At 34.8% G+C, this 66,054-nt stretch overlaps 1 protein-coding gene across 1 annotated transcript; it reads left to right on the top strand.

The window, feature by feature from the left end:
• The first annotated feature begins 12,623 nt into the window (after positions 1–12,623).
• LOC121422359 (NADPH:adrenodoxin oxidoreductase, mitochondrial-like) lies at positions 12,624–60,630 on the top strand. Its single transcript, XM_041617349.1, has 11 exons — positions 12,624–12,712; positions 20,054–20,224; positions 21,195–21,290; positions 21,926–22,048; positions 23,118–23,231; positions 23,510–23,611; positions 25,440–25,632; positions 35,712–35,920; positions 43,482–43,653; positions 44,686–44,856; positions 57,950–60,630. Exons 2-11 carry the CDS (start codon positions 20,057–20,059, stop codon positions 58,105–58,107), a joined length of 1,506 nt encoding a protein of 501 aa, XP_041473283.1. The 5' UTR covers positions 12,624–12,712; positions 20,054–20,056; the 3' UTR covers positions 58,108–60,630.
• The last annotated feature ends 5,424 nt before the right edge of the window (positions 60,631–66,054 follow it).

The following is a 66,054-nucleotide window of genomic DNA, read 5'->3' as shown; positions in this document are numbered from 1 at the left end:
TCTCACACGCAAGCCTGATTTGCACCAGAAATTTTTTTGGGCCATGCTCAACTTTGTTGTGGGTGAGTTGAGGGCAATCATCTCACCCACAAGGCTTGGATGGAGCTATGTGACAGGGTTTTAAATGTTTAGATAGTGAGGAGGGGGGTTCACTTCTTGTGATTAAACATTCAATGTGGAGTAAGCTATTTGTACTCATGGACAGAACTGAATCTGTATTACTTGCATATGTTAGGTGGAGTGAAGGGGGGGGGGGGGGGGGTTGCCAGGGTATACTTTATCCTCCAATCTATGTTTCCCATGTTTCATGTTAAATGATAATGCAGTGTGTTTAAACAAGGTTGATATCCTTGCTGTTTTTTATATGTCATTGTGACTTACAGTTTTCATGAATATTTCTTTGGTCTATATATCTGGCCTTATTGACCTTGATGTGGTACTTGTGTCTATTTCTCTGCCTTACTTGACTACCCGTCCTTTTAACAAGACATTGTGGGTGCAATTTGAATTCAATTATATCAATTTTAAATCTAGCTTATGTATAGAAATAAAAAAGAGTGGAACTTTTAACCTTTATTATTATAAAGGATATAATAAAAAATGAACATGAAGCCTAAAATATTGTTTGGAGTTTTACATTTGTCAGTGATTAAATCCCTCCCTTTCCCTGGAAATGTTGAATGAAAATGAAGATTCTAACATTAAAGGACAAGTCCACCCCAACAAAAAGTTGATTTGAATATAAAGAGAAAAATCCAAAAAGCATAACACTGAAAATATCGGATGAAAAATAAGAAAGTTATGACATTTTAAAGTTTTGCTTAATTTCACAAAAGTTATATGCACATCCTGACTGGTATGCAAATGAAGAGACAATGACGTCATCCACTCACTAATGTATTTCTTTTGTATTTTATTATATGAAATATAATTTCCTCATTCTTACATTGCACAAAAATTAATTCCTCCCTGAACATGTGGAATCAGCATTGTTTAATACTATATGGTTCAGTCAAGTTGGTCCTTTTTATCAAATCTATAAAAAAGGAAATATTGTATAATTCAAACAGAATACAAAAGAAATAGTGAGTGATGGACATCATCGACTGACTCACCTAGTTGAACATATCACTGTTTTGTGAAAAATAAGCGAAACTTTAAAATGTCATAACTTTCTAATTTTACATCTGATTTTGATGATATTTTCAGCACTATGCTAGTTTGATTTTTCTCTATTTATTCAAGTCAGCATTTTCCTGGGATGGACTTGACCTTTAAATTATGAGTTAAGACTGTAGCATCTTACCTTACATTATATGGTTACTATTCATCTTTCAGTGATAATGAATATAGAGAAAATAAATATAGATATCTAAAAAAAAACACCATTATTGACCCAATATATAATATGTTGCAAATGTGACATGGGTCACATACTTCCCCGAAATCATTCTCAAGTTTTTGTTGAAAATTGCATCAAATTAAGAATGAAATTCAGCAAGCAAAATGATAATTATTTAAAGAATTATAAAACTGATAAAAAGTGACAAAGTTACTTAATTTTACAGTTTAGCAATACTTTTTTTAAAAACAGTTTAATGCATGCCCTCATGAATATGCAATAGCTGCCTAGTGTTGTGTCCACACTTTTTTTGTTATTTTATTAAATGAAATTATATTTCTTTTTTACGTTTTCATACATGACTTTGTAAAACACGTCTCCATTTTAACCAGAAAAAAAATCAACAATGATTGAGTTACTCATTTGATCCTTTATTTTCATTTTTTTTTACCCATTTTCGAAAAAGACACTGAATGGATAATTATTATTAATTTTTCGTCCAAAATTATGACAAAAGATGTATTCCACAGCTCAATAACAAATTTCCCGAAACTCAATCCCAAATATCCCGAAATTCAGGGGGTATATCTTTGAATCTTTATGTTTAACTTGAAACAAAATTGAGTAAATGTGATCTTCATTGTTCACGGACTTCCTAAAATGGTAACAAAATCACGTAAATGCGAGCGCGAGGCGCACGAGCAGAAATTGAGATACAAAATGGGGCAAAATTCTTTTTAAAAAATGAAAATGAATTGAAAATTGCTACATTCTAATGTTGCGTAATTAGCGGATTTCCCTGAATGTTTCTTTTCCCGAATCCTTCGGCAAAGGTCAATATTTTCGGGAACTTTCCAAATCCGAAAGACAGATGTAAGAGAATCTTGAGATGCTACGAATAAAAGGCCGAAATCGGCAGCTAACCGATTTCAGCCTCCACCAAAGAATAATTACAAAGTCAGCACTGCTGTGAGCGCACAGCAGAGCGACGGCGGCGTCAACATTACAAAGGATGAGAGTCAACATATACATATATCAGCAAATTATTACTTTTGTTATAGTTAGAAAATATAAAACTTAAAAAAGGCTAAACTTTATCATTTACATTTTAACAAAATGAAACTATATTTTTTTTAAAAAGGTTTTATATCTTTTTAATCATCAATTTTGATTTCGCTTTTCTATATTTGAAGTAGAAGAAAAAGTCATTGAAGAAAAAATTGATATAATTTTATAATTTGTAATCGATTAATGAAGGAAATGTCCGGAAAAAGACAAACCAACTGAAACGCATTTTCCCGTTTATTTTTGTTATCATAATTCTTAAATTTCATTCATCACCACCTTTACTTTTCCTATTACTATTTTTTAATTATTCTTATAATTTGATTTAATACATCATTACTTCAAATCTTCTTGTTTCTATGATTTTCGATAGGGATTTGGACATATTTTTTTTCAGTAAGCCTGTTATGACTATTAATATTATTGTTATCATTCCTTATATAATCAATATAATTATCAATATCATTATTATTGTTTTTTCTTATATTTTGGTTACAATGGAATATATCATTAGAATGCGATCCAATCAATGAATTTATAGAGATGCAATATCTTGTTGTATAATCATAGGTACTGATGAGACAGGACACGTTTTATATTTTAAGTGACGTCATGGGATCGATCACGTGTCTTTTCCTTACAGACTTGATAATGGCACCTCACGGAGATTCACTTTTTATATTTTAGTGGATTTTCTTTGGCAATATTACTGAAATTCTTTTTCAATTATTTAACTCAAACCAAAGTTTAAATTAAAAGCTTACCCATATTATTCTTTTTATCAATAATGTGATGTACAATATTCCTGTTTTTAAATTAATTTTATTATTATTATGAATTAGTGCTATTATTCATCTACAGAGAATCAAGTCCGTATTTTTTTGAATAACTTTGCTCTAACAAAACGCACTAAGCAAATTCGAGTGCAACTAAGAACTTTACACTTCTAATGTCCGAGAGTCTTTCTTATCAATCTCAGTTTATTATTATTATTAATTAGTATCATAATTATTTTATTATTATTATTATTTTTCATCTAATTATTATTATTATCATTATTATCATTATCATTTTTTTTTATTAAACCACTTTTTTATTATTATCTATCATTGCTCCCTCCCTCTGGAATAAACTCCCCACTCATATCCAAAATGCCCCCTCCGTGGAAATTTTAAAATCGTCACTTAAAACTCACTTTTTCTCATAACTTTTTTTTAAATAGATTGACTATATGTTATTATTATCTGTCAACCTGTGCGCTTTGAAACACCAATATAAAGCGCCCTACAAATGTTATTATTGTTATTATTGTTATCATCACTCACTTCTACAATCGTTACTATCATTATATTAAAAGTTATCATTGTTAATAAAGGAAATGTGTAGTTATGCCTATCTGAGGAGAATTGATCACAAGGTTCGTGGTTCAAATCCAGCCGTAGTACAAGTATCAGTTAACAACAAGACATTGATTCACATTTGCTACACTCGAAGGTGGAGGAGGGGAAGTTTTATAAATTTCTGAAGCAGGAAAAGAGAGACCAGCTAGACCAGCTAGATACTAAACACCAGTCTGCTTTTTCTTACTCCTCCAAACTTTCAATCCTTGTAATTGAATAATTTTTATGAAAATATTTTCTTTCTTTTATTACTAAGTATAAACCGAATAATATTTGACACCTACATTTCAAAACTTTTTACCCATTCTTTGATAACTTTAAATACATTTCTACTTTCTCATATGACGATGGTGAAAAACGTATACATTGTACGATTAACACACAACAATCTAAAACGTTCGAATTTACAATGACTCTTTAATAATAATAGACCAACAGACCAAGCCACCCTTCCTCGTGGGGGCGGCGACCTTTGACAATTTTTGACGGGGGCTGATTTTGGCAAGCTAATGACTTCGGCACTTTACTTTTCTAAGCAATGAAACAAAAGCGACCACAGTAAAAATAAACAAATTACCAAAATTTCTAACTGTACGAAGTACCTCATTTGGCAAGATCATCTTTGGAATCGATGACTGTTTTCTTCATCCGTGCACAAATCTGAATAACGAGTTTTCAGTTTTCAGTTTTCACCCACCCACCCAAATTGAATTGTAGCGTCAGAGCTGACGAAATGTTGTTTGTCCAGAGTCAAGAACGAAGCTTCTGTTTCGATTCACTGACCTTTGACAATTAAAGACTACATTGTCAAAAAGATTCAAGATTCTTTCATTGGTCAATGTACGCATACAAAGAAATTTGGTTTCCAATGGCTTTAACAATAAGCATGATAAGTACACACAAAGATGGAAAGTATATTAAAATGATTCACACGAACGATGAATATGATAATGATGAAAGGTATGTGTGCTGATATATCATCCCCTAATCCTAGATGCAGAATATGTTTTATAATTAAATTTCAAACAATGCAAAAGTAGAATTCAATTTTATACATAAAACTTGTACAAGACAATGGTGAAAGTAAGTCAGAGAGAGGAGAGGAAAACAGGGAAGGGAAGAAGATGAAAAGATCAAAGAGAGAAGAAATAGGGATAAGGAGAAAGAAGGAAGAAAAAGAAGAAAAAACACTGTGTTACATTTGAGGTGAATAGAGGAATATGACATCATCGTATGTGTGTGTATTTGAGTTTTGTCAGACATTATAAATCGGATATGATTATTTACGTCTGGGACCGACCTTTAACGTCACCATCCGAAAGACGTGACAAGGGCTCGAACCTCTGCATCAATCTGTAACTTCCCCACATAGCTTGGATTACAGGCGCACGCCACAACGCCCATCATCGTGTTACATTAGAGTTGTACATCATTCTGAATTAAAGGAATCCCGATAACGTGAGAGACGAGTGTGGGGTGGACACAGTCGTATTCCAGAACGATTAAACCTGTAACAATCATTGAGGGATAAGAACTATCTGATAACATGGTCCGGACCTTGGTAAGTATATAGGCGTTCTTTATAAAGGGCATTTGACAATACACAGCAGAAACTGTGGTGTTAACCGGTGTACATAGAGGACCACACCAGATATTTTACCCCGGTGTTAAATTGGTGGTTTTAGTTTTACACATATCGGTGTTATTACAACACCTTTGGCTGTTACATTTACACTCTTTGGTGTTATGTTCAATCTCTAGGGTGTAATTTTAACACCTCAGATGTGTGTGTGTACTTGAGATATGATTATTTACGTCTGAGACCGACCTTTAACGTCACCATCCGAAATACGTGACCAGGGCTCGAACCTCGAACCTCTGCATCAATTTGTAACTTTCCCACAGCTTCGATTACAGGCGCACGCCACAACGCCCAGGGTGTGGTCCTCTATATTAACACCAATTGGTGTCAGTTTTAACACCGCAGTTTTTACAGTGTATATACGTTCTAGAAAGCGTTAAGGAACGCTAGATGAGCTGAATGGTCTTAGCATTAAAACTAATCGCCAAGTCTTGAAAATCACAAACTTGTGTAGGCTTATAATTATGATTATTATTTTCTATGGTAGGGATATTTCATTTTGGGACACGCTAAGTGTATATTGTTCGTTACAAAGAACACCATTAAAGCGGAAAATACGGTATGCTGAGGACTTGGACACTAACTGATCCTGATGATGGTAATTTTCTTGTCAACTATTTAGTTATTTTTTTATAATACGTGTGGGTGAATGTGATACAAAATAGCGGGTAAACAAGTTAATCAATTTCCCTGTGTGATCGTAATGATACTCGAGTATTATTGACTCATTACCAAAGCCTCAGTAGGGCCATCAGCGATTTACAATTCATTTATTTTTTTCTTCAACGTGATTTTTATTTCGTTACACACTTATTCAAAATGAATTATTGTCTCAATAACTGCTGATACTTCTGATAACAATAAAATCATGAACCAAAATTTTGGAGGGTTTTCATCCTCATCAGTGGCTTTGATGAGACAAGTTATTTGCTCTCTGTATATTCCTGTAATTGTTGATAGTAATGATGATAAATTATGATTAAAATAAACCTAATGATACTGATGCAGTGATTGAGAGAGAGATTGACGAAATTATGGGTGACAGGCAGTACAGTATGCATTGATTCACTTTATTCTGAGCAAGATTTAGTGACCGAAATCGGTAGCTAGCCGAAATCAGCCCCCGCCAAAAGTGGTCAAAGGTCGCCACCCTAATACGGAAGGGTGGCTTAATTTAGGTCGATGGCCACATGGCGGCGTTGGGTAAAAGTATATTCTAAAGCAATATCTTTTAGTAGTTAATGTTTTGCGATTTACCATTTTTTCCTTTGGAAGAATTCTAAAAGTATTCACACGTAATTAAAAAAACATTTAAAATATTTATATTTTGTAATATAGATTAATGATCAATCTCCTTATCTGGAAAATATTGTCATGAAATTTATATTTATTATTTGGGTTCATTATAATCGATTACAAATGAGACGTTCGGAAGAGTTTAGCGTGAAAAAAAAACAAACGTTAGTAGGTCTCAATCCTGAATTCCTTGATTAGAAATGTATGAAAGAACGGAATATGTGAAGGTAATACTGGAGTATAATGATAATAGTAATAATAACAACAATAATGTTAATAATGTTAATGGAAAGAAAGTGCCGTATCAAATGATTACGTTGGTGTACGTGTGCGCGCCCAAGCGCGGTTGGGGGGGGGGGGGGACTTTGGGGAATGAAGCCCCCCTCAAAAAAATAATAATAGAAATAAATAAATTTCAAAAAATCGCTCAAGCCCCCCAGAAAATTCGACCACAAAGAAAAAAAAGTATATATATATATATATATATATATATATATATATATATATATATATATATATATATATATATATATATATATATATATATATATATACGTATATGTTTTGAGTAATGCATCATTCCATTCATGTCGTCAAGTGCTCTAAAATTTCCTCATTAGTAATATGCCTTTTTTTGACTTCTCTTTAATTTTTGTTTTTACTATTTTCTACGCGCCTTGAGTATTAATCGCAAGGGAATAGACGGTATATAAATCCTATGTATTATTATTATCTTGGGCTTGTGCTGGTTTAGCTCTTGATTACAATACTGACGTCCAATACACAAAAGCCATGCGCAAAATCTATTAAATAGACTAACGTTACCAAATTCAGGGACCGAAATCGGTAGCTATAGCCGATATAGGTGCCGTGGCCGAGTGGTCTAAGGCGCCTGGCTATACATGGAAAGTCCGGGGTTCGATCCCCGGCTGCTGCACCTATGCCCGTGAGCGAGACATTTAATCTACAATGCTCTTTTATCTTGCTTTCAAATAAATGGAAATGCTATATGCATTATTGGTAACTAGGTGTGCACTTGTTTAAAAAAAAAATAATAACATCAGCCCCCGCCAAAAATAATCAAAGGTCGCCACCCTGTATTGGGAGGATGGCATAATAGTATCCCTAAATTAGACCTCAAAATAGCCAATCTGGAATAAAATTATTGGAAATGGTTTTTCAACTGATTTGAGTAGGTATGGGTGTCAACATTTACCAAAAAAAAGTTAGGAGGAAAACGGGTTGGGGAAAGTGGTTTTTTTCAAGGTCAAAGGTCAATGACCTTTTCATATACACCGTATAATGATATCTCTAAGATGGAAAGGCGCAGGTTGGTGATAATGGTGTCAAAATGCACAAATTTTTACCAATATATCAAATAAAATAGAATTAAGTACCTACCATGCACATTCACCGATGAAATTCAAGGTCAAAGCCTTTCAAAGGTCAATGATCTTTTTTACATTATATACAATACTGTATAATGGTATCTCTGAGATGATAAGGAACAGGCTAGTGATCATGGTGTCAAAATGTACAGATTCTTACAAGAAGGTAAAATAGAATGAATTTGTGAGTACCTAGAATGGACATTCACCAATAAAATTCAAGGTCAAAGCTTTCAAAAGGTAAATGACCTTTTTACATTATATATATCATACTGTATAATGATATCTCTGAGATGAAAAGGCACAGGTTGGTGATCATGGTGTCAAAATGGACAGATTCTGATCAGAAGATCAAATAAAATAAAATTAAGGAAATAGAATGCATATTCACCCATAAAATTTAAGGCCAAAGGTCAATGACCTTTTATACATTATATACCATATTATATACTGGTATCTCGAAGATAAAACGGCCCAGATTGGTGTTCTTGGCGTCAGAATACACAGATTCTTACAGGAAGATCAAATAAAATGAAATTAAGTATTGACAATGCACATTCACCCTTAAATTCAAAGACAAAGGTCAATGTACTTTTTGACATTAGATAATAATAATGGTATCTCTGAGATAAAACACCGCAGGTTAGTGATCTTGGTGCCAAAATGCAAAGATTTGTACAAGAATCTTCTTAAAATGGGTAGGAAAGGTCCCCGGAAAGGTCTAACTCTCATGTCACAGCTAGCATCATCTGAGAGCATTTCCAAACAGCAGAGGGATGATGATGAAGTGAAGGCCATCATTAGAGCTGCATGTATATCAACTTCAACAAAGATGAATTCCCCTATTATTATTAATTACCTCTCATTGCGAGCTGCCAGAATCTCCTGAGATGCTAATGTTGCAGGACAAAACTTCATACCTGCTCTCTGCCGTACGTCACCTATGATGCTATTTCTACTAGGTGTCAGTTTGTACAAGGATCATTATTTGGTCCAGAATAACTGAGTGTTATCATGCACAAATTAGGCATTTGATATGATAATGAAATTCAAAAGGAGATAATAGCTTAAAAGTACACATCCATTGACCTAACAAAACTCCTACAGCACCACGTCCAGTTCTTGAGAATCAAGCTATGCAACATATCAGCAATAATATAGACCCTGGTCTGATATCCCTTGACAGAACGTTATTAGGCTTTCATTGAATGGGCCAGATCAAAGTCCTGAAAATGTCAGAAGGTTTTCAAAAGTTTAATTACTCTTTGCTGAAGTTGAGACACTTAACTTCATTTACTATGACAAAAGCTGCAGCTCTAATGATTGCCTTATTTTAATTCTTCACCATTGCCCCTGGCTATATGAAAATGTTCTTAGATGATGCATCATGCATGCCATTAGGGTTAGGCCTATCCTTTCCATTTACAGAGTAAGTAATAGTTTATAGTATTGATTGTAGCAATTGAGGTTAGTGACCTATTGCTACAGAAAAATTAGTACCTTGATTTAGATTTATAAAATGCATATGTAAATGCTCCTACTTTAGACAACTTCACCATTTTAGATTATATCATACATGATTTTTTTTTACACTTTTGGCAATGCATTACTGCAATATATATTAAAAAGTGCTATTTGATATCGATTTCACCTCGAACTTGTATTTTGACGTCATCATTGGTCAAGGAATCAACTATTAAATTTGTATTCATTTTCCATCAGGTCAGTCTTTTTCCCATCAGAATCACTATATACAATGAAGTTATCAAGTTATCGACCTATTTACTTAAATTCCCTGACGTTATTGATATAGTTGATTGACTTCTAACCCTTAAATATATTTTCCATGGCCGCCATTATTTATCCTTATTTCAGAGTGAAATTATTAAACATCCAAGTTTTCATTACAAATAGGTATCTTTCTTTCTATAATTCACAAATAAAATGTGAATATAATAATTATGAATTACTATATTTTTTTTTTTTGGGGGGGGAATCATGCATGGATGTATAAATATTTATTAACTTTTGACCTTTGACTCTGGATATCAAAGGTGAACTTTAAGACTTTATGATTATTTTGTGCGTTTTCATCTTCTTGCAAAAATTGCTTTTTGACACCAAATCACCAACCTGCGACTTCATCTCGGAGATACCATTACCAGATTACACCGTATAATTATAATGTAAAAAGGTCATTGACCTTTGAAAGGCTTTGACCTTGAATTTCATTTGTAAATGAGCATTGTAGGTACCTTATTTGATTTTATTTGATCTTCTTGTAAGAATCTGTGAATTTTTGACACCAAGATCACCAACCTGCGCCTTTTCATCTCAGAGATATACCATTGTACCGTATATGGTATATAATGTAAAAGGGTCATTGACCTTTGAAAGGCTTTGGCCTTGAATTTCATTGGTGAATAAGCATTGTGGGTACTTGATTTGATCTTCGTGTAAAAATCTGTGCATTTTGACACCAAGATCACCAACCTGTGCCTTTTCATCTCAGATATACCATTATACCGTATATGGTATATATTTTTAAAAAGGTCGATGAACTTTGAAAGGCTTTGACCTTGAATTTTTTTTTTTTTTAACTTAATTTTATTTTGTTTGATCTTCTTGTAAGAATCTGTGCATTTTGACACCATGATCACCAACTTGTAGTATTTTATCTGGGAGATACCATGATACAGTATATTTAAAAAGGTCATTGACCTTTGACCTTGAAAAAAAGCACTTTCCCCAACCCGTATTCTTCCTAACTTTTTTTGGTAAATGTTGACACCCATACCTACTCAAATCAGTCAAAAAACCATTTCCAATAATTTTATTCCAGATGGTTACTAATTATGGGATACTATAAGGGTCATTCTAATAGAGATGTCGTTGTATTAAAGAATATTCTTATTAAGAATATTCTTTAATACAACGACATCTCTATTAGAATGACCCTTATGCCATCCTCCCAATACAGGGTGGCGACCTTTGTATTTTTCAGTAGTTAGTAATTCAAGATTATGCATTTTTTTCTTTAAATCAATTATAAAGATATTCAAGGATGATTAAAAAAAAGTTTTGCACTTGAATAGAGGTTGGTATCGAGTTTGTAAAAAATTGATCTTATATTTGTGGAGTTTTTTAATCGATTACAAATGCAAACGTTTGGAGTTTTGAGTGAAAAAAAAACAACAACAACAACGGAGGTTAGTCGGTCTCAATATCCGGAGTTCCTTCATAAAAATATAAGACACACTTGTATAATCATGATGATGATAGAAATTATAATAATAACAAAAGCAATAATAATGGTAATAATGATGATAGTGATAATACTGAAAATAATAATAAAAGTAATAACAATAATGATAATAATAATAATAATATTAATATTGATGATAACAATGATAATAGCAACAAGATTATATCAACAATATGGGATGGCTTTAATTATACCACGTATTGCATTTTTAAAAGGATGTTTTATTGTATTCTGTCAAATCAAAATACACAATCACATGGTTTACTACTTTAATCGATTACAAATTTATACACCTTTTGTAATTTGAATTAGCTTTTTATTTAAATCTTAAAAAATTACAATATAAACACTAAATGTTTTTTTTTAAAGTATTTTAATGATATAAATAACATTGTATGTTTATCTATTATTGCATGTACGATTTTGATAAAATATACCTTCATTGGCTTTGACGAAGTCGCTCTGCTGTTGCTTGCAGCAGTATTGACTTTGTAATTATTCTTTGGTGAAGGCTGATTTCGGCTAGCTACCGATTTAAATTCGTATAGATTCACTCCTCCCTCACGTTTCAGTTTCACGTTTAGCTAGTCTTTAAAAAAAGCTTAGGAAAAAATACCCTAAATATGTTTGACCCCGCGACTGACCATTGAATAGTCTTTCAAAATCACCCTTTTTCTTGAAAATCGTTTTTTTATACCCTTAACAAGTGCACGTCCAAAACTGACCCCCCCCCATTTCTTAGGTCACGCATGTGTACAGCAATATATTTGACGTACTGCCCCCCCCCCCGGGTCTGTAGGCCCATTGCGATGGCTACTAATTTGTTTCACCTTCACTCTACATCGGCAACATTCTTAAAAAAAGGATGGAGGAGTGACAATCTTTATGATTCAGCTTTATTCATGGTTGGATATAACATTTGGAAAAGGTTGTTATTCCTCCATCCTTTGAAATGTTAGTTGATTTAACATCTCATATATTTTTTGCGAGTGTTCTCTAATTATTCATTCTCTTTTATTGGTACCATATGCACTCCTCCTTTTTCTCCTTCTCCCTCCAGTTATCATCTTTTTATTTTCTTTTATTTTCTGTGCAACGCCAAAAGGGTGTGTGTGTGTGTGTGTGGAGGGGGGGGGGTGGACCCTTTTATTTGTCTATGCTTGGACCCCCACCTCGATCCACGCCTATGCACAGTGAAAAGACCGTCTATGTACTAAAATATAATTTTGTGAAAACGTTCACGATCGATCGAAATGGCTTTCCATACTCGCAGAGGACCTCGTTACCGGAGATTTTGTTGATCTCGTATTACAAGTAATTTATTTTTAATGCTATTGGTTTTTAAATAATTATTGTATAATTGTGATAACCTATATAGTTTTTGAAGTTGTGTTTTTGAAAAATTAGTACCCGTCTCAGAGCTTGTCGTACCTAGTCAGACTGTTTGTCTCTAGAAGAATCTCAATTGATTGTTCTAGTCCCACCCGTCCAAATAAGTGTCCTGAATTTCGAGACCCAGTCAGTCACAATCGCTTGTAACCACTGATCTCTCCCCTACCTGGATGGGAACAATAACGCTGATTGGCCTATTCCGTGTTGAAGCACCGGAAGTTGGTACCTCCGCACGCCGAGTTCCCCCCAAAAAGCCAAAATCGGAGTAGAGTCTGGTACACGGCAATAATGTCAATTCTTAATTATCATGATTATACTTACCAAATCAACCCTTATAACAGCACTTTTCAATGTGAATTTATACCTGATACAAATTTTAAGATGTCGTCCTGTGCCACGTATAATTGCACTTATTGTGACGACCGTGGAAACAGAGAAAATGGGATTACTTTTCACAGATAAGACAAGCTGGTGAACTGCATAGTTGTAGACTTTATGTAGTCCCATGTGCTCAAATACATGTGTGGTAATTCTAAATTACCAGAGCAAGTTTCCAAAACTTTAAAACTCCGGGGGGGGGGGGGGGGGGTAATCGATTGTTGTGATTTCTCTGGAAATGTCACCAAGTTTTATGAGTTTATCAATCATGTTTGGACAGAAGAATATCACGACTGAGACACGAAAATACTGACCATGTGTGTATAGCATGTATTGTGAAACTTAAGTTAAGACTGAAAATCTGCCGTTTCGGAGGAGTTAAACAAAAATATTTTTTGCAAAGCATAGATCCTGACCGAAATAGACTGATTTTGGGGACAAGGACTGGATCTACAAGGTATTCTGAAAATTATTTATCTTTTATTTGTGAAAGGACAATAAAATTTACAAGCTATAGGTACATGTACGGTATCTTTAGGGGGCTTATGTAACTTGTGGCATGTGAATTTGTGATATTTCTCTGTCAACAATAGATCAAATTATTTTTTCCAAGAACTCTTTTTTTTAAGTACGTAAAAAAGACATTAAGCTACAGAGACGGATTTACAGACTTCAGAAATTTCACAGAACTTATTTTGAGATGCCGAATGTCTTCAAAGAAAAAATGTCTCGGTGGAGCAAAAAAAAAGGGGGGGGGGGTTATCAACCAGAAATTAAGGGGGTGACGCAATGAAAATAATCTGACAAGCAAAAAAAGGTTATCAACCCAAAATTTAGGAAGGGATGCAAAACAAAAGAAATAATCTGACAAGTATCAAAAAAGGGTTATCAACCAGAATTTCAGGGCGGACCACAACGATTTTAGGGGGGTCCACCTGAATTTAGGGGGGATGCAGGAAAAAAATTGACAAGCAAAAAGAACAAAAAAAAGTTGTCAACATAAATTTGGGGGGTCTGTCCCCCACCTAAAATTTAGGGGACCAGGACCCCCCCCGCTTCCGCTGCCTACAATGTATATGAACAAACTGGGTAGAGGATAATTGAAGAGGGTCGATCGATGTGACAGAAGGAAAGAGAGAGAGAGAAGGTCAAGTCCACCTCAGAAAAATGTTGATTTGAATCAATAGAGAAAAATCAGACAAGCACAATGCTGAAAATTTCATTGAAATCGGATGTAAAATAAAAAGTTATGACATTTCAAAGTTTCGCTTATTTAAAAAAAAATAGCGATATGAACGAGCCAAAATGAGAGAGTCAATGATTTTACTCACTATTTCTTTTGTGTTTCATAGTTTGAATTATACAATATTTCAATTTTTACGAATTTGACGTTTTGGACCTCCTTGCCGGAAGCACAAAATGTTAAAATAATGGAATACCAACCGAGATGTGCATATATAACTGTTTTGTGAAATGAAGCGAAACTTTAAAATGCCATAACTTTCATATTACATCGGATTTTGATGAAATTTTCAGGGTTATGCTTGTTGATTTTTTTTCTTTTTTATTCAAATCAAGATTTTGTTGGGTGGACTTGTTCTTTAAAGGGCGAGTCCACCTCATGAAATGATTATTTGAATAGAGAGAAAAACACACAATAATGCTCAAAATTTAATCAAAATCAGAAATAAAATATGAAAGTTATATTTTTAAAGTTTCACTTAAGCGATGAATTTTTCGGTGTTACACTTAATTGATTTTTTTGGGGGGTGGGGTAGACTTAAATTAAAGGGGGTTCAAGCCCAGTGTTATAAGCCTTCATAACCTAGAAAGTCCTCGCCATATCGATCCTAAGATGGTTATTTGGAAAACCTCCAAAATACCCCTAGACAAGTCAAGGATTTCATCCATTCTTCCGTAGGTGAGAAAAACACCAACCCCTTCAAAATTATGTTTCCGAATTGTATACTGGGAAAGTACCATGGTTTCAAGAAAATTGCGAATTCTGGCACCTTAAATATATGAAGTTTTGTATAAAAAGCAATGAGTGCTTCAGTGTGCAGACAGCTAGCATATCGCTCACAATGCACATGCTAATGGGGCGATCGCGTTCCTTTTGGGGGAACTGGTATGGCGGACAATAGAACTCGCGGGCTTCAAACAAAGGACCCTCCCCGCATATCCAGTTAGGGGAGAGATCAGTGCTTGTAACCCATTACCCAGGGAACTCCCGCCCGCTACGCGGGCGGGAGTAGCCTGGAGGCTTTACGTAGGCTTACTCCCCTACACGTATGTTCATCACCCATAGGTTATGTATCAACCCAGCGGAGTTCGCCATTAAAGGCCTTCGCATAGTTTCAACGTTGGTGTCGTGATAGTGATACTTTTCAATAAAGAAAATGTGTGTCGTACCCATGACAACATGTATTGTTGCTGAAATTTCCAGGAATTTGAAATGGATATGGTGTGATCAAACTATGAAAATTTATAACCCATATGTCAATGGTCATATCAAGACTTTAGTTCAGAATATCGTGCACAAATAAAGGCAGATCAGCCTAATTTCATATCATTGTCTAATACGTAATAGATCGAGTGTGGGGGTGGGGGTAAAAAATTTCAACATTTTATTCTCTTTATTCTACCAAGTTCTCAATTTTTTTGATACTTTCTTTCTATAGTATGTCATTTTGTTGTTATTTCTTTGTATATTTCTGTTGAGTTTGACAACTCTCCGTTTTTTTTTAATGTGTAAGCTAGATGAATAGTCAGTGGATCTTAGGGCATATGGCAATTGAAATCACGTACGTCAAGTGGCGTTATCATCTGATCGGGGGGAGGGGGGGTGAGAGCAATATACAAGTATCGAGCTGCAATTTAAAAAAAATGGTGCCCCCCTCCATAAAGAGCTGTTAGTAGACGGGGATATATAAATCGTGTGTGAAGGGGGTGGCGGTCAAAGCAATATATTCAGTTAAAATTCAACAAAAATATTTAAGGGTACCACCCCCCCCGGCCCATCAAGAGCTATCAATAGACAAGGGCGGATCCAGCCTTTGCCAATGGGGGGAGGTGATTTTTTTTCAGCCAAATTTTCCCGATCGGCCGCTTGAAGTTGATTTTTGTTTGTATGTTGAAGGGGTAGTCTTATGTCATTTCTAAGCTTTATATGTATAATAATCTTTATTTAAGTAGTGCGAGTGCAAAGAGCGAGCTTTTTTTCCAAGTATTTGTCCTAAAATTTAAATATTCTGGGCAATGTTTGTGATCCTCAATGTGTATCCACCAACTAAATAATTACTGCCAGCGCGAAGCGCGAACAGACAATTTATCTTATCAAAAAGGGATTAAAATATTTGATATTCTGATCTGTAAAGGGACAATTTAGGCTCTGTATTTCAAGCACTTTGTGGGAAAATTGTTATAGGTGGATATGGATCACAGTTTGAAATAAGCTGATATGTTTCAATATATTCCTTTGAGCTTTGACATATAGCACCGGGACATCCTTAGAACATTATGTCATCAAATGAAAATGATGACTATGTTCATATTTCTCTTCCAAAGCGCGAAATAGAACTTGTCAATATTCCATTTTAAAAAATGACATAGTGATTATTAAATTGACATCTTATCTATTAATGTAATAAGCCTAATGAGCCCGTGAAAATCTTTTAGTATTATGGCTTGAAAACTGGACATTAAAAACACTTTTGTAATTATGATGCACGACTTAATATATTAAGAGGAAAGGATTAAGACAAAGTAATTTTACAGCTACAACTGTATTCATTTGCGAAAAAAAGGTAATTCTTTTTTATCTTAAAACCGTTCCGGGGACATTCATAATGTAGTTTATATTCAAAGAAGTAAATTGTGTCAGGAACTCGTTGGCTGCAGTAAATAAATAGTTTTTAAATGGATAACCGTTATTAATAAAGTATCATATCCAATTTTAGTCGAAGTGCCGGAATCGAGCTCTTTGGTATTAACACCACTTGCAAACCAATTATGTACATTGAAGACTAAACGCTGACTAAACAAAAGAAAAATATAAACTGATTGAAATTGCCATTGCATACAATGACATACATGCAGTATTTTGTTTCTTTTACACAAAGAAAACTCAGACTATGCAGAAGCGGATCTAGAGGGGGGGTTGGGGGGTTGCAACCCCCCCAAAATTTTTTTTTATTTTATTCTATTTCTATGTATTCATTTGACCTCTATACCAAAAATAGTGGAGTTTTAGATGCAAGAAAACGCCATTTTCACACACAGATTTTCAAAAATTTTCTCTACTGTGGGAGGGGGGACACCCCCTCCCACACCCTCCCCCCTCGGTCGGTCCGCTTGCTTGGACTCGGTCGCTTCGCTCCCTCGCATACCACCCCAACCCCCCCTTTATAAAAAGCTGGATCCGCCCCTGCTATGACACCCATCATGATTTTTGCTTACAATATGATTATATTTACATCACAATTTAGATAATTATAGACACCCCACGCACACATATGCGCTATGTATACAGTCAATGTGAGTATGTTACATAATGCAATCTTGACTTAAATTTGCCTTTTGGTAATTCAGGAAAGAAATAATAATTCTCGAAAATGAAATCATTCATGTGTCAGGTTTATTCCGAGCATTTTCCAAAATCGTTTAGCCATCAATTTTCACAGATTAAGTGTCAAAATTAAGCATTAAAGTGCAAAGTGATCATTACAAGGGAAAAGGTACGTAGAAAATATCACCTTACACCAGTATGGGACTAGATATCCGTCCCCGCAGACACGGCGATCAGCCAGTGTGCGCACGCTAAAATTTATCATTCTGCGGCTCGCGTGCTAGGAAAGAACTGGATTTTTCTCTCAATTACGAAACTCATCGTGGAAAAGGTTATCCAACATGCATTGATATACTCGTAAAATTTAGCGTCATGTATCATTTACACACAAAAAATAGAATATAACCCTTCTTTTGGAGAACTATTAGTAAGTTGTTCGAATCTAACTATTTTCTTTTGAAAATATAAAAAAAAATTACCTGATTTCAAATGCCTGTCTTTTCCTTAAAAAAACTGGAGCACAAAATCCACCGCCGTTATCATTTATGAAAAATTCTAAAAAATGTACTAAGATGCTTTTAAAGAAAATGAAAATTTAAGGGGATTCGAAAATAAGGATTTTGCAATGTTATATCAAATTTCTGTTATATTTTCATCAATTTTGGGATTGCATCGAAATGACTGATAATTCGAAGTCTACCCACACAGTGCTTGTAAATTTGGTATATGTTGGTACACTGATAGTTAACGTAAATGATAAACATTCATAGCCTCACTAAAATTTAACGATTCCATTGTTTTTATGATTTTAATGTCGCAGACATTTTAGAGAGTGAAAAAAGTGATGCTCACGAACGTCTCTAACAATACGGCTAAGCGAGAAGACCTTTCAATGGCGCGCTCCACTGATTTGAGGCCGTGAACATACGTGCCTAACGCCTGGTACGGCTACCTATGCCTGGCTGTAGAGGCCAGGATTACCCATGGTGAACCTAGACCTGAATCACCAATTTTAGTTTAAGTTTTTCATTCAAAGTTATGTACATGGGCAAGTTTTATGTTTACTCCCATTTAATTCATTTATTGATACTTTTCATTAGCTAATAATGCTAAAAATCGAAAGAAGTTAAGAGCAAGAGCGTTCACTTACCCCGTCTGTTTACTCCTCCATTTCGATTTCTTTTGTCATTGATACCTAGATACACACGCGGTAACACGCGTGCAGAGCTGCAACTTAGATTTTAAAAATACTTGCATTTGTCAATAAAAATCACGATCCGTAAAATATTTGTTTCGGTTAATAAATATAAAGTATTTTATATGATATTTATCGATTCAAACAAATATTTTGTGATTCCTGATATCTATCGGCAGATGCAAGTATTTTTTAGATGCGCCCCCTACGACCGCCTGATGCTCATCGATTTTTTCTTTAAAGATTTTTTAAAAATAAAAGAATTGAATTTGATGATACCTGTCACTAATGACCACTTACTTTGAATTATCAATCGCATATTGTAAGAAGTGAAGTGATAAAAAGTGTGCACATTTAAGTCAGTTTTTATAGCCGTAGTGTATTGATCTGGGGAGCGTTTCATGAAAGGACTTGTCGGACGTTTTATCCGACAAGTCCCCTTTTATCCGACAGTTACTATAGTAACAGTGCCTCTCAGCCAATCAGAATCAAGGAAAGATGTCAGATCTGACAACTTGTCAGACAAAAATGTTGATGAAACGGTCCCCAGATATGATTATTTTTTTGTCTGGGCCTGACCTTAGACCAGGGCTAGACCTTCAAAACTCTGTATGTTAAAAGTTGTTACGGGCTATTCCACTGTTACTCACGTTACATTTGGAGACACCTTGACTCATACTTGGGGCTGTAACTCCATTATTATTGATAGGAACTAAACATCTCCTTATCACAACAAAGTTAACAGTCTGACTATCCTTTGTATAAAAACAAAACTTGGGAAATTCTATTATGCTCCTGGCAAATCTTTGGAATGTGTCAGTTACTCACATTACATGATTTGGACCAACCTGTGGAATTGCCCTTAAAACAGTTTCTACTTCCTGACTCCACTGACCAAAATACATTATTAGTGGACTGCACCAGAGTACCAGAAGAAGACTGCCTTCATGTAGTACTCAGTAAGAACTAAAAATTCATTTTTTTTTCAAATTAGTGGAATAGTCACTGTTCTTCTTGTGGCATTGAAATATTGCCTTTTATGAATAAATTAAGTGCATGAGTGCATAACTTTTCCCTCTCATTTCTTCCCTTTTTCTCTCGTTCTTCTCTTCCTGCTTGGTAGAAGATGTCTTGGGTACTGCGTAGATTACTGTCTAGACAACTATGTCAAAGTTGCCTTCGTCAGACCAGGCACCCAGCCCGGCTTCAGTCGTCCCAGGCTTCTAGTAACCCACGGGTATGCATCATAGGAAGTGGACCTGCAGGGTTCTATACAGCACAGTCATTATTGAAGGTTAGTCGGTTTGTAGGGGAGGGGCATTGAGAGGGGGAGGGGTGGGGATGTGGAGTAAAGGGGCACCTAGCTCGGCTTTGGTCATGCCTGGCTTCTAGAAACCCAAGGGTATGCATCATTGGTAGTGGACCTGCAGGGTTCTATACAGCACAGTCATTATTAAAGGTTAGTTGTTTTTTTTTTTGGGGGGGGGGTGGGGATGTGGGGTGAAGGGGCACCCAGCCCGGCTTCGTTCATGCCAGGCTTCTAGTAACCCTAGCGTATGCATCATATCAAGGAGACCTGCAGGGTTCTTTACAACACAGTCATTATTGAAGGTTAGTGTTGTCTGAGGGTGAGACCATTGAGAGGAGGAGGGGGAGGTGCAGGGATGTGGGGTGAAGGGGCAATTAGTCCAGCTTCGGTCATCCCAGGTCTCCAGTAATCCTAGGGGGTCATAAAGATGTGTACATTTTTGTACACACCTATATCCATGTTAGTGACTCTTGATGAACTGTTCGAGTCTTTATTTTTATGTATCACAATAAAAAAAATCAATGCCATTTTCAACGGGAGTTGAATAAATGGTTTGCTTTAAAACGGGAAAATTTGAACTTTAGACAGGATAGAGTACATTTAAAAGGAGTGGGAAAACAAATGGGAAAGTTATTGACGTTTGAAAGATGGGATTACAAAATGTATGCACAATCCCCCCCCAAAAAAAAAAAAATAATTGAGCGGTTTTCACACATAATGCAGACGTTCCTTCCATTTGTCATACACTGATCCATTTTTTTCTCTTTATTGCTGTTCCTGAGAGGGGAGTACTGAAAATACATTGTTGAAGGTCTTTATGAAAGAATATGGTCCTCCTATTTTCAAAGAGAACATTTATGTACAGGAATCATTTAGAAATAATTTATGTTACATAACCTTAATGCATTTTGCCAATTAAAATAATGATTTGATTTTACGTTTGATATCCTTACAGGGTGACAAGTCATTACATGTAGACATCTATGATCGTCTTCCAGTTCCATTTGGTCTTGTTAGGTATGGTGTGGCCCCAGATCATCCAGAAGTTAAGGTAACAAGTTTTAATGACCACTTTTATAGGTGTGCATCCTAAATAAGATACACATCAATGAGGGCATTAGTAAAAATTACTGTACATTTGAGACAGTTTTGGGGAGGGGATGTATCACACCCAGGAGGCCACTGAGCTATATTGCTTTACACACGCACGATCAAAGCTTTTACAAGTTCACCCTAAAAAAGTTTCATCCATTGGTCAATTCTATACCCTATTCAAGTATTATCGCATGCATTTTTGACAATTTTGCCCCCCAAACAAGTATTACTCATAAAGATATATATGTATAACCCCACATCCATGCTCTTTTTGCCTGATTTTGTCCTTAAACATGTTACACGCATGATGTGTACAAAAAGTACCCTTTTTATGTGTTTTTCAGTGGCCATCCCCCCCCCCCCCCCCCCCGATCACAAAGACTTAGGTATGACTTCAAGTCATCTGATTAGCTGATGACAGCAAATTTATCTATTTAAAGCTACTATACAAGTTGCGTCATGGAATACTTCCTTGATCTTGATTTACTGATCTTAACACATTGTCTTGTGGAACTGGATTGTGTTTATTCAGTTTGAAATGGGTTAAGTATCTTTGAATTCATATTCTCTTTTCATGTTTCTGGTTCACAGAATGTGATAAACCAGTTCACAACCCTCGCGACAGCTGGCCGTTGTTCCTTCATAGGCGGAGTGAGTATAGGCAAAGACGTCCAGGTCAAGGAACTTTTAGAAGCATACAGTGCTGTTGTGTTGGTAAGCAACATTTTAATCTACATACACTTGATACGTCTAAATCGGTTATGATAGACTATCTCAAACTATATATAAAGGCCACTACTGAATATGGTCCCAGGTCACATGTTTTATAAAAAAAAATATAGATAAGTTATTGATGTACATGTCTAATGCATAATAAAGAGACTGTTCACACTGATCACTTAACTATTTCTGGAAAGCAAAAATAATTTACCAGATCCATATGGCCCTGCTCAGCGAGTCATTTCATAGGGTTTGGGAGCACTGTCACCAGTGGCCTGTTTCATAACTAGATACAACTGTTGTATCTTTGCCATTATGTCTGCTACCATGGAAACCTTGATTGTGATTGGCTGCCGAGCTCTGTCACCATGGTGGTTTTAGTTATGGCAAAGTTTAAATAGTTGTAATTCCTTTATGAAACAGGCAGAGGCCTTTATACTGTAGTGTTAAAACAAATGAAAGTAGTTGCAGTAAACACTGATTTCACAAGAAAGACAGTAAAGCCAAGCTTAATTGTCACTATATCATCGAGGACCTAGATCTGGTACAGTTACATAAACTGAACCTTGTGAAATCTTGAAATCTATGCTGAAAAATGTTCACACTGAAGATCACCAACGCAGAAAAGTGCACGTGGGACAGTGTATTGATATTGCTTTGAATGTCGGCCCGACGCTTGACCTGAATCCTGTGCTTATTTTGCTAATTTCTCAGCAGTTACACAATTTCTTCCAGAATCCTTTGGCACATATTTTTTATTTATACAAACAGACACTTTGGTGGTCATTACATTGGATTCTGTACGAACTCATTTTGAAATCGTTAACACAACTGGCATTTATCTTTAACCTGACAATCCCCCCAAAATGATGCTTTAGCATCTATATGGTGGATGAGCTACACGTATAATTAGAATAATAATATATTACCTTGTAATAAGCTCAGACACTGGTATCAGTTAGAAATCATTATTGTGTCAAATGATACCTTGTGTTTATAAAGCTACACGATCATCATTGTAGAGATCATAATCATTATTTTCTTCCTTAAAAACAATATACAGAGTTATGGTGCTGAAGGAGATAAGATGTTGAATGTACCCGGTGAAGATTTACCAGGGTTTTACTCTGCTAGAAAGTTTGTTGGATGGTACAATGGACTCCCAGAACATTCACATGTGAGTATTTGTATTTTAGTTACTTTGAAATGACCAATATTGTATTGGGAAAATATCATGATTTAAAACATTTTTTAAATCAAAGATATTATGAATAAAAAATTATAAATGGAGTTAGAATTTTATTTATTTAATTTGAAGCAAATCAGTAACACAAGTTATGGGGATACTCTTTAAAAACCTAGATTGGTTCATTAATCATTTAAATTACAGTGAAATGCTATTGAAATATGCTTTTTAATAATAAATCATAACTTTTGTTTTCTCTTCTCTTTTAGCTTGATCCAATGTTGGACACAGACACAGCTGTGGTGATAGGTCATGGGAATGTTGCATTAGATGTAGCTAGAATACTCCTCACTCCTATAGATATACTAAAGGTAAGTCATGATGTTGAAGGTGATCAGGTGACAGTAGTCAGGTGATAGTTATTGTGATCATGTGATGTGGGTTGAGTTGGTGTATATTTACTTGGTCCACAAGCTGTTGGCCTACTTCTCTAAACCCATTTGATCTATTTGTCAATTTGGTCGGCACTACACTTGGTCTAATACCCGTCAGTCTACTAGCCATTTAGTCAAATGATTAGATTGTTTATGAGCGGTAGAAGGGCTAAATGCCAGTGAGACCATATGGATAATGATAATAATTATAGTAAGTTCTTGTATAGTGCATAACACATGAATAACGTCTCTATGCGCTTCCAAAGGACTTGGATATTATTACCTTGGCTGTAGCTCAAGCAGCTTTTACGCGCTCGGCATTTCAAGGAATAAATTCTCGCTAGGTACCCATTCACCTCACCTGGGTTGGGTGCAGCACAATGTGGATTAATTTCTTGCTGAAAGGAAACTACGCCATGGCTGGGATTTGAACCCACGACCCTCTGTTTCAAAGTCCGGTGACTAATCCACTGGGCCACAATGCTCCACATGGATAGTGTGTGAAGTGGTTGAAGAGGAACTAGGATTAGACCATGTGGAATGATGGGATTGAATGGAAAGTAGATAAAGTGGGTGGAGATCAAGTGGCAACCTACCGTTATATTGATCAGGTGATAGTAATGAAGATAGCCGTAGGGATGATAATGAAGAATCTGAATACATGATGATGCTGATCATTTTAATGATGGCGATGTTGATGATTGTGAGGATGATGATGGGGATGATGATGTTAATGATGATGATAAAGATGATGGTGATGAGGATGATGGTGATGATGGTGAGGGTGATGATGAAGATGATGATGGTGATGATGATGATGCTGATGATGATGATGATGGTGATGATGATGTTAATAATGATGATAAAGATGATGGTGATGATGATGATGGTGACGATGATGATGATGATGATGGTGATGGCGATGATGGTGATGGTGAAAATGATGATAATGGTGATGATGATGATGATGCTAATGATATTGATGATGATAGTGATGATAATGGTGATGATGATAATGATGACAATGATGAGAATATTGCTGCTGATGATAGCAAATTGTATAGAAAATTCCTAAGATGAATCCATGTCATCTCATCTCTGCATCAAAATGTTTTTTATTTAATCAAACTTTAGTTATAAAGGATTATTATTTTTCTTGAAGTGCCATTAGCTCTGAAAGGTAGACCTGTGTGCTACATGAGTATTCACCATAAGTATTATTATTAATACAAGGCACTTGAAAAGTCTGTGCCATGTCTTTCAGCGGTTACCCACTCAGCATCTTTTCATTTCTGATCATTTGTCATCAACAAATCAGTTGGAAATCAGAATAAGCGTTATGAAAGAGGCTTCTCAAGAATTAATAGGAAACTACACCTCACATACTTGAGTTGAGAATCAGAAAAATTGTTATAAAAGATGCTTAGCAAAATGACTGGGGAAAGACTCGTCACAGATTTCTTGTTAAAGTGCCTATTAAACTACATAAGAAAACATAAGCTAAACTGTTTGTTGTAAATTCTCTCCCACACAGTTTGAAAACCCAGACTTCAGTGACCACCTTCAAGGGCAACCTGAAAACATTACTGTATAAAAGTGTTTTTATAGACATTGACTTATTGTTCAGATATGTATTACATGTATATGTAAATAGTTTTTGTTGTTCTGCTCTGAAGTGCCTTGAGCATCTAATCAAGATGGAAAGTGCGCTATATAAATCTTATGTATTATTATTATTCTTAAATCTTCATGCATTTCTCAATAGAAAACCGACATCACTGCCAGTGCCATTGAAGCCTTGACAAAGAGTAGAGTGAAGAGAGTCCATGTAGTAGGAAGGAGAGGTCCTCTAAACATCTCATTTACAATCAAAGAATTAAGAGAAATGATCAAACTACCTGACTGTAGGACTGTCATTGATCCAAGTCACTTTGAAGGAATAGAGTCAACCATTCCAGGTATGGTATCACACGTATACTGACATCCCATGACATAAGGAACCAACTCTGTAGGATGATTAATAAGGAAAATGTGCGATTGTTTTATGTATAAATATAAGTTGATTGCTTTTAAAGAAATTAGATCCCAATTCCTCAAATGGCTGGGGGGGGGGGGGTGATTCAACCCCTCCTCGATATTTTCTGTGACTTTTTTCTTTGAAATTTTGCGCATCTTTTGAGATCACTTTGCGATGCCTGGGTATGCGGTTGACAAATTACTCAACATTACGTATCTATGTCAGACTAGAAATTGCTTTAAAATGTGATATTGTGTATAAAATCAATGTAAATTGAGTTTTGTCATCTTATTCATAATGATATGATCGTTTTTACTTTTATATACTGAAAATAATTAATTTTACCATGATTATGCTTCAAAAAAGGTTCTGCAATAAATTGTGGCCAAAAAGCAACAAAAAAAGAGGAAAATCTAAAAGGTCAAAAACAAAGAAATACATAAAAGTATATAATAACATTGGAAATCAATATTCAAACCAGAATTTTTATCATTTGTAATTGTTTGGAATGGTATAAAGAATATTTTCACCTTAAATTAGCATTCTAGGAGACTTCTTCAGTGAATTATGGGAAAAAAATGGTGGATTTACAAAATATATTTGCATAATAAATTTATATAAAAAAATTAATTAGTTTAGAAATATAAAAGACACAGTCTTGCAGATTACATCACAGATCACTTTTATGCCAATTTATGCGGTGCTCACACAATCAGCGGCCAAGATCTGGGGGGGGGGGGGTGATTAAGCCCCTTCAGCCAGCTAATACCCCCAAAATCGTGGCTTGCTTAGGGTTAAGCATCATGTAGAGCATACAGAAAATATTCCAAATCAATTTTAAAAAAAGAATTGAAAAATCACAGTTGCTTCCTTTTTGTCATGGAACAGATGTATTACTCAAAATGTAAAGACTATTAGAATATATCATATTCATTTGAGCCAATTATGCAATGCAGTTTGATAGAGTCCCAGATAGACCTTGTTTGAAAAAAAATCATTGATAATACAAGGCCTAAATCTTTGAAGTGCAGTATTTCCTTTTTGCAAATGATTTCTCATTACTACTGTGTTTTTAACTCTGATTAATGATAATGATAGTTAACATTTGTCTGGGTGCTTTATGTTTCAATGCAAACAGGTGGGTGACTATAAAAATAACAAATCTACTAGTAAACAGTAGGCTATCTAATATGCCAGTTATTCAGTCTATGGTATGCAGACAAACTAAACATTGGAAGCCATGCACAATATACTTTATATATATATGTATATTTGTAATGCTTAACCCAACATTGCAACTTTTCTATCTGAATGTCATGATGTATGCTCCAAATTTGTAGTCAACCAAACATTTTCCCTAACCCTTGAGCGAAAAACCGGCGGCACATCTTGGAAAAAACTGTGTACTTAAAACATTGAACTACAGATGCCAGGAGCAGAAGCTTTCACTTTTTACAATGTCTTGCTTTAATTCAAGACATGAATGGTAGAGCGTCCGCCTCATGAACGGGACGTCGTGGGTTCGATCCCCAGCCGAGTCATACCAAAGACTTATAAAAATGGGACCTACTGCCTTCTTGCTTGGCGCTCAGCATTTAGACTGGAGAAGGGTAATAATAACATCATGTTATGCAGGGCCCGCTGGAAGAGCAGTCTTATGATTGAAGTGGCTACCCTGGGTAAATAAAACATTATTATTGTTATTGTTGAAATGCACAGGAAGTATTGCATTTAGTGTAGACGGTTTCACAGGACACCATGTATCTTTCTTGGGCAAGTGTTGGTCCTGAAAAGGACCATTCAATCTCGATGTTTCGACACGTGTGTTCTTGTAGTCTTCAGGAGAATGAGCAAAGTTTGTAAAAGCAGGCCTTTGATATATACTCTGTTGAAATGCCCTATGCATGGTATCTTGCAGGGTACATGTCTCTGATTGGCTAGATAAGTCACATGACATCAACATATATGCGGACTTGGGTGACAACACACAAAGTATTGCATTTGTAAGGTATTAATTTTTAGAGGTCTTAAACCATGTTCATATGCTAGTACTGCAATACAATAGAACAATTACATAACATATTTACATATGACCCCTAGTTGAAGGACCTCCCTGACATTATTTTTCTCAGTCTTCTAGTATGATGCTCTCAAATCCTCATAGCTTTGGCAGTTCATTAAGTGAAGTAACAATGTAAAAAATGAGGGTTGGATGTATGAAAAGGATAATGATTTTATTGAGTTGTTACATTATTGTTGATTCACTCTAGTAAGCACTATCCAAGAGCCCCATTCATTTGTTCTTCTAAACACTTGATACTTGATATAGTAATCCCTATGGCAGCTCATACAGAAGCAATACTGGGATAATGAATAAAGTGAGCCACTTGAAGGAGCGTCATGAAGTGCAGAAATTGTGATGAATAGACATAGCAATTTTGTATGTACAGTAAAACATATTGCCATGCAATAATGCAGTATATTAGAAAGGAAAATAGCATCAACACTTGAGACTATTTTGTGGATACCTGGTGTGTGTAAACAAGGTACTAAGCTTACATCCTTCACATTCATTTATGAGATATGTGGTTGTCAATTATGTGTTGTTAAATAAACCTCTTTTGTAAAGACAAAAATGAGTTTGAATTATAGTCATGCACTTAAAAAATATCTGGGATAAAGCACCTACAGATTTTATAATTAAATGAAAAAAATCCATATTTTATTGTTTGAAATATAAATCTGAAATAGAAATAGTCTGAAAATTCATTTTGCCAAATTGATCATGGGCATTGCAGCCACTGTGCAGTGCTAGTCTACAAATGTAGACCCACATCTGCAGTGTGTGTATCACAGCTGATTCAACGAGTCTGCATAGCAGACTAGGTCTACTTAGGCTGCAGATGTGGCTGAAATGGCTCGCTTCACTCGCCCTTTCAGGCGGGTTTGCTTCGCAAACCAGCAGATCCCACCTCACGAGCCATTCAGCGTCTGCATAGCAGACTAGTGCAGTGCCAGATTGGCGTTGCTCTATCCTTTTAAATTGTTGAACGTCAAATGGGGTAGCAGCAACTCTCATCTTTTAACATCTTTTTGGTCTGACCTTGGCCGAGTGGTCTCGGATGCCAGACGTTTGAAAGTCTGGGGTTCAAACCCTGGCCACGGCACCTATGCTCCTTATTGTGCAAGGCATTTAATCGACAGTGCTCTTTTATCCTACATTCAAAGAGATGGAAATGTTCTATGTATTCTTGGTATTAGGTGTGCACTTGATTTTTTTGCAGGAGTTTCTTTATTTTATCCATAAATCAATAACAAATAAAAAAAACTTGATACAATAACAAAGACATAAATGAGTACATTTTTATGTGATAATCAAAAAGATATATAATGTATAAGAATGAAAACTGCATAAATAAAGCATGTGAAATAGTAAGTTGGGTCAAAATGCAATGGCCAGCAATAATAAGCAGGTAACTGCTTGAAATAATAGAAAAAACAAACAATCACACATGCTGAATAACAATATTGGCTTATTTAGGCAGGGTATTTGTTTTGAATTTTACTATGAATATGTTAATATAACACTTCCTAAACATTTATGAAAATAAATCTTTAGGTTGTAGAAATATTAGAAGTGTTGGTCACTAAAACACTACAAAACATAAAGACTTGTACTGAAATAGATATGCTACATGTAAATAAAACACTATTTCAACCTTAGGGTATTATATGTACAAAGTGGAAATTACAATTTTCAAAATAATGATAAAAAAATACTGTTCACAAAACTGCGTTACTTCAACAGCACAAAATCATAAATATTACAAGTTTAAAAAAAAAATTGCATTGCAGAAAACATACTGAAGTTATTAAAAGATATTTTTGTACAACCTGTTTTTATTCAGTTTTCATCATTAATTTTCCCCTACTTTTTGTCACTTTCTTGAATGTATCAAGAACAATTCCTTTCTTATCAGTTTTTCCAGGATCTGCTTTTATTAACCCAAATTTTCAAAATAGGTTTTATAATTCTTGGAAAAAACTCAAACATTGTCAGAAGTTCAGAATTAGCTTGAGCCAATTTACAATGGAGATCCACTATTACCATGGAGCTACTAGCTCCATGGTAATAGTTCTTATTCCATATTCATACATGTACATGAGAATCCCTCACTTGGACTGATTAAAGGTATTGTTTAACTTTGTGAGCAGCCGATTAAAAAAATTCTCAAACCAAGATGAAACATGTGTACAAGTGCATGTATTAGAACTAATAAACCCTGAAAACAACCATTATTGAGAATGAAAAGCTAAAACTACAAGGCAAACGCTGATTATGTAAATAGGCGTCTTATAGACACCTAAATATTACACATTAGTGTATGGGATAAAATTAAGATGGTGTTTCAGGTCACTTAATATTTTTAATTTTTGAAGCACTAAATAATTTTTTTCGACCGCAATTTTTTCTGGGCTTCATTTTTGTAACATATCGCAGACACAGGTGACAAGGGTGACCTTCTAGTTCAGATTTTTTAAAAGTCAAACCAATGTTAACCAATCACTTTAAAACTAGATTATTGAATTGTGCGGATGAGACTAGAATATTTAACTTCCACAGATCTCTTGCTGATGGAGATACACCTCTTGTTGTTACTACTCAACCTTTTATTTCCTGTAGATAATAGGTTGAAGCAGCATCGTGGATTTTTCTTTCCAAATGTTGATGCACGGTCTAATGAAAATAATCACACAAAAATTACCTCTTGTTAACAAGATCAGGTGCAGCTGAAAATACACCAATGCCTGGAATCTGTAGTGTCAGGAAAGTAAAGGATTTTATTTTGCACATGGGCATGCTTGGTACAGAAAAATGGATTCTTAATATCGCGAGATTATCAGCAGCGTAGAAAATGGAGAACTTTAACAAAGTCATTTTTATATCATTACAGAGTTAACATCTTTCTAAAAAGTGTAATCTATATACAATCATTCCAATCAAATATTAAGGACCTGCAGATGAGATAAGAAATACTGTTGTTGAAAATTTGAAACCCCATAGCATGCAGCAAACAAAATAATGCGCAGTAAAGCAAATCGAAGGTTGATTTTAGATGATGAATTTACATGCAGGAGAGAGAGAGATAAAAAAAGGATGGAGAAATAAACCATTTTTCGAACAAGGGAAATGATAAAGATTGTAACTTGTCACGTGATATTATAAATATCATTGGGATAAAAGAGAAAGAGCAGAGGAATAGGATGAGGTACAGAAAAGAAAAAAAAGAGGGGCAGAAAAGAAAAAAAAAGAAAGAGGGACAGAAAAGAAACAAAGAAGGAGGGACAGAAAAGAAGGAAGAAGGAGGGACGGAAAAGAAGGAAGAAGGAGGGACAGAAAAAAAAGGAGGGACAGAAAAGAGAAAGAGAGAATGTAGCATGAGTGAACGACACAGATACATTGAGAGAAAATTGAACTGAAGAATGCTCCTGGTTATAATTATGGTTTCTAATGAATTGTCAGACCTAAATGATTGTGTTGACTTAACACATATAAAACCTTGGAAATTGGTTTCCCTTGTTCTTAACATTACATGATAATGTTTCTACAACAGGGACAAACTAATATAGAATCTGGTTTTTAGGAAATTCTCGAATGTGTCTGATTTCTCAGACTCCTCGCTATTTATGATAAATATCTGATTAGATTAAAGAGGTGTTAGGAATTCAATACTTGAGTAACTTTAAGCGAGAATTTCTTTTAAACTTTCTCATTGCTCTGTTCACCCTCAGGGGATTACTGCTAACTCAGAAAAATGAGATGTGAAAATTGTTATAATTGCTCTATAAGTGACCGAAGCACGGATTCTACCTTTAAGCTGTCTCCTTGCTCTATGTAACCTCAGATACTTACTCCAAGAAATGAGATGTGAGAAATTGGATACTTGAAAACTAAGTGGATGAGCTTGGAGCCATAGTATCTTTTAATTGGTAGAGATTATATGCCCTTCAGAAATACCAAATTGCATCCCGCTGCCCTCTTAGTTTCTCTTCTATCATTTCCAGTCTCGTATTACACAAGAAACAGGCAATATTTATTTCAGAGAGGGGAAACAGATGTCACAAATCACCGCAAGCGTTTCTTTCGTCCTGCAATATATTTACAATATTTTTCAGGATGGCACCCCCCCTTGTGTTTCATAAGTTTGAATAGGTATTGTATGTCAAGAGAAAATAGGCCACGTTTGCTTGATTTGAAAGTAATTTGAGAAGTTTAATGAGAAAATTGGTGTATGTATTGCTGAAGGAGAGCTATCTTATTTCTTCTGGGGAGCAAAAGTTTTTTTTCTAATGATTTGTTTCAATAGTCTTGCCTAAAGTCAGTCTACTCTGCAGACACAATTCAAGACCCGTTTGTTTTACACCCTATTCATACTTTAACAGCAATGTGGCAAATCACAAACACAGTTTGATGGTGGATAGGGGCTTGGAAAATAACATACCCAGTGAGAAACATCAATGTGGTATTTTATAATTTACATTATATGTATCTACCTGTTTTAATCTAGATATTTATATGTTCCTTACTTGTTTTTAGAATATTACCAAAATAAACCCTTGAAGCATGATTGATCCACATGGATTCTTAATCCACACTTGACTCCATCAGGCAATGAGTATGCATGTGCATTTATGTTGTGATGTATATGTACAGTTTTCAGACAAAAGATAAAATGAAATGGGGCAAGGAGGAGAACTCAATTATAAGAGCTTGAAAATGATGATTGTCAGCTCTAATGAGAAATTTGAAAAAAAAAATTGTTTGTATCAGTATAGTTTTGTTTCATTATACAATATGATTTTTTTTCTGGGTCAAGATTGATCACTCGATTACATTTGTGATCCTTAACATTTAAATTTTACCAAGAAACTGCTTTATATTCCAAACTGGATATATGCTTGATTTGAAAGCCTCTCTTTATTTAGGTTCATGGTAATTCCACAAAAAGGATTGTTCCATTTAATTACTAAATTGTATAGATGTACCTATTCTGAAACCGTTATGCTATGGATGATATACATGTAGATAGAAACATGTATTTTTGGATTTTACATGAAATTCAAGTTCATCAAGTACCCTTTAACGACAGTGTATTTCTTTTTTTCAAGCATACATGTAGATTCGTGCGAGTTTGTCCTGTAGACTATCAAATTGTTATCTTGATTGTCAGTCTTGTAATTTCAATCCTCGCACAGCATCAATTATAAAGGTCAATTTAAAGGTTAATACACTTTTATGCAGTGTCTGTTACAATTTATTAATTATGTACAATACTGAAGAAAAATATAATTTGAGTGTGCATATAAATTGGATTCCTCGGTAAGTTATCATTTTCATAAACCTATGTACAATGTAGCATTCCACACAAGCTGGACTGTAATAGTATCTTTGTAACTTTATCAAATTATTTTTCTTCTGTTTCTGACAAAGTTAATTAATCCCTCCAGATACATTTCAGCTGATATTGACACAAATGTTTCCTACGTGATGATGATTTGCACACACAACCAATTACAGGCATTCTTGACTCTCGTGACACTGTTAATTACTTTTACAGATTGCCAAAGTCTCTGTATAGACTTGGATGCAGTGCATGTAGTTTAGGCTTGTTTGGATGTAGTATTCTGCAATAGCCCATGAAATTAAACACCAGACTCCTCACAAAATTTGAAAAGAAAGGGCACGGAGGAAGATGTCCGTAACAGATTTTTAATTGCAACGACAAATATACAATTCTGTATGTAGTAGGGCTCGTAGGTCATCAAATATAGCTCATCTGAAATCACCAACGTGGGGATTGTTAGCCCTAATTGCATAACCTTCATATTTGGTGTGTTTGCAACCTCAGTAGACCATGTTCAATTGAACTTGCACATGGTAAAATGATACAACAGTTTTGCTTTGTCCCCTAAAATAGTAACGCTCAATCTTTAGAGAACTATCTATTAAACATCTGTTTACTGAATATGAGCATTTGAAGTCAATTTAGTTCAGTAATAGTTGATGATAATTATGCCTAATATTACCTCTGTATCAGAAGTCTCTAAGAACTCTACAATAAATGCAGCATACCCGGTAATTACCCTGGCCAAGCTATAGATGTTAACACACTCAAGCAATTCAAGCAATTAATTCCTGCCTGCCAGGTACCTATTTACCTCACCTGGGTTGAAAGTAGCATAGTGGTAATGTTTATGGTTCTGCTAAAACTTTCACATTCCAATGTGGACACATAAAACATTCCCATGGGCTTAATTTGTTGGTTGCTAAAAAAATGGGGAATATTGTTGTTATTTTAAGATGAATATTATCTTTAAATTGGAATGGGATGAGTTCTAATACATTATGAATATACAGGAAATCAAATATTTTCTTTAGTTGTGACAATATTCCTGGATGATTTCACTTGTCATCTTCAAAGATAGGCCATCTAATTTACTTTCTGTACAAGGCATATATGTACTTTAAGAAGCTTCAGTATGATTATAAATGACCTATTTTCTTGCTTCCTCTAACTATTGCTCCAGAAACGAGCAATTCCATTTACAGAAGTATCAGCTCATGCAATAAGAAGAGGATTATGATAATGGGAAAATATGAACGAATTGGAATTGGGCAATTTAAAGTTGGGCAATTTACATTTCGAATTGGCTGGTATTTGTGTAGAATTATAGATGCAGAGATGAAGATATAGGCCACCTACAACCGTGCACCATATTATGCTGAATATTTAATTGTGGTTGCTATTTTTACCATCTGAAATTATGAAATTAAACTCTCAAAGTTTGTCATGAAGGAAATTGCAAATTGTAATTTCAAAAAAATATTTCCTTGGATTTTGCTTAATAATATGAATAATGATCCTACAGTTTAGTCTTGCATGAATGCCATTTTGAGACATAAACAAAATCAATGAATGTGAAAAAAAAGAAAACATTTTTTCATGGTTTCAAATTATGGCTTCAAATTCACCTTTATGAATTAGGCCATGATGTTCAGTGAACTTCCCAAATGGATACACCCATATTAAAGCTCAAAGGCATTTCCTGAAATAGGAGAAAATGTGTCTTTGTTTAATATCTCTTCTTGATCTTTCATGATTAGAAAGTTCATTGAATTGAAACAGCCATTGATGTCATTGCATATAAAGGTTATTGGAGCAAGCGTACCCCAGAGACAATACATCATACATGTAGATTACACCAACAATAAACATAACCAAATGGAAGTGCAATTTAATTATATTTTTTTACTGGTACTTTCAACTGTGAATTGAAAGTTTGATTATTTTTCTTAAGAATTAATTTCTAGATAAATTATTTAATGTTTCCTATAAAGACATTACTTTGAATGCTTAACCCACAAAGGGCAGGAGGGGGGGGGTGTTATTATCTTGTCCCCTGGATATTTCATGCATTGTTTCTGGAATGTGAAAAGCAAATTGTATTCTATCTTTTTTATGTATTCAGCATATGGTGGAGTTTAGAAAAAATATTTTATCTTATATTCTGACATACATTGTAACCTGACATACTCTAAACCTGTCAACTTTTATTTTTCTTTCAATTTTGAAGAAAAAAAATGTGCAGAGAGACCCTCATTTTCATGATATTTTCAATTTTCTCATTTCTGAAACAAAAATTGAATGAAATTTGCAAATGGTGCATTTTGATGCCTTTTTATCTTTGATTTGTGTGTTTTATGCATACATGGCTTTAAGTCTGCCCCCTCTGTTACAGGGAACAGTTTTTAAAGCCCTTAATATCAAGCTTATCAAGTGAAACATTGATTAAAGAATATATCATAGAGACACATTTCAAGATTTTTTTTGTGTTGTTATGGGTCAATTTGCTCTTCTGCTTTTCAACACACTGGTAGAAACATAAAATAATGTCTGAATTTTATTCAATCCAGCTCTACATTGTAAATGATTGTAATGTTTTATTCATTTGTTTTAGAATTACCCAGACCAAAGAAACGCATCACAGAACTCATGCTAAAAACTTCCAAGAGCTCCCCCTCTAGTCAAGAAAAAGCAAGGCAGGATGCAGCCTCAGGGGAATGGCACCTGGATTTCTTCCGCAGTCCCTCTGAAGTCCTGTCTTCATCCCCCTCGGGAGAAAATGGAAGAGTCGCTGGTGTTAAGTTTAACATTTGCAAATTTGAGGTAAGGCTCTCACTGTATAGCTCTATAAACACATTTTCTTCTTTATTACAATTCCAATAACCTTCATAAACTGGCTATTGAGGTTGTACTTATGATATATTTTTTAGAATGACTGTGATTTTAGTGGCATTGGTTTTCTTAATGTTTGTAGTGTGGTTGTTTGTCATCAATTTGTTCAGTTATATTTGAGCTGTTCTGATAAAAAATACTACATGCTAGGTGTGCAGGTATTCACTTGAGAATTCATATTACATGTTGTAGTTTCAAGAATATTCTCAAAAACAAAGTTAAGTTCTATTGCTCCTTTGTAACACGTTTTCCTAATATTACTTTCCTTTTCTTGTTACATTACAAAATGGACTCAATGTACAGCAAAGCACTTAAATTCAAAATTTGAATTTAATAGGTTACCCAATTTGTGGGTGTCTTTTGCTATGTGGTTTATACTTATATACAGTTCATTCAGTATTTTCTTTATAATAAAATAATTGCTTTTCATTTTGATTCCTTCTTATTCACAAGAAATAAGGTTTTAAGTAATTTTTACAAACTAGTTAACATAATTGACAAGATTCTTAAAGCCCCCATCACACTTATTTGGAATCAGCAGGAATCAAGCAGAAGCTGGAACGAAAAAAATATTCAAAAATTCTAGAAATTTTTGGGAGGAACTTATGAATTCACCAAACTGGAGTTTTGAAATTCAGTAAATTGACCAGGTAAATCATCAAACACTAGTCAAAATGAACCACAATGGAGTCAGGTTGATAATTCATACTACATTCTTGGACATTCAAGGCGCATTCTAAATACTCTGACTGCATTCTGAGTGCATTCGAAATATTTCTGTCATTTCTTTTGGCCGTCCCGAAGGTTTTGGTCATGTTCAAAACATTCGAGGGGTATTTTCAAACGGTGTTCGAAGTAGATTTAAATGAACAACTGGTGGGTGAACAATAGTCCTTTCATTCTGGCCAATTCTGCTTGATTTCAGAATAAGTGTGATGGGGGCTTAAATCTGATTTGAGAGTGCCATTGTTTTGTTTTTAATGTTTCATGTCAATTGTGCTGTGCCTGTATAATATTGTATGATTGCAATTTACTTTCAATTCAGTTTATAAACTTAGTTATTCTAAAAAAATGTTCAGCCTCATGCATACCCTTTCCAGCCACCTTCATTATTAATACATCTAACATTTTTCATTTTAGATCCCGTTTGATATTTTACCTTGAAATCAAGCTAGGAATATCGTTTAAGAATAAAAACACAAATGAGATGAAAATTAATCATTACTTTAATTAATCATATCGATAAGAAATGATTTCAGCCACCTTATCAAAGAAAAAAATTACCGGAGGCTACTGAAAAATGATTTTATGACTAAAGAAAATGTTATGTTTGGAATATCGATTTTACATTAATGAAATAACTTGGAACAACAAGAAAAATTATAACAGGCCTACTCTCTAATATGAAATAATGTTAAAGAAATGTATTCATGATTTATCCAAACAGATCAAACTATTGATGAATAATTAATGTGGCTTTTTTCAATAGGATGGCAGAATATTTAAGGAATATTCTATAAATAATATTTTTTTTAATTGTATACTTTTTATTTTCCTATAAAAATATGCCATTTATTCAGAAGTGTTCTTGAGAGAGTCATGATTTCCTTCCAAACCCAATTCAGAGAATCTTATCTGTTTAAAAACCACACTATTTATATTTTTTCTCAAATTGAAGTGAATTTACATTATACCAGCCATTGTTAAATTCTACAATGCTCATTCTCTATATCTGATGCCTAAGGGTATCAAAACATTGCCAATTCTTTCATCTTACATGTATTTGAATGGAAAATTTTGAGTGCAAATGAAATACTTGCAAGTGGTAATTTCATAAGTGAGCCAAACCACAGAAGAAAACTCTTTTATGTTTTGAAAAAAAACATCTCTTAAGTCATCTTTTTATTCATTATTTTTTTTTGTCAAGATAGAAAATATAAAAGATTGATTTTGAAAAGAAAAAAATCACTAGCTTCAGGCATTATATGTATGAACATTATCACAAGCAGTATCATGTCTTTTGATATGTCCTAAACATGATGTTATTTCTTCATGAAATCCCTTAAATATCTTGGATACATAATGAAAATTTGACAAAACAAGATGAAAAACGGCTGGGGTATACACATTTCTATGTTTGCAGATTGCCCTGACAATGACCCCCCCAAAAGAAACACTATTGTTGAATGCCACTTTCTGGAAAACAGTCATTGAATAGTGGATCATGATCTCTGATTTTTTTTTAATTATCATTGATGTTTTCAAGTGGAGAAGGGACAAAAAGGTATCATTCAAGTCCCGAGATAAAAAATGTCTCCAAATCTATTAAAAAGCAATAATTTTTTTAGGATTTACTGGATAATTAGAGAGCTCACCATTAAATGAAAATTTTACCATTATTTTTGCTGATTGTATGTCAGCTCAACCATGTCTGATATTATTTTAGGAACTGTTCTTACTTTCAAATAAGTTCAGATTGAGCATGATCATCTGACCCAACATTCGATCATTCATTCACTTGTCCTTTATGATGTACATATTAGAGAAATTCCAAATAATGACAAATTATATCATTATGAATTCATCGTTAAATTTCAATTATGAAAGTAGACATATATCAATGCTTTGCAGACATTAAGTAGTCACTTCATAGTTCAGGGATGCCAGTTTTCAGGCAAAAGCCTGAATTCAGGCTCTGGCAATTTATTTTCAGGCCATAGTTTTAGCATTCTTGTGTACAAAATATTGTATTCTAGGTGATTTTCAGGCCCTCTGATCAATTCTAACTGGCATCCCTAATAGTTGAATCACTGGGAATAAAATTTCACATTGAGAAAGAAATGGCTCTGAAAACCCCTGAATTGGCTTTTACTCAATCCAACATGTTTGGACTTTTAACTATGAAACGGTTCTCTTATTTGTGAATTGTTTTTCTGAGAATGCTTTTGTGCTTTCTGAATTTCTTCAGCTCAACTGTGTATTTTGCATCCGGGTATGGCAATCAAATACTAACTGATGTTAAACAATGTCCAAGGGGAGATTTACACTTTTTGCTTCAAAGTCATTGGAAATGTGATATCCACTGGATATCTTCCACTAGTTTCATATTCTTCATGACAATTATAAATGATCATAGCTTCTATTCCCCGTGGGAAATCAATGAGATTAATTCCGGAGAAGTTGTCACAGTCTGCCATGCTCAAAGCCAATGGGAGATGAATGGCTTAAGTGCATGAAACTAGGTATACAAGTTATTCAAATACATCTTTTCGAATGTATTAATGTCAGTTTGTCCCGGTGGATTAAGCAACCGCCCTTTGCAGTGAAAAGTATGTAAAATCTGACGGTTTATTGAATTGAGATACTGTACAAAAGGATGTAGATTTCCTTAAATTCGAATTTAATGATATTATTTGGGATTACATCAGAACTTTGAGTTTCATATATTTTATAAAGTTGAAATCTATTTATTTTCTAATCTATTCATTTATTAACTCATTGCAACCACTGACTCTGAGATCACTGATTTTTACTGAAGTTCCAATGTAGTGCAAGCCTGTAAGATGCCTCTTGCTCTCCTATATAAGTAAAATAAAGTAAAATTTTCAGAAAGGAACATGCAAAGCATCCCCTTCCAATTCTAATTTTACTTTTGTTAAATCAAACATATTTCTGTGGTTCATCAAGAAACATAAACAGCCGTCAGCCCCATATTATTATTTTTAATGGAAACTCTTTAATATTCAATCCATTGTATAATCTTTCACTGATCAATCATGAATACGGTATACATTTTGATAGATTTTTGGTGTCATCAGCACTTGGTTGTTTAAGCAGGTACACGTACATGAGGACGTCATTATCTATGGATTATGTTGATAGATTGCATTTCAAAGAGTTTTCATGAAGCTATTTATGAATGCAGGAATATTGCCACTCTCACTCTTTTTGTCTTGCCTGAATGAAGAGCTGCAGAGAATTAATCACCTTTTCTGTAGGTTGTTACAAAAATCTTATAGTTTTTGTTCAACTTGCTTTCATTTCTTTATTTCTGCATCAATTAGTTTGATACTTGGTAATACCGATTGTATTCCTATGAGGATGATGGGTTCAAAGGTCATCTAGGTGTCAAAAGGGTCAAATGATGTGATGTGAGATCATGTCCATCATTTTTGGAAGTTTTTGTGCAACTTAATTTCTGTGTTGATCAATTTTTAACACACTTGGTTCAAATGATCCTTGGGTAATACATTGTTGTTGAGGATAATAGCCCTGGTCAAAGGTCCTCTAAGGGTCAAATAGTCAAGTTACGTTCAACTCTCATTTCTTTAAGTTCTAAATCAATTGTATTTACAATTGTACAAATGATCCTTGGGCAATAACACATGTGTGTTCAAGAGGATGATAAAGTCAAAGGTCATCTTGGAGTCAAAAAATCATTTTCTTGATCGCGAAATCTGGCAATACTTGTGGTTCACAAACCACCTTGTACATATGGAGACAGATGAATTTGACATAAAATGATAGACCTGGGGGTGTTTCACAAAGATTTAAGTATGACTTAGAGTCGCGCTTAAATGTCTAGTTGCGCGCAGTATAAAAGGCATGACAACATTGGTCAGATCATGCCAAGAGGACGCGCACTACTGCGTATTGATCAATAAGATTGCACGTTGCATATCATGTACGCGTCGACATTTAAATGAGACCTAAGTCATACTTAAATCTTTGTGAAACACCCCCCTGTATGGTGAGACTACCACATATCCAACACATCTTTTGAAACCGACCACCTCGCGCGCGTTAAAATCATTGCGTATTACAAACGATACGCCGGGAGAGTAGGCGCAGTGTCCATAGAATTGACAAGAATCGATTTTACGAGAAAAAAAGAAGCAACAAAAAGTAAAAATTTAGTAGAATTATTCAAAATTGTATTGACCAAACACAAACCCCGCTGAAAAACCAAGAAATCCGATAGGAAACGGCTTTAGAACAAATATCCGTCGTCAATCATCGAATCATGCTCAGGAGCTCGCAGTGGAAGTAGTGAGGCGATCATTTAGCATCTTGACGTCATAGAACTGATTTGAAAGAGTAAAAATATTTCGCCACCGCGACAAGAATCGGCCGTAAACTTAGTGTACCGCGGGTGGTCGGTTTCAAAAGACGGGTGCAAATGAGCAAATGGAAAATCGTCACATTCGCTGTTCGTCGATATATACGCGGATTAAATCGGAGTCTTCGAGCGAAACATGGGATTCTGATCTGCTCCATTTTCTGCACAAATGAGACGAAAACTGGGTAAAATTGACAAATATTTTCGCAGATACGATGCTTAGAAGATTAGGTGGTCGATAAGGGGTAGTTGTAGCTGTATTCCTTATTACATCAAACTTATTCAAAGATATTGAATAGAAAATAAGTGATTTTGCAGCATGATTACAGCAATGAACTTTTCCACTCTGTCCTTGAAAAAGGATAGTCTGGTCTACATATTTGCCATTTTTATCCTACCATTTTTGTATTTTTGTATTTTTTTAATAGCAAAACAGTAATATTATTCCTGAGGCGCTTATTTTTTCACTTGTCAACAACCATTAAAGGCTTATTCTTAATGTATCAGTTAGCTGGTAATCAAGACTCCCAAACGTAAGCGGTGACCCACATACATAACTCTACATGTGTTGGTCACTCTCACTTGCTTTTTTTAGTGCCAACATGCCATGTGATCCGATCAAGAGTCGAGAGACGGAGTATACTTTGCTAAAGCCATGTCCCTAGCGTGTACATCTAATTCTCCTCATTGTCCTTCTCATCACCCTTCTCATTGTCTTTCTCATCCTTGTTCTCCTCATCATCCTTCTCAACATCCTACTCCTCATTGCCCTTCTCAACATCTTTTACCTCATTGTCATTCTCATCACCCTTAGTCTCATCGTCTTTATCATCCTTGTCATCGTCCTTCCCATTGTCCTTCCCATCGTCCTTTCTATTGTCCTACTCATTATTCTTTCCTAATTGTCTTTCTCATCTTTCTCATCCTCAACTTCCTTCTCTTTTGTCATTCTCATCATCCTTTGTCTCATCATCCTTATCATCTTTATTTTCCTTCTCATCATCCTTCTCATTGTCCTTCTCATCATCGTCCTTATCATCATCCTCCTCATTCCTCCTCATTGTCCTTCTTATTGTCCTTATCGTCCTTCCCATCGTTTTCTATTGTCCTTCCCATCGTCCTTTCTATTGTCCTCATTATTCTTTCCTAATTTTCTTTCTCATCTTTCTCATCCTCAACTTCCTTCTCTTCTTTGTCATTCTCAGCATCCTTCGTCTCATCATCCTTCTCATCATCTTTATTATTTTTCTCATTGTCCTTCTCATCATCGTCCTTCTCATCATCCTCCTCATCGTCCTTCTCTTTGTCCTTATCGTCCTTCCCATCGTTTTCTATTGTCCTTCCCATCGTCCTTTCTATTGTCCTCATTATTCTTTCCTAATCGTCTTTCTCATCCTCATCTTCTCCTCATCATCCTTCTCATCATCCTCATCGTCTTCCTCATCGTCCTTTTTATCACCCTTCTCTTCATAATCCTTCTCATCACCCTTCCCTTGACATTTCATTCACCTCCCCAGTCTGGTGTGAAGCCATTGCTTCCTGGAAAACTCAGATTCTTTCAGTGTGAATCTCCTGAGTACCAAGTTCGACGGTTAACCTGTTGCCTTCTAAAGTTCCCTGTATATGGAGCCCGAGGATATACATTATTCAGTGGTCCACAGCTTTAGAATTTGTGCATTTCATAGGGCCGAATACATGCTTGCAAGTTGTGCCCTTATCTGTCACTAATTCACATTAATCCTGAGAGATAGGTCGACCAGAATGCATTCAACACCATGTATTGATGATGATAATAGTTAGATTTATATGGCACTTAATACTTAATAATGATACTAATAGTAATAATAATAACAAAAATAATAACATTTGTAGGGCACTTAATACAGAAGTTTCCAAGCGCTCAGTTTTCAGCCTATCAATTAGATTAACGGGAAAAATAGAAGTATTATGAATTCAAAACAAAATTTGAAGAAACAAACGAAAGGTAACTAAGATGTTTGTCTAAGGACTTTACATTGTAATTGTTTTTTCCCTGGTCATCCATATTTTGTTCTCTTCTTAGTAACACTTGAATTTGCCAGTATTCCCAAAAGTAGCTTGATCCGGAATATAAGTACTGCTCCTTTCAAATAGAGTTTGAAGGGTATATGGGAATAAACATACATTTGTGCAGTTAATTCATTGCAAATATTGCAGATCATATTACTCCCTCAGTTTTCAACCAATGCTCACAAGACTTTGCACGCACATTGTTCTCGGACATGCAAGGTAAACAACATGTTGGATGCTGTGTTTCCACCATCGTAATGAGGTTGGGTTTTTATTTTCTAGCTACCTTTAAAGAATCCCTGCTTATTTCTTTGAATGCATTAGAATGTGAATGGTGAGGAGAGATTGGTCCAGACCGGAGAGACAGAAACCATTCCTTGTGGGCTAGTACTCAGGAGTATAGGATACAAGAGTGTCCAGGTGGATGACTTTATTCCGTTTGATCACCAGAAAGGGGTCATCAAGAATGATCTTGGCAGGGTAGACGGAATACAAGGTAAGAATCAGGACATTTTTTTTTTCTTTTCTTCAACAACTTACTCTGAATATGGCATACAAGTTATGATGTAAAATAAAATTAAAATGTGTTTGTTTGGATGAATTTTCAGATTTTACTTGGAACATTATTTTTGTTCAATGCACATTAGAAATCAAGATATCTGCATAATTTCTATTTTCATATAAGAAATTATCAAGCACATAATGAGCTGCAAATATCATGACAAACTATAGCCTTCTGATATATAAACATCAAATTTGTAGAAGATCAGTCTTCAAAGGACTCTTTTTGAAAGAAAACAAAAATCAAAACATTTCTGAGACAGGATGCTAGAAAAAAAATAATATTCAAACTTTCATAAAGAATCAGCTATTAAAATACAAAGGCTGAGTTTCATATTGTAATATGAGAATGTTAGATGTTACTTTTACTGAAGCTTTTCACAGGATTTAATGTATGTCTTTTCCAAAACCAACCCATTTACCTTCATCAACCAAGGTATTAAATGAATACACTTAATCAATACACCGTCGGAGTTGTCTCCATGCTGGGCGGCGCAGGGTGGACATACCCGTCTCTCACAATCTCAACCTGGTCTCATGGTAAATTTCAGCCTTGCCATTTGACTCAAAAGTTGCTGAAATTTCCCATCTTACATCTTTCCAACCATGAAATGGCCATTTATTTCCCACATTTCCTTGATTATTTTGTTTTAGTTGGAAATCATTCACTTCTTTCTTGATTCTGAAGGAAAGATTGTTTAATGATGTTACACTGGGTCAACTCCATGAAAATAGGACTACAATAATGGTATAATTGTGGTCCCACTTGCAGACCTTTGTGATGTTGACTGAATTAAAATTCTTCAAAATAAATCAAACGATCATTACTGGTTTCAATTGACGTTACACTTGTTCAACACCAAGAATCTGTCAAGTTTGTATGATACAATATCTTCCTCAAGCGTTGTGTATCATCAAAGTCAATGTTCTAAAGGCTGTATTGGCATATCCTTATTAAAATGAACAGGTCTTTACTGCAGCGGATGGGTGAAGCGAGGCCCTAAAGGTGTGATACTATCATCATTGAATGATAGTATTGAGACAGCTAAGTGCATGCTGGATGATATCAACTCAGGGATTATAGACACTACTAAACCTGATGGACAGGATAGGATACTAGCATTACTTGCAGAGAGAGGTAAGATTGAATAGAATTGATGGCATTTAGTCCATTAAAAGGACATAATTGATAAAACAATATACAACACAAAAATACAGAATACAGGATGATAATGATTTGAACCCACGGCCCTCTGTTTGAAAGGCGAGAGTCAGAACCACTAGACCAAGATGCACCCACATTCAAAGTTTAACACAAATTTGAATGAAAACTGTAAAATACACCATTCATCGTTATGATATTCATGAAAAAATATTTTGGATAGGTTTATTTTTATAGGGGAAGAGATGGTTAGAAAAGGGAAAGCCTTATTAGGTCTGCCACCTTAACAAAACTAAAAAGGGCACTCTTAAACTACAATACAATATATAACAAACAATGTAATAAACAAAGCAACAATGAAAATCAATATTGTTGATTTGGTAAAATGAATAAAAAAATCATTGTAGTCATGCCTTACTTTGACACTGATCAACATTTTCATCACAACTAGGGATACCAACTTATTATGTAGCATTGATATACCACATGCAAATGATATATTTGGAGAGAATACTACTTCGGGACCTCTGGAATGTTTTTGTGTTTATATAACAATGTTCATTTAAATGTTAGAAGTGTGTACTTTTATGTAAATATGTTGCCTATAATATGTACATTCTTCCTCACAATTTGTTGTATTCATTTCTCTGTGTTATGAAATATTTTTAAATATAATTTTGTGAAATAAATGTCAGAAAGGTTTTTTTTTCTTAATAGTGTACATGAAACACCCCTTCACTACAGAAAGTTTTTCAAAATGTAATTTTTAACATTATAATTTTCTTCTTGAAATTGAAATATTTAATATTTAATTAATATTTAAATATTATGATCTACTCAAGATATCAATATACCCCAAAACTCAATGTGTATATTTCATGTACAGAAACTATTTTCTTCAAAAACTAAGAACAAGTGATTGATATTGAATTAAATAATAAGTGAATCTGTTTTTCCTGACTTGCCTTTGCCCAGCAGTCCCTACCGTCCAGTAAGCCATGTTGAAGATCTTCTGTAGATCTTAACCTACAGGATTGTCCAGAACCTCCACCCCCTCAAACATTGATGTGTTTTACACTTGTTACTCTGTAATGTCCCCATAAGCTCCTCTGTCTTTATTTTCCTTCTTAAAGTAATAATGATAACAACACTAATAACAACAATAATAATACTAGTAATACTAATAATTATTTAAGTAATAATGATGATGTTAATAATAATAATAATAATATGATAATAATAATAATAAATGATAAGACTAATAATGAAAAAAATAGAAATGATGATAATGATAATGGTAATAATAAAAATAATCAAATAATAGTACTACTACTACTACTACTACTACTACTACTAATATAATGGTAATTATATTGAAAATAAAAATGATGTCGCCTAGCTTAGCCGGGTAATATAGTAGCGCCTTGAGCACCTAACAAGGTGGATATGTGTGCAATATGAATGCCCTATATTATTATTATAATGTGTATAAATCAATGGTAAAAGGGTAAAGAAAAAGGGCAGATTCTGCACAAAAAATAAAAAGAATAGGGTTTGGATGATTCCATCCACTCTTTGATCTACCTAAGATATGAAGTTATAAGGTGGTTTCAGACCGCCTCGAAGTTCGTCAGTTCCAGGTATTCTCCGATTGGGAAATTTACCCCGATCAGAAAATAACAGGTATTTTGGTAATGTGAAAGCAAACTACGCGTAATTTCCCCGAAAGAAAATACCCGCTAAATAGTAGGTACTTGGCGAAATTACGAGAACTTTCGCGGGGATTTTTCCAAGGTCGCAGGTATTTTTGCGATGTGAAAGCAAATTACGGGAACTTTTAGCCCAGCGTGTCGTTGGGTGCGGCGGTGTGGGTGGCTGCTGGGCTAGTGATTTTGAATCTCGCGCCTTGCCTGCTTATCAGACCATAGTGCGCATGCTCGTAACTTCGGGAACTTATCCCGAAAGGGTATGTTTCAGGGCGGTGTGAATGCAGGAATAATTAATGGGTATTTTTTAGCCTAAAAAAGTTCTCGTAATTTAACGGGGATTCTTGTGATCGAGGCGGTTTGAAACCACCTTGTGATATCCATAGTGACCATTTCTCTTATTTAATAATTTTCATTTCATCTGTTTGAATATTATCTTTTCTGTAGTCTAATCTTGCCTTTTGTTCTTTCCTCTGGCATACTTTGCTATTCATTGATCTATCTTAATGTTAAACTGATATGTGACCATACACCAAACATCAACTCTGTTTACTAGCCAGGAGATTTTTTTCTACAGCAGTTACAATATTGAAATGGTTATCCTGATTAAAACTGGCTAGTATTAAGCAATTATTAAATATTATAATATAAATTAACTAGAATACAAAATAACTCAGCTTTTCTATCTATAACTGATTTTGCTAGCTCAAATGAAACTTATAATTGATATCAATTTGAATGAAAAATAGCCCAAACATTTCTTTAAGTAAGATCTTTAATTGAAAAAAATGCCATTACTCTGTTTCATTTTTTAGAATCATGAGGAATTTTAATAGTCAAAGTTTTACAAATTGTGGAAAATTACATTATACTTGCAAACTACATGTATGTTGTTTGATAATGTATCTCCAGAAAGACAAGGAATGTGTCTTATATTGTAGAAATGTAAATAAGAAGCTGATGTGCTAAAGCACCCCCAAATGACAGCTGCGCACATTAAAAAAAAACACATAGTGTCATATAAACATGTAGATTTGTATGCAAAAATGTGTATAATGTGGAAAGGGTAGTGTCTTGCTCGCACAAAAGAGGGAATAGAGAGAAAGAGAGTGGGAAGAGGATGTGAGGGGGTAGAGAGGGAGAGATTGGGGAAAGAGAGAAAGAAAAAAAAATACAAAAAATCTACTTTGTTTTTCCAGAAATTACTTATTCAAGTTTCTTTTGAGGTCAGACCGATTAACTCTCTCTTTCTTACCATACAGTATCAAAATTTAAGATAAATGAGGGAAATAGATTGAAAAAAAGTGTCTGACAATATAGGAAAGGGGAAATTAATAAGATAACATTGCATCTCTTACCACGCACCCTCCTACACATTGATAAATAGCCAATAAATATCCAACCTCCAATCAAGGCCATAGCCCTCTCTTACTCGCCACCCCCCCCTTGTCCAGACATTATTATGCCTCTTTGTGCCTTAGTTTTAATTACGTTTTACAATGCACCTGTGGAATCTATATTGATGGCTACTATCAATCATCATCGTGATCAGAATTTTATTAAAACTTCTCATTTTCCTCCTCCATCGAGGTACATGTAGGCTATTATTGAAACGGCACACAATTTGTGCTTAATGTGTGTAATTTGCAATTCCAAATTTAGATAAGTGACAAATTTGTGCATTGCCGAGGGAAATTTTTTAAAGGCCAATTCCTGTCCCAGAATGTGTGTTTAACAAAATCAGAAATGTCTGAGAAACTGATTATTTTATTTATAAAATTACATGAAAAGATGTAAGTTGGGCTCAAATGAAGCTATTTTATTTTTCTTTTCTTAGATAACACTGCTATTCTTGTGCGGTAAAACCTGAAAGAATACATGTATTTTATTTGTTGGTGAAAGTGAGTTTTTTTTGTTTATTTGTGTTTTGCATCTTTGCCCCTACATGTATGCTTATAATAGCTAATGAACTACATAATAATACATTGTACGTTATCTCAAAATTGTTCCCTATTCACTATTGCTGCCATAACATGAAAAAGAAATGTTGATAAATCATATGAATTTATATCATTGCGTGGGCCCAATTGTTTATGAAATCCTGGAGTACCTCTCAATTTTCTAACTTTCTTCTTTTCATGTTGCAAAAAGGACGTGAATAAAAACCCCCCAGATGTTTGTGAAAACCTTTCCTGTGATTTCATGCTTGACAGTGAACATACTTGCCAATTGCTGAAATGAAAACAGGTCAGCCATGAAGTGTCTAGTTATTGGGGTGAACATCAATTAAAATGATTCACATTTGACCAAGTTTGGTTAATACAGTGTAGTTGGTAACCGCATGGATTGAGGGAGATTTTTAGTATGACCACAGTTGCTAGTGATGTGGAAAACATGTCATCCAAATGACAGTTGTTGCAAGATTTTGAAATACCATGCTTCCTTAAGCATCCTCTACGACTTCATACATCTGTTTTTGCAATTATTTTTCACATTATTCAAGTCCTATATACAGTACATGTACTTTCAGTTTTAAGCAGTAAATTGATCAATCCTAACATTACTTACATGTACATGTATAAGACTAAATATGTGAATTTTTTATTGATAATGATTTTGTTTTGCGATTTCTTGTTTTTACCTGAACCTGGTTTAACTTCAGGAATGAAGACATGGGCATTTGTCACAGAACCAAATCCCTTGTCAAACTCACATCTACTAATGGTTCAGTTCAAGTGAATTTCAGTACAAATCCTCTGTTGACTAAGATCTTCAACAAAGTCAAGCTCAACTTCTGACCTTTCTTGCTATCGATTCAAAAAAAAAAAGTCACCATAATAAACAGACTATTTTTGTTCACATTCTTAGTTTTTTTCACTGATTTGTCTTTGCAAGCATCTTTTTACGTTTTATCCCACTTCACTTTCTAACTCTAATGGGAGGCAGTGCTGTCAATGGTTTGGCATTAATCAATACATAAGTCATAGTTTGGCATACATTCTATCAACAAGTTCATAGTGTTGAAGGGAAGTCAGCAGAATCAGATATTTGCCACAATTTTTAAAAAATCTGTTAAATAAAGTCCTTCATATTCTGAAGTAAGAAAATTTCAGAGATATCTTGAAAAACTGGAAATGATGTAAAATATATTATTCACTGGCGCATTCTCTCTATACAGTCCTTGTCACTGGACTATCCAGCCCAACACATTATACTGTAGGATATTACACAATGTTGTAGGGCTGATTTGTTATGCATTAGTTTAAAATACCACCATAATGAGTAAGAAATAACTGGAATAAAATGCATTTTGTAGCCTTTATTATCTTAATCTGAAGATCAAAGACAATAAATCCACTCTTATCCTCCTGTAGTTCAAGAGCATGATAACACTGCATCGTTTTATTACCCACTGGTTTTATTTTTCATGAATATTTAGAGAATTTCTTTTCTTGTTTACTACGGATAATAACATGGAATGAAAGAGAACAATTAGAATTCATGATTGACAATGATCAAAATGAAAAAAAAGACGACTGGTGCTATTACCATAATTAGAGCATAAAATAGAGGCTCTTTGATTTCCATTTGACAGCAGCAAGAAAGAATGAAGATTGGGTTCTCTGCCCATCAAAAAAAGATATCCATTTTGAGGAAATTGTGGACGAGAAAGTGTCTGCCATAAATCATATGACCATTATGAAATTGGTACATGATGTATTGGAAGTAAGTTGCAATCAGTCTAATAATTGTAATCAATCTTTTAGGGTAGGTGCTCCCCCAGACTCACGTTGAACTATTAAAAATATCTCTATGTACAAGAACTATCTCTATGTATGAGAGGGGGGTGAGGGCATGAGCATTCATGATTTTCTCAGATTTTTGCATGAACTTTAGAAATATTAGAATATGATAAAGAAATAGAAATAATTTGAGATAGAAAACTCAATAGAATTTAAAATTAAAATGGATATAATGTGAAAGAGAAATACAATGTGTCTCACAAAAAAGGAAGCAAGGTTCTCAGTTCATGATTTGTTTTTTAGCATTGATGAATTATGTATGATAGTTGATAAAATTATATTTTGAAATTATCATAGGAATTTAGTTTTGGTACCCACGAGGAAGGAATCCTTGAATGATTTAGCGGCTGATCAGAGTAGTGCTTAAGCTGTGGTAGTAGTATACAGTGCTTAGAAACATTGTATTAATAAGCGCAGTGTAAATTAATATGCATATCATTGTTATAACCTGCAGGGATTGATGAGGATAGATGAACACAGAGTTCTTAGCAAAAAATTAACCATATTATTAGGATCACCATACAAAAGTATATACATGTACATCCAAAGCTGAACAACTTTTACAACCTTGTCAAGTTGTAACCAGATTAGTTGAATTGATCAAAAATTGCTTTTGTCTTACTTCCTACTCAATACTATAACACCTAGGTTTCAGACTTTTATTCTTGAAATATCTAGTTAACTGCTGAAGTGCTGGATCCTGGAATACACTTATAATAATAAAAATTATACTTGCTTTTATAGCGCTTAATGCTTACTTTGTCAGAAGTCTCTATCGCTCTACTGTACTTACGCAGTACTTACGCATAATTACCCTGGCTTTAGCAGTGCAGCTGTTATGCGCGCTACGTTTCAAGGAATAAATTCCTGCCAGGTACCCATTTACCTCACCTGGGTTGATTGCAGCACATTGTGGATCAATTTCTTGAAGGAAATTACGCCATGGCTGGGATTCGAACCCACGACCCTCTGTTTCAAAGTCCGGAGACTAATCCACTGGGCCACAACGCTTATCCAGATATTAGAGTTTGATTGCAGCTAACGACCATGAAGAAGAGGCTAGATCACTTCTGAGTTTATCATAAATCTTATCTTTATTGAAATAAATGTCCCTTTTTTCACAATGCTGTATGCCTGAAGTAAACAAGCCATTGCTAATTAGTTGCATCAGTCTGATAAATTGCAGCAAAGATGCGTACTTCATACAGAATTGCCAATGGTTATACAAGTATTCCCCACTTCTAAAATATGGGCCGACACTTGTATTGTAAACTCTTTGAGTGTTCTTTTAAACATCATTACACATTCAAGGGATGACATGTGATCTCTCTCTCACCCTCTCTCTTCCTTTACATCCCCACCTCCACACACACCCACACTTAGAGTGAAACATTCACTCTTCAGAGAGTGAGAATGGAGGGTGAGAAAAGTGGCCACATGGATCCCTCAAAGAAGAGAGCCATTCTAGACAGAAAGAAGAGTGAATGATATAAGAATTCATTATAAATTTGCCTTTTCTAAACTCTTTTCTTTAGAATTTTGGAACGCTATTTTTCATAAAAGATATGCTCACTCAAAGCTTTGGCCTCATTTCCAGTGACTTGGCTTTTTATTTCAAAGTCAATATGAGTTAGTATCCTATGCCAGCTTACATCCTTCTACATGTATAGTCAATTGATACTCTGATTTGATTTATTCTTAAAGGGAAACTAATTTGTAAAAATAATTTCTACATGTATGTGTATTATTTGATGCCAGTTGGATTATATAGTGGATGTTAAGTCATAACTTGTCAGGATGACCTTAAAATTAAAGGTCAATCTACACCTAAAAAATGTTGATTTAAGGTAAATAGAGAAAAATCAAACGCTGAAAATTTCGTCGAAATCTAATGTAAAATAAGAAAGTTATGACATTTTTAAGTTCCACTTATTTTTCGCAAAACGGTGATATGCACAACTCAGTTGCATGCAAATGAGACAGTTGATGATGTCCCTCACTCACTATTTCATTTGTTTCTTATTGTTTGAATTTTACAATAATTTTTACAGATTCAACAATAAGGACCAACTTGACTGAGCCATAAAGTATCAAACAATGTTAATTCCACATGTTCAGGGCGAAATAAATCGTTGGTTTATCACTTGGCAATGAGGAGAAAATAAGAATATTTGATATTTCACATAATAAAATACAAAAGAAATAGTGAGTGGATGACATCATCAGTCTCCTCATAAACCGACCACGATGTGCATATAACTGTTTTGTGAAAAAATAAGCCAAACTTTAAAAACTTTCTTATTTTACATCCGATTTTGATGAAATTGTCAGTGTTATGTTTGTTGGAATTTTCTGTTTTTATTCAAATCAACTTTTTGATGGGGTGGACTTGTCCTTTAAATAATGCTTTCTTTCGCAGTGGAAGTAAAACAAATCAAAATCAATCATGACTTTTTGCCCAATGATTAACCATGACTGAGTATATACACAATAAATGTCTTTTTCATTTAAATATTTTGCTTCTGATATATTTCGTGTACTGGTTCTCTGTTCTCTCTAATAATGGTAATCAAAGATTTATTATTAGGAAAAAAAAATATTGGACCCTTTCCAATAGAACATTGACAATTAAACATTTAACTGAAGGAATGGTCTATAGCCTTACTCTTCAAGACCATGTTTAATTTCTTTGATATTTATAAACATTTATCATTATCCATGAATCAAACCAGTTGATATAGCATTTTCAGTGCCTTATCATTAACAGAAACTTGGAGCGAGTCAGAAGCAATCAATCCTAGTCACGAGCATTCATACGTCAACCATATCATTATCAGCTCACAAAAAAATGGGCCAAGATTTACAGCCTCTTCACTTTTTCTCCAGCCATCCCTGTGATACTGTTTTATTCTTTTCTCCTTGCCTGTGTCTCATTAATTTGGCTTTAGAGTGTGTTTGACTTTTCCAAGCACTCATAAAGGGCCGATGTGACAAATTTGAAGTGTGGTCATAAAGAATTCAGTAGATTCGTTGTTTGCTGTAACTCGCCATTTTCCTTCATGTATTCCTCAAGGAAAGTAAAGTGCTGATCAAACATGGTCTAGGATATTGTCACTGATCTCACTATACTGCCACTTGCCTGGATCCAGCTTTCTTCTCGTTTGTATCATTGCATTCTCGACATCCTGTCATTTTTCTTTTCTAATTTTCATCCTCTTCGCAAGTCTTATGTTTCTCAAAATAGCCTCTCAGATGCTGGAGGCGACCATTCTTCTTTCTTGTATGTTTTAACGCTGTCATGGTTTTCAAGCTTGATCAATGCATTTCCGTTTACAGAGCTTCAAAACATGTATTTGTTACCGGAAGATATCCACAGCCAGTAAAATTATAAAAAAAGAAGGTTATTAATGTTTCTGCGGACTAAAATTCTATGATATGGTATCAAAGAAGATAGAGATAGGATACAACGTTCATTTAAAATATACCCATTAGATGTACAGTTAAACAAAAAATAACAACAAAAGTAATAACTTGAATATTCTGTTCTATAGTGAATTTATGCATGTAGGATAAAATAAATACATCAGAATAACAAATTTTGTAGTCCCATCTTGATACAGATGAAAGAGCTTTAAAAATATATGTTTTAAAACTATTTGAATTATTCAAGTTATTCAACTTGATCTAGATTATTCATATCTTCAAAATAATCCTGGCCACTGCTTTCGGATATGTTGGTTTTTCAATACATTATGCTCACTCAAACTCTCTTTATGTAGGCTAAATTCAATTTATTTTCTATCCAGGAGATGCATGACCTAACATGGCACGATATGTTTTCTATAAAACATATCATGACACAATTTATCTTCCATAAAACATTTCATGACACGATATGTCTTCCATAAAACATGGATTGAGAATACTTGTAGCAGATCATTATTGGAGCCAGGGAATTCATTTAAATTCAATTTGATTCATGAATTCTACATCCCTTTTCTCAAAACTTAACTTTCCCAATGGTGTTATGAATATGGAGGATGGACATGTTCTTCATCATGCATTCAATTTGGATGGGATTAAGAACCAAGTTAACCCAAATATATTCATACATTTCAATTGCATCGTTGTGTGACTCAAGTCTCGTAGGAAACCAACGCCAGGAATCCTTATATACGGAATGGATTCTATCATTTATTCTTGTCAGTTTGCTGCAGTTAAACTTTAGTAATGCATGAATACACACAAAAAGTTGGGGGTTTTTTGCAGGAATCCTTATATGCAGAGTTGCCAAGTAGTACTGATTTTCAGTATTTAGTACTGAAAAGTGAGAAGAATACTGATAGTTTCATGTAAAATACTGATTTCTTAAGTTTCAGTTGTATGTGTGGTCCTTGTGAAAATACTGATTTCCTCACCGAAATACAGATTTTCAGCTTAAAAAATACTGAAATGTTCCTTTTCAGGTTGGCAGCTCTGTATATGGAATGGATTCTATCATTTGTTCTTGTCAGTTTGCTGCAATTAAACTCTGGTAATGCATGAATACACACGAAAAGTTGTTTTTTATTCTTTTTTTTTCTGAAAATGGAGAAGGATTCAAATGAACAAACTGCTGACAGGTAGTCATGTATTATCAATCTGACAAGAATAAATTATAGAATCCAGTCCATCCTTTTGCTACAACATTCTTTTTTCAACGGGGCCTGCATCTTTTGGGCAATCCATATGAACTGATTTTGAGTTCCGTGAACTTTTCTTTCAATTCAGTCCAGACAAGTGAGAGAAAAGTGAAATAAAAGTTATAAGAGAAATAGCTTTTATGTACTCTTTATTTTGATATAGAACGGTTTATCCAGGTCTATTAGATCTATGTGCATTTCCCTGATGCTGATTAGCATACATTTATGTTAGGAGTTCACTGAGATTGATCCAGAATTCATTATTATTATCATTATTATTATTATGATCATTATTATTTATTTGGCAAAATGAAAGTTCTTCTATGATCAACCTTTATCCCATATTGGGTGAAAGCCATTTTGATTTCATCCTAATTCTCTTCCATCTTTCTCTATTCAAATCCTTTTCCTATCAACATTTTCATATATATGATGCGTTGCCCACGGCGACAAGGGTTTATCAAATTATCAAGTGAAAGGTACATAGGGGACAAACTAGTGATAATTTGAAATCATTCACTTCCTCCTCCTCCTCTTCATCTTCCCCTCTCCCGATTGAATAGAACTCTGTTAGGTGTATTCTACATCATCTTTGGGTGTTGTTTGGCGAATGTTGTATACAGCAGGGGGGCTCATGAGGTAATTCTCTTGTTGAAGTCCTCCCTGCCTCTGGAAATGTTGGCCTAATTTGAAAATAATTCTTTCTCCTCCACCTTGGAGGTGGAATCCGTGCCCGTCGTTCGGTCCTCAGAGGGTTGTGTAATTGCGATTGAATTTACGCCATTGATGACTTGAGGTGATCACTGGAGGATATCATTATTGGGAGACTGACAAATCATATTGTGCATTAGGAGCTCCAAAATTAAATCAAAAGTTTTTTTGCAGAGATTGGAGTTGTCTAGATGCATGAGGAGTAGATATGTGGTGTTCTCAACTAAGGTTGTCATAAAGAGCATTAATTCTCAACATTGGAGCATTTATTTACTCAAAGATGTTCAGCGAGATTAACTTGATTTTTAGAGCTCCAAATGGGCAACTTGTCATTCACAGTGTACATTTGACCGTAATGTGGTCCCTTTGAATTGTATCATGATGAAAGTGATTAATAGTTATGAAACGAACAAGAAAATATGATAATATTAGGATTGTATGCCTACATTGTTTTGCTTTTTCACTTGTGAAGGCCTTGGCATGAAAAAGATACGTAGTGATGAAGATGGTTGTAGGTTACAAGGCTTGGAAGAGTCCGTTTAAAATATTTTGCACACTTTTATTTTGACCCTTAATGAGCCTACAGGCTGGATGATTTACCAAATATCTTTGCCTAAATAGGGTCTAAATTACCGCATACATTTGTAATTCCGAAGCTTCGTTATTCCGAAGGTTCGGATATTCCGGATGTTCGTATTTCCGAAGGTTCGTAATTCCGAAGGTTCGCAAGTCCGAAAACGAAATGAGGTTCGTAATTCCGAAGGTTTGTTAGTCCGAAAACAAAGTGAGGTTCATAATTCCGAAGGTTCGTTAGTCTGAAAGCGTAATGATTAACGAACCTTATTTCGTTTTTGGATTAACGAACCTTCGGAACAACGAACCTTATTTCGTTTTCGGATTATTGAACTTTCGGAAAAACGTACCTTCAGAATAACGCCACAAATTTTCGGATTAACGAACATCGAGGTATAGGCAATTTACGTGTTTCGGAATTACGAAGTGTATCCGAAATTACACCCTCACATATCACTTTCTCTGTCTTTGAAATACCTCAAGCAGATTGATGTATTATTCAATTGAAAGAGTGTTGCAATTAATTTGACAGTGCTAATGGGTTGATGCTGCAGTTAATTTGGGTCCTGGATATACTTTTATGTTTCAGTTTACAATGGGTAATATATTAGATAGCAATATTTTATTCATGGCACATATTGATTAGCAATTAATTGAAAATGCGACTCTTTATTGGGTAGGCATTATCCTCCTACGGTATAGGTACAATAGGACTGTTTTAGCCTGGGATTTACCTAGGAAATGGTCATTTAGATCAACAAAAGGACATTCATTATACCCTGGGGGTAGACTGGTGGTAAATTTAATTAAGTTTTTTGTGTGTGTGAATTTAGGTTGTATATGAACAGGAAGTTTTCCCCTACATGGATATTGATCATTGAAAATTGTGTTCCTCGTATCATAGGCAGTGACTGCAATGACATTCACTATGATTGTGTTTAAGTTTTCATTTGACATCACAATGGAAATTGAATGAATTGTAAGCCTTGGGAGGCTTAGTAATTTATTGAAGAAAAGAACTCAATAAGGAATTATTTTAAAGATTTTCTTTTTGAATTTTAGCGGATACAAACATTCTTGCATCAAAAAAAAATGTACGTACTTAAACTGATATTTGGGGATGTAAAGCTCATTTTCAATAATGTCTGGAGCACAGTTTCCCTGAACTGCATTAGATGCATGTGATGCAGTTATTGTAAAATCAATATCAATGCATCTTCATCCGGACGGGTTACTTCAACCATTTGCAGAGAGTTATTTGTAGAGATAAATTGAAAGTTAGGAAAGGCAGGCAGAAGACAGAGGGAGATTTATATTCAATCCTGGCAGATTTGATTCTGTAAACACATCACTTGTTTTTGACTTGGCATTACATGACACTTTTAAAATGATGACATCAATACTGAATGAAGAATTTGATGAACTCATCAATTGCTAATGCAGATTACAATTCCATAATGTAGGTTATCTGACAGCAACTTTCTTTCTTTTCCATGAAATCTCTTTATTTGATGATCTCTCTGTCCCCTTTTGTCTGCTGGCAACACCTTTCTCTTTTTTTTTGCATAATCTTTCTCTCTACCTTGATTCCCAGGAGTAACGCCCATCACTTTCTCTGATTGGGCTAAGATCGATGCGGAGGAGAAGGCGAGGGGTGAGCTGGTCGGGAAACCTCGTGAGAAGATGACCAAGATAGAAGAAATGATGGATCACGCGCTCGCCGAGAAGGAGGATGGACGCGAGGACCGATAACGGTCCGCTACAAGATACCATCTTCAGCGGGGGATAAAAGTGGTTATCCATCTTCTGAAAGAAGGACATTTAGAATGAATGGGAAGGTCATGAAGAAGGAGCATCAGCTCTAACATTGACCCCCAATGATTGTATCATCAAAGGTGCATGTTCTACAGGTATTATAGATGTCATAACACTGGACACATAGGAAACTGGGTGGATGGCTTTCTACCTAAGGATGTACTCTGTCTGCTAGAGTAGAAGCTCTACAGAAAGATAGAAGAAAATGATTTTCAGTGTGTGTCATAGTAACATCACAAGCAAGATTTGCTAATCTAATATCACACTCATAGTGCCCCCTCCCTTTAGAATTTTGGAAGTAGCTTATTGTATTGGGCTGTGTTCAATTAATCCATGTGATATTGAACTATTTACTTAATCCATTGAGATGAGTTCCATGTGATCATCAATGATATTCAATGAAATCTTAAAGCTCAGGGGATGTCACACCTTGGTGATTAAGCCAGTGTAGGTTGATATACACATGCCAAGCCATTTTTCTTATAATCCTATTTCTTGATATCGAGAATTATATCCTTGATATCAGCAGGTGCCATTTCTTAACCAAGCACAAAATGATTTTGTTACATCAAGAAATGGTTTCTTGATTTCTTCATGTGAAGAAGTGATTGCTTGATATCAAAGAAAGAAATGAATTCTAGATATCCAAAAATCAGATTTAATGATAGAATGGCTTGCTATAGGCATATTGGCTAGATCGAGTACCTGCCTCACAAGAATGTTGTTAACGCTAACAATTCGCCAGCAGAGACCCTGTTACAACCGATAATGTTGCAGTGATGCCTTATGTTACAACAGTACATTATTTACTTCTTGGATCAATGCTTGACATTATGATTTTAACAAGGTGACTGAGCCTACTATTAGTGCTCTTTTAGCGCTGACAAATTTCTGTGTGTCTGGTACAGTGTGGCAGCCCCTTTAGATAGACCTAGTTTGTTTTCTGTAATCTATAATACATGATCCTAGATCACAATCAATCGTACAGGTGAACCATTATATGAAAATGCCAACATGACATTCATTTGGAGAACTGATAATTTTTTTTAGTTAATTAATGTTTTCCAATCCGTCCATCGTGTAGCAATTCAATGTGACTTATTGCAAATTGTTTTACTCTAGGTAGTATTGTATTTACTCTGTAGAAAATGTAGCTATTGCTAGATCAGGGCCATATCTTTAATAGAAAGAGTTAAAATAGATTCAAATCTATTAACTCAAATTGAGATTGATCTCAATTCCTATTGCAATTTGAAATTAATCTTAATTTTGATTCAAATCTGTTGCAACTCTTTGTTAGAACAAAGCAAACAACAAACTTTCTTCAGGCTGGTTGAAACTCATGTTGTGTTTGATTTTCAGATTTGCATTTGATTTGAAATCTTTGTGCAATTAACATCCTCTTATATGAGTTATAAACCAGATATGACCCAAGTGAGTAGAGATGGTCCACAAATATGAATACAAATCCATCAAATGCAGAACTTGACATTCCTAGGGATAAGGTCATTTTGATTTGTGTTCTTATTATTCTAGCTGATAAGATGGTTATCTAATTAGATTTATAGATTGGAAGGTCAGTTTCAATATGGGCTCTAATCCCCTGTTTCCACAACAACTGGCAAACAGGTTATCTATATTTCTCAATCAGTATCTACTTTGCCTCATTTAACTGATGTGTAATTGGATCAAGGAATTGGTCAATTGGATTAGAACAAATGAAAAATAATTCAATTTTTGCAAGTAGGGAAGGGAATTTGGATCGCTGCCTTCCAGTTCTGGAATCAGTACACTAGATGAGGTTGTGACTGTAAATCCCCCGATGCATTTGACAATATTTCTGATGAAACACATATTGGAGGTTCAATGAAATTATTATTAGATTTTGATTAGGTCAAGACCTGGGTACCGTAACACAAAGGTTAGCGATTGATCGTACGCTTGATTTTCATGATTGATTGTATATTGTAGTCAATGGAATCAGTCATAGAAAAATGTTCTATGATCATCGCTAAGCTTTGTGTTATGGGCCCCAGGGTCCCATAACACTAAGGTTAGTAATTAATCATATGCTTGATTTTTACAATTGATTGCACATTGTAGTCTCTGCAGTCAATCATAGAAAATCGTTCTATGATCATTGGTAAGCTTTGTGTTACGGGCCCCAGGTGTCTCTAAACTTGTTATCAATGGCAAAGCATATGCTACTGCTACAAGTCACTAAAATCTAGCTGTCTGATATGCCGAGAGCTAAATTAATATACAGTGCATCCCAGAAAAAAAGGAAACTGGGATTCCCACATCTTTTTTCTTCAAAGGCAAATTAATTATGATATTTTATTTACATCATCATAAAATTATATTATTCCTCTACATTTTGATACCTAATATGTGACGAACACTTCTCGCATTAATGAGCAAGACGAGTTTGAGATTTTAATGTCAAAATCAGATTGCGCAGAAAAATGGGACAAGATTGGTTCTTGACACAACAACCGTGCTTATTCGACGATTGGCTCATTAGCATTTCTTTTGTATTCTGTGTTAAGTTTCTCTCTCTAATTCCTGAAATGGGAGTGGATTCAGATTAAGACATATCTTTCTGAGCAAATCGTTTCTGATAGGCCTCAATATTTATTGTTTGTACTCTGCCATTCGTGAATGATTTGCTAAGCTGTTGGTCTGAAATGAAAGATGAGATTCCACTCTTACCGTAAGTATCAAATTCATAGTAAAAACATGTTTAATAACTGAAATCTATCACTGAAATGGGTTTCCTTTTTTGTGGGACGCAGTGTAGAATGAGAGAATACTATTGACAGTTGAATGATGACTCCGGGCATATATTCTGTAACCTCCTTTCATGATATTGAGATGAAATAATCGTAGGATTTTGAATCAATTATTTCACTTCCCCCTCATGAGCAAAGATGTATATCCACCATCTCCTGAAATGAATTACATCCTGTTATTGACAATGCTGATTAACAGACATGTTAAGTAAAGGGAATTCAAGACATATTATGTTAATGGGAGGGGATCTTGCATGATATTTATGTTGTTGGTACAATGCACCTTTATGAATCTATTATCTCTTCATTTCTCTTTCATCTGACCCTTCTGCAGTCCTTGTAAATGCGATAACTTCAGTTTAACTTAATCTAGGCTCGCGTAATTCGGTGTGTATGACACTAGAATGAATCCCAGGAAGCCTATTGATTTTAAGGTCAGAAGGTCAAGTTCACACTGACATGTTTTCATTTTACCCTTCTGAAGTCCTTGTTAACGTGATAACTTATAGTTGAACCATGGAGCTAACTCTATGGTTGAACTTAACCGAGGCTCATATGATTTGTTGCGTATGATACTAGCAGATCTCAGCAATTCCATTGATTTGAGGTCAGAAGGTCAAAGGTGAAGTCGCCACCTTCAACTTTTCTTGTTTGACTAATAACTACATTTTCCTCTTTACAGACAGGTGTATTATGTGCTTGCCTTAGGGACACTCTATTTCCAAAAAGGTTTTGAATTTTAAGAATTATGCAAATAATTACATGTATATGGATGAATTCAGAAAAATTTTCTGATCAAAATCACTAAAACTTTACGAATATACAAAAAGGATACTATTCTAGAATAAAGAAAAATGATTTTGTAATCATTGAGGATTATATGATAATTGATAAAGTTTTGCTCTCAATGTGACTAGTAAATTCTGAAGGGTTTTATGATGATGAAGAAGAAAAGTATATTGGGTTTCATGGTACACCATGTATCCTTTGTGGACATACATGTATGTTGGTCCTGAAAAAACCACACAAACTTGACGTTTGACAAGTGTGTTCTTGCTGTCTTCAGGATAATGTATCTTGCTCATCCAACTGAGAGCTTTCAGTTTAAAAAAAATATATGCAAAATAGTTCTTCCTTGTCCACATACTATCTCAAAATGGTAACTTTACCTTTGGGATATGATATTTTTAATTCATTGAACCAATTTTTTGCAATAGTTTGGTGGAAATTGACACTATATAATTATATGTTTCAGTGGCCCAAATAATAGTTCCAGAATCCTAGAACATGTCACATTTTTATCTCACATAATACTGTGAAGTATATATTTAGCATGTTGAAATATGGGATGCCTCCTTAGGCCCCCATTCCACAGAACGGAGACCATTGAAAGACCACCGAAAGACTTAAAATTGGTGAGGTCTTACAGCGATCTTCAAGATCACTGAAATTTGTCATCTCTGTGGAATGACTCAGAAAGACCCCTCAAAGAACTCTGAAAGACTGATGAATATTTCTTGTGTTACTAGTCTTAGACTAGTAGATCTTTCAATGGTCTTTCAGAGATCTTTTTTGCAAGAAGTGATCTTTCAGAATTCTTTCCATGGACTTTGCCTGGTCTTTCAATGATCTCTAAGGAGTCTTACAGTGATCTCCGCAAAAATCTTGAGCGACTGCTAAAAGATCATTGAAAGACTATTAAGACCTTTGAAAGTTCATGGAAAGACCGCTGAAAGACTGCTGAAAGACCACTGAAAGACCATTTTCCTGTAAGACCGTTTTAAGACTGTTTTGAACCGTTTCAAAAAGTTTTGGAGCCCATGAAGACCACAAAGACCATTGAAAGATTGGTCAGGACTTTTGTAAGACCTCAAAGACCATTGTAGGTTCATTGAGAGACCTCTGATAGATCAACCAGAATTCATGGGCTTTCAAAGGTTTTTCAGCGGTCTTGTTCTCTGTGGAATGGGGGTTTTAGCAGCACAAAAACTTTTAGGGTTGTAGATACTTTCATATCTTCAAGTTTGTAAATGAAAATTTGACTATGATATTGAAAGAAAATAATAACTTATTCATTTGAATATGACTATACATACCACTTTGTATTGCTTTTTATTGATCAAAACTTTGTGTGTTATTGTAGAATAAATTAATTAAAAGTATATATTATCAAATGAAATAAGTTAATCAATTATAAAGACCCTAGCATTTTAATTCTTTGGCATTACCTTTTGAAATGTAATCAACATCGGTCCTTATTCTTCCAAGTTAATGTTGGTCATGATTTAGGTTTTTAAGCAACACATAAACAGGGACCTCAGAGATATTTTTTTGGTACAGCCATTTTGAGATTTACATAGTCTTTAGTGATATCCCTTTAAACAGTGCTGTCCTACAATGGTGCTAGCTGAGAGTCAACTATTAGTGAAGTAAGAGTTATGGTGTGTCAGTTGCTGCTTGTGGTTCAGATGATGTGGTGATCTTATGGTGGTATTCTTGGTGTTCTATATAGAGTGTGCTTGTGTAGAGAACTGGGGCCCGTTGCATAAAACTTTTTACTTGAGAAAGCTCAGGTTGTTTTTACCAGAGTTTTTGCCCTGTGTTTAAGTCAATGGCAGAAATCAGACTAACCTTAGTTTTCAGTTTTTACCAGAGTTTTCTCAGGTAAAAAGTTTTATGCAACAAGCCCCAGGTGGTGCACGTCTGTCCCTCTTACAGCATGGGAGCAAATCATGACAAGCGATCTTGAATGACCTGAAGCCAGCTATGGAGGTTGAAGTTGCAGCAGCTTTTGGGAGAGTATTCCAAATATCGACGGCTTTTGGGAACATGCAAATGCTGCACCTTTAGTATTTCCCTCTGCAGAAAGGCTCGTTGCGCCAAATCTTATGTCCAGTGTATTGTAAACGTTGTGGATGAGACATGCTGCTAAGACCGATCCGATGTGGCATGCTGATGTAAACAAACTTTTGATGAAATTTCTGATCTCAAATTAAAACATCTATAAGTTCATTCATATTCTTCGACTTTTAATCTTACACCTGTCTGCCTGGATAATTCTTCTGTCATTCTTTCACCAATGTTGAATTCCCCTTTAAATCTTTGATCCTCCTTTGTCGTGCTTCGTGTTTATATCCAGTGTCTCAGGTCTCAACAGTTTTGATGCAGATTAAGGCACAGGTCAACAACTGTACAAGTATTATCAGTTTGAAAATAAAAGCCACAATAGTTTAGATATTATTCATGAACTTCACAGGGAATGGACATGAGAGAGGACCTTTCAGTGGTCTGTCAGGTTGATAACACCCGAGAAGAAACTCGAGATCATATTCTCTGTTTATGCTCCATTGCATTTGACCTCATAACCCCATTGATCTTACTTTCACAAATCAAAAAGTCAAAAAGGGGAAAACAAAAAGAAGTATAAGAGGTGTGATAAAATGCAGAATATAGTTGATATCTGACATCTCGGAAGTCTTTAATTTCAAAAAGATGGACCCCCTTCGTAGGAATCGATCTCTTTGAATTTAACTTCATAAATCCCATGCTGATGCTTTTATTACTTGGCTATTTTATATAACTTTTTATTTTTTATTATATATTTATATATAATAAAATTTAATATTATTTTATTTTTAATTAAATATTTTAGAGATAACCCTTATACACATCATTTGAAGATATATGTTAATATATAACTTCAGATTTCTTCTCCCCCACACACACAGCAAAAAGAGGGGGGGGGGAGGGAAGAGGAAATAAAGGTTCAAATGAGAACAATTTGATCCCTTCATCTAAAATTAAAATAAAATTTTACAAGTCATGCTAATTACCCAAAACCCTTATTCTTATATTATGAATATATTATTATATTAAGATTTTTTAAATGTTTTTTTGGGGAGTGGGGGCGCGTGGCATTTAAAGAAAAAGTAAAATTCCATTTCAACCAGAACAACGTCATGACGGCGCCATTCACGTTGGATAAAGTGTGTGTGTGTGTGGGGGGGGGGGGGGTCCGTTAAGGTAAAGTTTTAGTATAGACTTACCAAAATGAATGCCAGTGGCGTCACCATGGAAATATATATGTTCCAGAACGACATTGTATCCGTTCACCAGGAAATGCTGTATTTATATTACCTGTAATGTCTGTACTTATCATTTCTATTTAGAAAGCAGTTGTAACTGAATCTCCTTGTGAGTGGATGGATCAGTTTCAAATGAAATATTTTTTCTTTCCTGAAGTCAAGAAGTGGTGATTTTATGTAGGTGATCGCTTCCATTTTTGATATTTTTTTTGTCTTCGGTCTTCAACCTCTTCCTTATATTTCATACATTTTATTTCTTTTCATCCGGACGTACCTCAGTGGAATGGCGCTCGCCTCATGAACGGAATCGGAGGTCGTGGGTTTGCCCCCCCCCCGACCGATTTCATAAGAGCTGAAGTCGATATACTTATGGGTAAATAAAACTTATTAACCCTTCTCCTTAATTGCGTGCGCCCGTATGTTAATACGTTCCTTCCTAGCATGTTTCCGCTCTGTAAGTTCTCTCATCTGGTATTTTATTTTTTTCTCTATCTTTATTTCATCCACTTTTCATTTTTCGGTGAATTTACATCGCGTTTCTTGTCTCTTCTCTCTCTTGGAAATATAAAAAAAACATGCTTATTGTTGTGTCCTCCTTTCTACCCTTTAATTCACTTATCTATTCACTCGTGTCTCATCCATCTCTTCTCTTTGCCCTCCTCTTTTGCCTCTTCATCTCATCCCTCACCCCGGCAGGAGTCAATGACCCTTCCCTTTAGCATACAGCCCGTAATGAGATACCTCATTGACTAGGATTACACATGACTGGGGCAAACAAGCTTCTGCTTACACCCTCGGCTTAAAGGGAGATATCAAGCTTCCAATATACCTTGGAGCCCGTCTTGGATGATCAGCGTTAGAAAGTCAAGGGCCCGGGAAAATATGAACAGGTACATTGTGGTGTGCATATCGGGGTCGGAAGGCCACGTCATCTGTTCTCAGGCCATGATCATCATGTAAAGAATGAAGGTTGAATGTGGCTTGAAACCATGCTCGGGAGGATGTCG

Source organism: Lytechinus variegatus, chromosome 10 (assembly GCF_018143015.1).
Source record: "Lytechinus variegatus isolate NC3 chromosome 10, Lvar_3.0, whole genome shotgun sequence".
In the NCBI taxonomy this organism is placed as follows: domain Eukaryota; kingdom Metazoa; phylum Echinodermata; class Echinoidea; order Temnopleuroida; family Toxopneustidae; genus Lytechinus; species Lytechinus variegatus.
The sequence above is the reverse complement of the archived record's forward strand: the minus strand, read 5'-3'. Positions and strand labels throughout refer to the sequence as shown.

Bases quoted from the DNA above. Each gene is read 5' to 3' on its own strand.
- LOC121422359 (XM_041617349.1), top strand. From the start codon at position 20,057: ATGTCTTGGGTACTGCGTAGATTACTGTCTAGACAACTATGTCAAAGT. The intron at 23,232-23,509 runs GTGAGTATTTGT...CTTCTCTTTTAG, and splicing joins GACTCCCAGAACATTCACAT to CTTGATCCAATGTTGGACAC. The intron at 35,921-43,481 runs GTAAGGCTCTCA...TGAATGCATTAG, and splicing joins TTAACATTTGCAAATTTGAG to AATGTGAATGGTGAGGAGAG.